The sequence below is a fragment of the Cajanus cajan genome, chromosome 10, assembly GCF_000230855.2.
Source record: "Cajanus cajan strain Asha chromosome 10, NIPB_CcT2T_4, whole genome shotgun sequence".
In the NCBI taxonomy this organism is placed as follows: domain Eukaryota; kingdom Viridiplantae; phylum Streptophyta; class Magnoliopsida; order Fabales; family Fabaceae; genus Cajanus; species Cajanus cajan.
The window spans coordinates 49,763,601-49,833,307 of NC_138526.1; the positions used below are offsets into that span (position 1 = coordinate 49,763,601).

The window sequence follows — 69,707 nt, forward strand, 5'->3', positions numbered from 1 at the left end:
AAGTCATATTCTTTTCTCTCTCTCTCTCATTCACTCATATAAATATGTATATATTCTAATAACAGACTTATTCTATATGTTATTCCCGACTCATTCTATTGGGATTATATTTTGCATTAATTTAATCTTAGCGCGTTATGATAATAAAGAACAAATAGGGTTTAACTAGAGAATTTTGTGGGGATGCCACTACAATAAATATTTAATTGAGTAAGTTAAAGTTAAAATTAAAATAAACAACCGGCAGAAGTTGTATTTTAAAAATCAAAGTCTCTTCAATGATTGTATCCTATCTTTGTTGATGCATTCATTATTCACTTCTAGTCCCGCTAATCAGTCTAAGCCAATGCTTTGTGAATATTAATTACAACACTTAAAAACATAAAATAAAAAAAACAATAGTGTTTGTTAGAATATTTAGTAGACATAAATTAATAATCTTGGATGTTACCCTTACAAAATATTTAAATTTAAAACATGCCTTTTATGTTTGATTAAAAGATATGACATTTGTTGCTCACAAAATCACTACCCATCTTTATATGTTTAAATATAATATATTTTTATTAAAAATAGCTTAAGTAATTGAATATATATTTCTTATATATTGGTATATCGTGTCTTAAAATTCAAGTAACATATTTTAATAATATTTTATTTCTCAATGACATCACTTTTTTTAATTAATTAAGCAAAAGCTATGAGAGGTGCGAGTATTGTAAAACACCAAGATTGGACCAAAATGGTAGGGAATATTGAACCAAGTTGAGGTCTATAAAATGGAAAAATATGTGATGAGGAGCAAAACATTTTGAGGAGAGAAAAAAGAAAGAAAAGGATCAGCGATGGGGAGGAAATCAGTTGTTGGGTTATGTTTGTTGATTCTTCTCATAGCTTCTGGTACGTCAATATATATTTAATGTGAGGAAGAAAATGTTATAGTTGATTAATTTGATTTTGATGAAATAAAATAGTTGTGTTTGGAAATTGTAGAAGAAATGGTGGTGGTGGAGGGTGAAAAATGTGAGAGAGCAAGTGTTTTGTTCCCAGAAGGATGCATTGAGCCAATTGGGAGCCAACAGTGTGACTATCTATGCAAGATAGGAGAAGGTTTGCTTGGTGGCACCTGCAATCAAGATCAGATTTGCTATTGTGCCTGTTGAACCATTGCTCAATTCTATTTTTGCTTTATTAATTCTTAATTTGTAATTTTGGACCTATATATATATATTTTTAATCACGTAATTTGGTTTCTCAATTTCCAAAAAAAAATTGTAATTTTGGTTTAATTGTCAAATTAAATCTGCATACATTGATTATTTAAATTAAAAAAAATTGTTAAAGTGAGAACTGGTATTTCATGTTATTGCATTGTGATATAATATTTAACAGCTATATCATCTAAAAGTTCTGTATTATTATTTGAGTTAATCATATTTTTTTATATCGGCAACTAAATTAAAAGATATAATTGGTTGTCAGTGTAAAAAAACTTTACACTGACAGTGTATAAGTAATTAACTCTTATTATAATTATAAGTGTGTACAGAGATGATAATTAGAGCGCACAAAATAGCCTATTCACTTGTTATTACTTTTTTTTTTGTCAAACGCTTTTTTTTTTAAATTTAATTTAATTTTATTATTATTCGTGAGGTTATGAGGAACGAATTCCTGTTTAAAAATAGTAAAATAAAATAAAATAAAAATGATAACATATAAATCAAGTAATAAAATGTATAATTAAAAAAAGTAAAATAAATTTAAATAAAAATGGTTACAAAATAAAATCATAATTATTATTGATAAAATGAACTATAATCAATTTTTTTTATACATTTTTTTATTTTATATTTAAAAGATATGGTGGTGGAAAAAATTAATATATAATAAAAATATATATAAATGTCTGAAAAAAAATATAAAAACTAAAAAGAGGTAGATTTATTGACTTATATGCTTATATGCTCTGATTTAAAGTATTTATTGACTTATATGCTCTGACTTAAAAAAAAATTATTTTTTCAATCATATTTTAAAAAATATATTCAAATTTAAAACTTTACTTAAAAAGAAGTTTTTCTTTCGGGCACGGACACTTTATTATCCATTTTAGCGTAAACCTTGGGTGAAATTGGGCTAAGATATTGAAACTTATCACTGGGCTAATTTACAAGAAATGGGTTGAAACTTTAAATATGAGTTTCTTTCTGAACTTTTAATATGAGTTTCTTTCTGAACTTTTATTTTCTTCCATCTACACCACCCTTCATTTTTTTTGTCAATTTTTTATTTTCCAAAAAATTCTTGTAATTTTTTGTTCAATAGTAACTTTTTTCTCTCTCTCGTAAATATAATAATTTATAATTTTTTTATATGATTTTTATAAATTTATATTTTTGAAAATGGTTATTATATCCATGTGTATTTTTCTTCCCACATAATGGATTTAATATCTAAAGTCGGGATTTATTTTAAATAATTTAATTAAAAAATATAAGTTATTATCACTTATGTTAATTAATATTATTAATATTGATAATAAAGATGTATTATAAATGTACTCATATTATATTAGTCTTCATTTTTTTTATTTGAAGAGAGTATTCTACATGAGTTAAAAGCTATTTTTTTTAGAGATTTAAATGATAATATCTCTTTTAATAAATTTATGTATTTTTTCTAATAAATGTTTGTATAGATATTTATTTAAAAATTAAATCTCTTATGTATATTTAATTAAAAAATTATTTATCAATTTCACATTATTTTAACCATTAAAATTACTTTGACATAATGCTTGTTTTTTTTTTAGTTTAATATCGAGAGAGTTACATCACTCGAATCTATTTCAAATAATTGAATTATATTGCTGTAAAAAAAACTGAGTTAAATTTTATTAAAAAAATTTAATTTAGTATTTTATTATTAAAAAATTGTCACTTAATTTTTAAAATAATATCTAATATTGTCTTTTCATGTATACAAAGAATCAATGAACTTAGTTTAATTTAGACAGAAAAATAATATTACATCATTTTAAAAATTAAGATATTAAATTAGATTATTTAATAATAAACGATAAGAAAAAGAAGAAGAAGAGTAATTTACCTTAATTAATTGATTAATTAACAATACCACTTTCCAATTTCTTTTCCCCTGCATTAGAATGAGTGAATCAGCATGAAGCAAACCCTAAGTTCCTTCCCTTGGGGTAACATTAATCGCTCAGGATAAAGAGAAGAGTTTGAAGCTCAGTTTGCAGCCATACCCGAATTAGGGTAGCACAATTTCAATTTGAAGAGTATATATTTTTCCAAAGAGCTTGCTCAACTCAAATACCTTCCCTTTTGGCTAAGTGGTTCCACACTTGAGTGAAGGAAGAAAGGTTCTACCAGTAATGAAGTTTTTGCTTTACCTGATTCGCCCCCTTATTCCACGAATTTGGGTTTTCGTTACACTTTCAAAGTTCTTACTTTTCCTATTGTCTGAGTGAAAATGTTCACCTGGGGTGTTGTGGTTGCTACATGTGTCAGTTAATCTAGTTCTCTTTCTGGGCTTTGCTGGCTCTTGTCATGGACCACCACAAAGAGAGAATAAAGAGTGGGTGCCAGAAGATTTTGGAAGGAATAAATTCAATGTCCTTGGTAAATTTAGATGACCAACAAGTGCATTCCTTAGTGATGATGAGAGAAATAGCACGTGGGGTTGTTGATGATCGAGATAGAATGGTACTACCAAGAGAGATAAGCAGCTGCTGATATAATTTATTTATTTTTACACAATTTTCTTTTTTCCTGCTGAGCATTACCCTCGTAAACTGTGTTCTATTTGCAGGTGACTAAGAGTGATGTTATCACTGCCTTGCGCTACAGCATTGAGAAAATGGTTCACACTGATTCCTTTGAGTAATGTTGATAATTTATCTCTCTCTTTACTGACATAATGCAGTTTGCACTTACAGGTTTGTGCATCCAGAGATATCATTCAAATATTAAGTAGGATTTCCTTTGAAGGCTTGGATGACCAGAGGATGCATTTAGTCACGAGGATGAAAGATATTGCACATGGGATTATTGATAAACAACCTAGAGTTGCAATAGCTAGGCCTGATTTACTTGCAGAACAAGTAAGGGGTTAATTCTTCTTGCTGTCTAATTATGTTTTAATTTGTTTCATTTTGTCTATATTTAAGATTTCTCTTTAAGGTACATTGATCAGTTTTACAGGTTGGCTTTGTGGATGAAGGGATGAGAGATAGTCCCTTGGTTGAGTCAACAAAGATCAGCAATGGGGACGCCCTGATTGATGGGGCACAAAGCATGACTAATGAGGACGAGATGTTGGATGTCGATCATGTATTAAGGTTTGAAAATGGGATAGATGAAGTGCAGGAGTCTTTGTTACCTTGCTTTCAGCAATTTGTTATGTGGCCCCCAGATGATTGCATCACCTTAGAGTGGGTTCAGGACATGATGATCATCCTTGAGCAGGCTTCACAGAAGATGTTGTCATCTGAATTCTGTCATGTTGTGCCTACCATGTTGGTGGAAAAATTGGTGGATGGTGTTTGTAGTATTTTATGTAAAGAACCAAACTGTGTGGATATTAATTGTCAAGGAGAAGATTCAAGAGTCATTGTAGTAGGTGATATACACGGGCAGTTTCATGACTTAATGTTGCTTTTGAAGCATGCAGGTGTGCCCTCTGAGAACCAGATTTATGTTTTCAATGGAAATTATGTAGATAAAGGAGCTTGGGGAGTTGAAGTGCTTTTGGTCTTGTTGGCTTGGAAGGTAAGGTGGTTGTTGCAAAATTTAACAAATGTTGAGATCCTTCATGATTTTGTTGGTTGTTGTAGAAATAAGATCACAGAAGACTACTGTTTAGAAATATTTGTATGACTTAATAAGTAATAACTGTTATGGTGGCCAAATAGAATACTTACACATATTACACACTCAATATTTATTGGTATGCAATAAAGTCTGTCATTGCATATTCAGGTCTTGATGCCTCACAGAGTATATCTACTTCGTGGAAATCATGAATCAAGATATTGCACTACAAGATATGGTTTTAAGGAGGAGGTGTGGTCCAAATATGGTGATCAAGGTGAAGATGTCTACAGTAAATTCTTAGAGTGTTTCAAGGAGCTTCCATTAGCATCAGTTATTGCCAACTGTGCTTATACTACTCATGGAGGACTTTTCCGTAGTATAGATGCAGCATCTTCACAGAAACCAAAACGGAATAAAACACACAGGGTGGATCTTGGTTCTTTAGCTGAGTTATCTGAAGTTAAAAGATCTTGTGTAGATTGCCCTTATGAAGGTCCTAACATATTATTGAGTGATGTTCTCTGGTCAAAACCATCTAACAAGGATGGTCTGAGGGATAATACAGGTCAAAAGTTAGGTTTATGGTGGGGTCCTGATTGCACCGAGGCATTCTTAAAGCAGAACAACTTAAAGGTAATAACATTCAAAAGTATAATTTGATTATAGTACTGAATGAGCGCTTAGTGACTTTATTGTATTATGTAATACTAATTAGTAAATACTTATTTATTTTACTGAATGAAGTAATTTGATTAAGATTTCCCAATCTTCTAATTATTATAGTTATATTTGATGTCACACACCAAATTGGTACTTTTTGTTAGTATACTATTGCCATGATATTTTAACTTTTCATCATCCTCTAGTCAAAGAAATTAATAGGCTGTGTTCTTATTGTTTTGGAAAACGAATCCGGTTTATTCCAGTGTTTATCTTATAGTCAGTGTTAGTCAGGAGGTTGAGAGGAAAGGATAGCCAAGAAACATCCATAGTGTGTTTTTATCAGGAAGAGATTAAGTCATACGAAATTATGAATTGGTCTTGTAAATAAAGATTGCAATTTGTCATTCCTATTATTTATATAGGCTTCCAATCTCCTCAGAAGTCTGCTGTTCTATCTTGACAAAATTCACTTGCACTCTTGCTCATCTTCGTGTCTAGGACATGATGTTAGATACTTCTGTTGCTGTCCCACTAGAACTTCTTTCATTTTCACTGGTGGGTTATCGCACTGGTTGCCTTTACGACACTTGACCTGACTTTTTAGAGGAGGAACTAAAGCTTTTGCTGACCTAAAACCCTTGACCTTGATTGACCTCACTCAACATGAAAAGCTTCAAACCTGGACTTATCTCTGTCTGTTACCCTTTTTTACTTACTTTTTTTAAGCATAGTCTGCCTTATTTTCTTATTTCATTTTACATTCTCAAGATCAGGAAGTTTAATGTTAACTGAAAATATAAACATTATAATCATTCTTTCCAGCAAGAAAATTGAATTATTCACATTTTTGAGTTTGGACTTGGTGTTCTAGTTCCCCTTCTTTTTCTTCATGAATTACCCCTTTTTAGAGTAATGTTTTTGTTTATATTCTTCATTTGTTTCATACTAATTATAAAGAACACAACCACTTAAGTCCCATGCTTGAGCTTATTATCAGATGTTTAGAGCTAATATCACAAATTGTCATCAATAATGCCTGTCATTGTACATGATGGGTTGCATGTTTAGATGTGTATTAAAGAACCAGCGTTATTTAATAAATATTATTTGTTTAATTACTAAATAATATTCTTACTGTTAGTAAATATTATTCTTGCTGCATAGCTGATTATCAGATCACATGAAGGACCTGATGCAAGGGCTGGAAGAGATGATGATTTTGGGGATATGTTTAGTGGATACAGCATAGATCATGATGGAGAATCGGGAAAACTATATACACTTTTTAGTGCTCCACACTATCCACAGGTTCTAATTTGCATATGCAAGTAACATTTTTTATTTCTTTATTAATATTATTCATTTATTCAAAACTTTTGCATTTATTGCACCTGTAGCATTTTCCCTTGAATGATTTTTTGAAGTATGAAATACATAAGCTTAGTCCTAGCCTCATATGCTTGCATATAATATTTAATATTGGTAGGAAAGATAATTGGATTTGGAACCAATTGGTACTTACAAAAAATACCAATGAACCGGGTGGGTGTTTTGGGGGGGGGGGGGGGGGTTGTTAAATGAGTTTGATCCTGCCACCATCTGGTTAAACAGCTGCTAGCAGTGCTATAGCGCTATTGGGATGCTTATTTACAAATAACATAATCTTGAAGTGATGAAAAATTCGTGCATAGTCAACATGTGGTATACATTTTTTATTTCACTAGTAACTGCACAAACGGGTATTGTTACATAGACAGTGATTTATTATCATTCAAAGAAAACAGTTTTAACACACTATGTTTGAGTAATGAAATGTAGTTGTTACAAAGAAGTGTGACTTTGAGATCTGCAGCATCTGAGATATTATATCTTCTTAAAGGTCTTTTATGTTGCAGTTTGGTAAAACGATATATAACAATAAGTGGGCATATGCAGTATTGAAGTCCCCTGACTTTGGAAGTCCTTCCTTTCACTCATTCAAAGCAGCAGAAAGACCAATGGTAATGTTTTCTTATCAAGTTGACATACAAATTCTAAATGGCTTGTATTCTTTTCTACTGTAGGGAATCAAATGCAAGCTGGTAGTAACTTCCGGTGGGAAGAAAACAAGATTTATATTGAAGTTGTAGAAGATTTGAAAAATAAAATCAAGTAATCAATTTGGAAAATTGTGGGTATAAAGAGAATTTTTATAGTAAAATATTTTAATGCGTGAGAATGGTACCTTGAAAACTTTCTTTGCTTAGAAGATATACATTTAAATCATTGAAGTGATATTTATTGTCTTTTATTAATTGTGTCTGACTTGTATTGTTTGTTTTCCAGGTGGATCCTTATGTTGGTTTTGATGCTAATAACATGGACTCGAGTAGACTAGACTCTTCTCAAAGTGTATGTTAACAAATAGCTTTTCCAATAAGTGCTCCTTAGCTTTCCTTTTCATGTGATAACTATAGGATGAACGAGTATAATTGCATGAAAGAGCAATAGAAATTCTAATAAAAGTATACAGTGTTGTGCTGCATATATTTCACATCATATGACTTGAAATGCCTAGAACTTTTTTCTCATCATCATGTTGTATTGCTTGCTAAAGATGGAAACACTGAATCAGCTTACTTCTGTTGATATACATGCACAGGCCTCCACCTCTGCCGTATCTGTTCCTCAAAGAATTTATCCGGATGGGATGAGACCTGAGTTTGACTTTGGGGCATTAGGCATATACAATGCCCCATGTTGGAGTGTTGAGCTTCCTGACGGTTCTGGTGGTACTCAAGTTTTGCCGGTTCCAAGGGCACCATTGGTGGAAGGATTGCCTCTGCCTCCCAACATACAGGTAGTGTCATTATTTATGATTTACAACATATTTGTTAATATGGTTAGTCGAAACTGAAGGGTTCTTTTTGCAGGAGCCACACAAGGCTGCTTATGAGTATTTGTTTGAGCTAGTTGGTGCCCTGAAACATATGATGGTAACAAGGGTGAGTTATGACTCGTATCATTGTTTTTTCTGATTTCTCTTTTGGAAAACTTAACGTGTCTTTTCAATTCAGGAGACTGAGAACATGGCCCTTGTGTCTGCTTTGCGAAGTAGAGCTAGGAAACGAAAGGGTAAGGGGTAACTCTACATGGGGCACTGCAGACAACACCATGTGACAATAATTAAATTACCTCCATAACATGTCGTACTTTATGTAAGTATTATTTAACAAAGTAATTCATGCTTCAATGTAAGATTTTTTAGCTTTGCCTCCAATAGCACGAGCTTAATTTTGTGTCACTAAGCTTTTGCGTTAATATTGGGACTTTGATTATCGGCGCAAATAATTGTAAGAGGCCAATTGCTTAGCATTTTCTGTTAACTTCAGCATTTTGGTATATTCCCCATTTGAACTACTACGTCTACGTGACACAGGTCTTACCAACTCATATCACGTATTTCAAAATAATATCTAATAAGTTGAAGATAGGTACTGAGATACCTGATTTCGCTAACTGTTCTCAGAGAAAAAAGTCATTTAAACATCATAAAGTTCACAAGAAATTTTCTGATGACCATTATAAAAGTAGTCGTACTATTTTGTTATCTTTTACACCTAGAGATCTTTATGATAATGTGATGATTTGGTATAGCAAGCATAAGTAGAGTGATGCAATTATAAATGGGGATTTGTTATCAATGTATTTTCTTAAGATTTTTAATCGTATTTCTTATTGTCTGGCCATGTCTAATACTTCTTTTAAAAGTCATTTTTTGTTATTGTTAAGTGTGAACTGAAGTGTGATTTGGTAATAAAAGAATGCATTAAAATTAATGTTGGAAAATATCTAAGGATAAATCATGCGTTAAAATATTTAAAGTAGTGTTGGAAAAGTATTTTCATACAAAATTGAACGATGCCCATGACGGCTTGTCTCCATAATTTATACAGGTTTTTTTTTATATTCTTTTTCATTTTATAACTTTCTACAATTAGGAGAAAAAGAGAGAAAATTGTATAGTAAAATGAGTGTTGTGATATAACGGAGAGAAAAAAAAAAGAGAATTATATCAAAGTATTATAAAAAAAAACAAGAATTCATTTACATATAATCCAAACCTGCTTGACATGATCTACACGTCGAAACTAGCAGGCAAACCCAAACCATTCCATGAAGAATATTTATTATTCTCTGAGCACTTGCATCTAATCATGTTCATACTTTTTATGCCATAAATTGGTAAACAAAATTTTAAAACCCTCCAAAAAAGGCTACCAGATTCAGATTGGATAAGCACTATTAAAATTTTTGGTTGCATCTTCCTATCATTATGCTCATCGTTGGCTACACGACATGAATCTCTCTTGAAATGCCTTACACCCTATTCACTTGTTCTTTCATGACGCTATCGTCTGCCACCTTTCATCCTTTTTATAACAATTATAATCTCATTTTCAAGGATAAGACGCTAAATTCTGATTATTTTTTAAGTATTTAAATCAAATTTGATCAGGAATGGTTCTAAATAAGAAATTTTTTTCTTTAAAGCTTGCGTAAATTTAACTATATAAAAAAATAAATAAATGAAACAGATATAAAATTTACATAGAAAAGTGTTTTTTATTTTATATTTTTTTTATGTAGAATTCAAATGTATCATTTTATGGCTGATTTACCCATCGTTCAGAACTTTAAAGTGGCATTAAAGTTAACTTGAAAGAAAAAAGTGTAATGCATTGAAAGGTTGTTTGTTACCTCGGTTATGATCTTTATGGTTGTAGACTTTGTCAAATTAATTTGATTAGTCCAATCTAGATTGAGACTCTTTCAAAACAAAGCTTCTTTTAAAATGAAAAGGCAAGCTTTTTTGTTTATTTAAAATCTACAGGAATTCATTAAAAATTAAACGGAAAAGAAGAGAAAATTTCATTATTAATTTTCATCCTTACAGAAGCATAAAAAAAAAATAAAAAATAGTTAGATGTTCACTTGACATGACATATATAATATAATTGAAATTGAAATGTTATAGACTAAAGATTTCATTAGTGATCGACGTAAGCGGCGTTAGAAGCGGTCTAACTCTCTCTCATCTATCCAAATTTTTCTTCATTTTCTTTTTTCAGCGCTTTATTGTCCCCTCCTTTCTTCTTCTTCTTCATCTTCTTCTTCTTACGACGTCGTTGCAAGATGATGATGCCACCGGGACTCGTTTCCAATCTCCAAGAAGCGCTCCTCAGCAGAAAATCGGAATCGAATTCCGAGGCGGAGCAAGCCAGCGAGGAGCCTCTGGAACCTGAATTCGACGAGTCGAAGCCAATTGTGTTGGTCACGAACACCGACGGCGTCGATTCCCCCGGCCTCACGCACCTCGTCGAAGCTCTCGTTAATCAAGCCCTCTACAATGTCCACGTCATCGTTCCGCAATCGTCAGTTTTCCCTTTCTCTCTACTCCTTTTTCACAATGCGCTCCTTTTCTCCTTCCGCTTTCCTGATTTCTTGCTTCGTCTTAGGGACAAATCCGCTTCCGCGCACTCCGTTACCCTCCGCGAAACCGTAGAAGCCGCTTCCGCCAAATTGAGCGGCGCCACCGCCTTCGAGATTTCAGGTTTCGGCTTTTCTAATAATATTAATGGATGCGGTTACCTGAATTAAATTTTTTAACTGCTAATTATTGTTGATAATTCAGGGACTACTGTGGACTGTGTTTCGCTGGCGTTATCTGGAGCGTTGTTTTCGTGGTCAAAGCCTATGCTGGTTAGTCTTTACATCGTGCCACTTGAAATTATGTGTTTCATTGATTGTTCTGAAAACCAAGGAATGAAGATTTGTGGATGATAACTTGGTTTGAATTTCAGGTTATTAGCGGGATTAACCGGGGATCGAACTGTGGTCATAACATGTATGTTTTATAGATCTAATTTATTGCATGATCTAGGAACTTGCAGTCTTGTGTTATTCAGAATTTGCAGTCTTATGTATAGTGTAGTACCGTGTTTATCTTGTGCTTTGTAAGTTCACAGATTCTACTCGGGGGTTGTTGCCGGAGCTAGGGAGGCGTTGTTATGGGGTGTGCCGGCATTATCAATATCATTGAATTGGTAAATGGATGATTTTGTATATTTGGTTTTAACTGTGCTTTCGTGCTGGCATTATGAGTTGACATCGTGTTCTGTTGTAGGAAGAAGGATGAGAGTAAAGAAGATGATTTCAAGGATGCAGCATCAATCTGTTTACCGTTAATAAATGCAGCTATTAGGGATGTTGAAAAGGGAACTTTTCCCAAAAGCTGCTTTCTAGATATTGAAATTCCCACGTCTCCTTTGAGTAACAAGGTGTGCAAATTTTATTATATATTGGATCATGTTTTCAATTTTACCAAGCAAATGCTCTAGGTCTTGGCCATGTATTTTACAAAAACTAGTGTGCACATTAATATTCTTGGTCGATTAGATTCTAATGATTCAAAATATTTCATGGTGATATCTTACTTTTTGGTTCTGTTGTTTACACGGATGCAATGTAATCATTTTTTTGATAGGGCTTCAAATTGACCAAGCAAAGTATGAAGAGATCCACTCTAAACTGGCTGGCTGTTTCGTCCAGCCGCTATCCAACTGGTCATTTCTTGGCCAATCAACAAGGTGGCCTTGGTCTTCAGTTTGCGCAGCTTGGCCGAGATGCTTCTGCAGCTGTAGGTGTCCTACATACTTGCATTTCATGTCTTTATGTTCTCTGTAATCTGAAGGGATTTTAATGCTTCTAATCTAATCATGATGGCACTCAAATCTTGCTCATATTTATTTATCAACTTCAGGGTGCAGCTCGTCGATTGGCTACACAGAAAAAGAATTTGGAGATTATTGAATCAACTGGAGCTGCAGGAAAATCTGATCCTAACAGGGTGAAGAAGTATTTCAGGCTAGAGGTAAATAGGAGGGGAAAAACAAAACCTTAATTAGATTTTGCTATCACCATGGACGAATCATGTTAATATTTTAGTTATTCCGTTTCTCTGTGATGATTATGATTATGAAGAGTACTATGTGCAGGAGATTATCATAAAAATGTTTTCAAATGTTTACTGCAACCTTAATAGGTTTTTTTTTTTTTAACCATTGGTTCATCTACTGTTCTACATATATATTACTTGTGACACCTCTGTGCAGTCTGTTGATATGATTCGGGTTGCTAATTTCCATTCTTGCATTTGTTTATATTTATGTTGTATTTGTATACCTATTAAATATTTTTGAATTGTTTGTAGAAGTGAACTTAGCTATACTCTACTTGTATCTTCAGTTTTTGGACAAACAGCAGGAAGAGGAAGAAATAGACGAAGATCTGGATTACAGAGCACTTGAAAGTGGATATGTAAGTTGGACCAATATTTATTGCCTTTTGAATTAACATTTGTTTTTTTTAATTAGTTTTTTTTTTATTTTCCTAATTGGTGCATGCTACTATGCTGGTGTCTTCGGGGGTTACCAATTTCCCCTTGTTCTGACTGATTCTTGCGTGTGATCTGGGGGAACAGGTTGCAGTGACTCCGCTGTCTCTTTCTCCTCATATTGAAACTGATATTCAAACGGCAGCTTCTGATTGGATTTCTGATGTGCTTCCTAGTGGACAATAAATTGAAAGTTTAGTATGATTGTGTACATTTGAGATTTATGATGATTCTTTCCTCTATTTTTTTTCTTCCTTAAAGCAAAGATGGAGCAGAAGCGGTAGTCACACCAATTCAATAGTGGATTTCCACTTGTACTATTTTTTTTTTAATTTTTTTTTTTACATTTTTTTTTTGTTTCCTTCTTCATTGTTTCATTTCCTATGGTCACTTAGTTATTTCTGATTTGAAGCAAATGCTTCTTGTAATTTTCTTGGGCATATTTTAGAAAAATGCCATTTCGTCTGTTTGTAATATCTATCTATTACTAGTAAAAACATTGGAGCAGCTGTATTTTCCCGCTTATTTTTTTGTTGGAAAATAGTTAAACTTTTGATTGACGATTTCTTATAATGTCCTCTGATGAAAATACATTGGTTACAGGTTAGTTGCGCACCATTGCGTTTGGGTGTTATTGTGAAGAATTTAAGGTTGAAATGAAGAATGGACGTTGGAAGAATTAGTTTTAAAATTGAGTTTTGTAGGGATATTTAGAAGAGTTAATCATGTATATATTGTCGGTGTAAAGTTTTTTATACTGTCAATCAATTATATCTTTTAAATTATTTTATTTTATTTTTATTTGATTAAATAAGTAAATGACATGACATTATTAAAAGATATGATTGATTGTCAGTGTAAAATTTTTTTACATTATCAGTATATAGGTGATTAATTCTATTTAGAAAATATGATTACTTTTTATTTTTTCTCATTCAAAGAAGGGCCTATGGCCCAAAAGATAATCACGTTTAAACTATATTTGTGATGGTATTTGAAAAATAAAAAAGAATATAGCTTCATTTGACATAGGCAAGTTTTATTTATGATGGTAAATTTGGGAATGTTCATGGTTAATAAAATGATTATAGGTAGATAGTAATAACTGAAACGTGCAGGGTACAGTCACGTTTGGTGCCAGACTGGGTTCCCTTACCCTTAGGCTTGCACAGAAGTGCAGCACCGACATAGGCGTGATGGAAAGTAATGTCGGTAGAGTGCATGGAATGATTGAAGGTTCTTACTTTTACGTACCTCTCTATTTTTGGGTTTTTATATGTACACCCAAACCATCCTACTCCACTTACCCTAATCTTACCTTACCAGTTCGTAATTTCTTACCCTCCCACACCTTTACCATGCCTATTTTTATGGTACAGCTTTGACAAGAGAATTTGAACTTATGATTGGATCCGAGATAAAATATTTAAATCACCAACCACCACTCAATCATTACAATAGTTAATAAATTATTTCTACCCTAATTTAATCATTTTATATATTATTAGATTAGATTAAATAGAATGTTTTATTTTATTAAGATTAGAACAATTTTGGGCCGACCTGAGGCATAGAGTAGTAGTTTGATAAGCTAGGCTTTTGGACCTACTCCATGCCCAAGGATAGTCTTTGATTTTGTTGCCAAACCAAACCCAATTGGCGTCCGTGCAAGTTGCGAAGACTAAGAGCTTATTCCCCCACAAAGGGACATACATGGATGTTTCGCTCTTTGTATCTCATATCTCGTCTTTATTTATTATAAGAAAATTTGAATCCAAAATTTTGTGGAGAGTGCATCTCTTGATTGACAAGGCACAGATGAATTGTTGTAATGGGACACAAATGTTGTTTACACTTTACGTGCATCAGGAACAGAACTAGAGCTGTCAAAGTGGGCCGGGACCCGTGGGCCAACCCGGCCCACCTTGAAAACGGGCCGGGCCGGGCCAAAAAAATTGAAGTTTTATAGTAGGTGGGTATATTTCAACCCGGCCCACTTTGACCCGGCCCACCCGGGCTAAACCCGTGGTGGGCCGGGTGGCCCACCAACCCACCATTTTTTTTTCAATAAAAATTTGAATATGATTTGTAGTTTATTTTGTATGATGATATATTGAAAATTTTTATTTTAAACTTTTATCATGATTTGTATTTAATTTTGTATGATGAATTATGACTTATAACTATTAATGATGTTAATTTTATGACTATTATGTTAATTTATAATTAATTTAAAATTTTGAATTTTGTTAATAATTTTTTTTTAATTTTTGGTGGGCTGGTGGGTTGGCCCGTATAACCCACCAACCCGTGGTGGGCCGGGCCGGGCCAAATTTTTTTTGAAAAAATTACAAGTGGGCCGGGTTGGGTTGGCTCGTTTTTAAAGTGGGTCAAGGTGGGCCGGCCCACATGGGCCGGGTTGGCCCGTTTTGACAGCTCTAAACAGAACTATACATAAATTTCTTTCCCGTGAGCAGAAAGGCAACCATGAACAGCCAAGTGTCTGTCAAGGTTTCAATCCTACTTTTCTCGCCTGTTGCTCTTCTAAGAGCATCTTTAATAGCATAGTTTAAAAAATCGGACCGATCATCGACCCGATTATAAGGTACTAGGTCAGTAGGTCAAAGATTGAACTGGTGAGTCATTAGTTAAACCGCATGACTTAATTTTTATTTATTTTTATTAAAAAATATTCATATTAAATATATTTTATACTTATAAATTTTAATAAATTCATATCTTATTTAAAATTTTAATTTTTCTATCTTATTTAAAATTATTTTTATTTTTATTTTGTAAAAAAATACATAAAAAATTACATGTTAAACTGTATATTAATACAAATTAAAAATATAAATAATATGTACATATATAATATGCTTGCAATTGATATCACAAAATAATATATGTAATATCTACGTAGATATTATATTATTAAATATATAATTTAAAATTAATAATATACTATAAAAGTTATTTAAGTTGTATATATTACAAACAAATACATTAGAACAAGTAGTCATTGTTATATTTAACAAGACTCTTTGCTCTTCCATTAAGAGATTCAATTTTCATTATTATTTTTGTGGTTTATGGTTCCTTAAGTTTTTTTTTTTAAAAAATAAGAAAAAAAAAGTGGTTGAACCGGTTTGACCCACCGGTTTACCGGTTGAATCGAAAAATTGATCGGTTCAATCCAGTTTAAAACGGGTCAACTACATAACCGATCCAACTTAAGATCTAGACCGGCTGGACCACCGGTTCCTGATCCGACCGATCCGACTGGCCGGTTCGATCCGGATTTTAAATCACTGTTTAATAGTATCATAGTTCTTTTGTTTTTTAAATCATACTTGTATCTTTTATTTTACCACCATTTTTTTTTCAATCCATAATACTCCAATTGAGGCCTTACTTAAAAGCATATGAATCTAGTTTTACATAAGCCAATGACTTACTAATCCAATGTTGTAGTTATTTAACTATATTATTTATGACTTTTTTATACAAACTTAATTATGGCTTAACTTTTTAAATGTAATTGCTACCAATAGGACTTGCAGGTTATTTATTTGCATATTATTGACACTTTAGTTGGTTATTAAAAGTGAACTCTTAAATAAATCATTGAAAGTTTTATCTGTCTATATCTGTAAACTACTTATATTCATTTTAGTTTTTAAAGCAACTTAAGATGCTCTAACTACTGTCGATGGTACCATTGGTTAATAGTAAAAGCAACTTAAGATGCTCTAACTATTGTCGATGATTCTTTATATTTTTTCATTGTTAATCGGCATTCTTGTAGGTTATAAACAAAATAATTGAATTCAAGTACACTAGGCTCTTGTTAATGAATCGTCCATTCCAAGTGCGATATATGAATTGGCATACGTTATAGGTTTAAGAAAAAGTGATTAGTTTTATGGAGCGACCTTTGATTCCTTTAACTGTCTTGTCACCGAGGCCTCTGCTCTGGAAAGGGTGGAAATGAAACATAATAACACAAACAAATCAGATAAAGGGTCAGGGTATCAACAAAGATTGACGCGGCAAAAGAGGTTAGAGTGAAAACATTTTTTATTTATTTTCTCACCTTACTTTCTTGCTCAATTCCCTGCGAAGAAAAGCCTCTGAGATTAATAAAATGAAATGATTCTGAAGAGGGTTGGCCCATAAGAAAGAACACTTTCTAAGATTCTGAGCCATGAATAAGGCCCACCCTTGTGTCAAAATAGGGCAAAGAGTCCACTTCCAGGGTTAATGGGCCCTTTAAATTATTGAAGTAACGCGGTGGCCATGTTCTTTTTTATTTCAATTTGCAAATGAAGGATAGACACTAATTCACACTGATGAGATGAATATGATCCAAAGATAATTATGAAGCCAGGGAAGAAGAAAAAGGTAAACGGGTAGGTATGCTACAATCATTCCATGATTAATTCAAAGTGGCTATGTCCCCCTAACTTAGATTCTTTCAGAAGATTCCATATGTTACCACAATCATAGTTTAATTTCGCTACCACTGTCAAAATAATTATGTAATTGGTTTCACGTTATTCATTCTCTTTTAGTCATTTTCTGCTTTATGATATTATTGACAGCAATTGCATAAATTTTTTAAATCAGAATCTCCCCTTTTAACAATAATACTTCGCTACTATTATTAACAAAATATTTGTTTAAGTGGTACTAGATTTATCTCTTTAAGCAATGTTTTGAGTTTCAAGTTTATGTATGAAAAAAATATAATTATAAGAAAAATCTCATTAAAGGTCATCTAGTCAGATTTTTTAACATAGGTTAGTCATCAATAAAACAGGTGATTATTTCGTATTAATAACATGGTTATCCAAAAAATTAATACTTCATTACTTCTTTGTACAATAAGTATTAAATACGTTTTTGTAACGTGCTAGTCTCCCATTGATTGAGTGAGTCCAAGCACATAGACTCTTCACACTTACATACTTGAGCCTAAAAAATTGTGTATCGTATCTATCTCTCAACAACCAAGTAACCTAATCACTTAGACTTTTTACGTCTTTAGTACTCGAAGTTGAAGAGTTGTGTACCATATCGATTTCTGGCAACCAAGTCAATTGAGCATACCCTCTAATTGATGGTTGATCGATTTGTCAAATATACCTCACAATAAGATTCAATTAATTTTCGAACCATCTTTGCAAATAGTTGGGACAAAGCGCCATGAATTATAGAATAGGCACAATAACTATCATATAAATGCTAAGGTTTATTGGTCTATTAATGACAATAATCATACAACATGATTTGCGGGATCATGGAAAGAAATAAGATATTTATATCCATAATATCATCCAAGTTTATATAAAGGAACTTTTAGATCTAAAAAAATATCAGTTTTAAATCCATTAAATACTTTGGATTGAGACAACTGCTAAGTCTTCCAAGAGGAAGTTTCATACCAAAACATTTTAACACCTATTATGGGACTTGGTAAAACTTTTACCTACTTGCATAAATTAAGAACCCTCATTTTCTTCGAGCTATATGAAAAAATTTCTATTTAGATCTCTCTTTTCGTTCAAAACATTCTTATGCTCCTAAGTATTTTTCAACAAGGTTCTATCATTTTTATTTTTATTATTATATTCATCTTTGACTCACTATATTTTGACAAATTGTGAATTTCACATGTTATTAAATTATTTTTTTCAACTCAACTACATATTTGTCATAAAAACTTTTTTTTTTTTACCAAAATAATATTTTTTATTCTACTAAATTACATCATTATTGTTTTTCTTTTAAATTTATTGTATTCGTTGATGTTAACTCAAAGATAATTATGTAAAACAAATGTTTAAAGCACCAATGATATTTTTTATTCGAAAGGGAATTCATTTCTAGATGCTAAATCTTGCTCATTTGTTATGGCATGCAATTATCTTTTATTTGTGCCTACACCTTTTAGTATTGTCCCCTGTTAATAGCTGCCAAGCATTACGATCAAGGTTGCTCAAATCATTTAGTTTTACAATAGCTAGTAAATATTGGATAAGTTTTACGTAAATGTCATTGATTTATTTTTATATGATATTATTACATTTAATTATTCAATTATTATCACAATCATTATGATAAAGGATCGTAATTTTGTATCGTATATTTAATTTCTATAATTAATTACATATTATAAAATTTATGAAGCCGTGTATATGATTATTGTACGAATTTATTCATTTATTTTTGATAACTAAAGTAGAAATAGATATGTGAAAATTATTTTGCCACATTATGTCAATATATGAAATTGATTTGCTAATTTTATAGCTGAAATATCATTATATAAAAATGATAACATACTATAATTTAATTTGATTACGTTTCTAAAAAATATGACCGAGTCTTTCAAAGGTTGAATTATTGGAAATAGCTTGGTGAACTTATTATCATCTCCTTATTACTATATTTTCTTTTAAGCTCACTTGTTTGTTTATTATTATTATTATTATTATATATATATATATATATATATATATATATATATAATGTATGTATTCTTTCTTATTATTTATTTATTTTGTTTATTATAATATTTACTATTACAAGCTAGGTTACCATTTTATAGCACCTTTTTTATAGTTATTCCTTTTAGAAGTTAATATATTGTTTGTAATGAATAATAAATGTGTAATGATTGTTACCAATTTTATATTAGAAAAAAAAATTTAAGGAGAATGACATAATATTTTGTGTATATATCTCCTTGAAAAAAAGTTATTAAAAATTAACTACTTGAAAATTTATTAAAAATATCTACATGAGAATTTATTCCATAATATCTACTCGAAAATATTTACTAAAATTTTTTTTAGTGTAAAGAACATCTTAAGGTTGACGATAAGAAGAAAATAATTGGCATGAAGAACGTCTTAAGATTGGTGATAGGAGGCTTTGACATGAAAAGTGTCTTAAAGTTGACGACAAGAAAAAAAATTCTTAAAGTGAATAACGTTTTAAGTTCGATGAAAAATCCTTAGCGTGAAAAATGTTTTAAAGTTAACGACACGTGAAACCCTTAGCGTGAAGAGGGTCTTAAGGTTTGTAGCAAAACGAAAAATCCTTAGCGTGAAAAACATCTTAGCTTAAGGCTGACGATAAGAAAAAAATCCTTAATGTGAATAATGTTTTAAAGTCAATGAGAAGAAGAAAAATATTTGGCATGAAAAACGTCTTAAGGTTGGCAACAAAAAGAAATTTTTTTGATGTAAAGAGTGTTTTAAGGTTGGTGGCAAGAAGACAAATTTTTGACGTGAAGAACACCTTAAGATTGGCGACAAGAAGATAAATTTTTGGTGTAAAGAACGTCTTAATGTTGGTGACAAGAAGAAAAACCTTGACAAGAAGAAATTTTTTTTAATATGAAAAACGTTTTAAGGTTGATGAGAAGAAGAAAAATGCTTGCCATGAACAACATCTTGAGGCCGACGATAAAAATAAAAATATTTAATGTGAAGAGCATTTTAAGGTCGACAACAAGAAATAAAATCCTTGGCATGAAGAGTGTCTTATGGTCAATGGCTAGAAGAAAAATCTTTAGCATGAAGAGTGTCTTAAGGTAGACAACCAGAAGAAAAATCCTTGATGTGAAGAGCATTTTAAGGATGATGACAACGAGAGAAAATCCTTCACGTGAAAATTTCTTTAAGGTTGATGAATGAGTGATACCTTGGCATAAAAGCACTTTATGGTCCACACTAAATAAAATGCCACAAACAAAACAAAGTTGAAACCAATTACAATAAGAAACTAACATACTATTTTGAGAATACAATTGAGCAACTATCAAAGACAATTTGAAATACAAGATGGCTAAAAAATAAATAACAAACTCAACAGATGATCTATCAATTATAAACTATTTGATAAAAAACAAATACTTATAAAACACAATCTTGACAAGTTACTGATAAACTATTTAGGCATTTGATAAACACATTCAACAAACTATGTATCGATTATTTGAAAACTCGAAAGAAAATCAAGCATTTATAAACTAATCGTTGAAATACAAAGCGACTCATATGCTTGCCAATCATCGGTGATTTACTAAACCATATATGAAGTACAAAATGGCCAAATCACACAATTCTCATCTATTAAGTGATACCAATTAAAAAAGATACTACACTAATCTAAAACTCAATTCAAGCACAAATGAAACACTCAATCAAATACCAACTCTTAGTGAAAGACATTTTTGAAACATGTTACGACTATCATCAAATAAAAATACTAGGAGAAATCTTGACTCTCAGGATAATTGATCAAATCCTATCTTAGGCACAAATGCAATAACTCAGTTGAATACCAAGATTAAGTGAAAACATCTTGCATCCTAGCAACCAAAAACACTTCAATCAAACAAAATGCTCAAGTAATAAAATACAAAGCCAAACAATAAGTTGAAACTATTAAAAGCCAAAAGACAATTAACATGACATCAATCCACTGACCATTAAGACTCTTCGTAACCATGACACTTGACCTTAGAGGGTTGCACACTTACCAGTCTCCCAACAACGAAGTAGCCTAATCACTTAAACTCTTCGTGCCTTTGGCACTCGAGCCTAAAAGACTATGTACTATACTAGTCTCCCGTCGATCGAGTGAGTATAAGCATATAGGCTCTTCACACATGCACACTTAAGCCTAAAGGATATGTACAATCAGTCTCTCAACGACCAAGTAACTTGGTTACTTAAACTCATTGCACCTTTAACACTCAAGCTTGGAAGGTTGTATCGTATTGATCTCCTATCGATTGAGTGAACCTAACAAGTTCTGTGACAGTCAACTGATATGCCAAATACGTCTCATAACAAGACTTAATCTATTTTCGAACCATCTCCCAACGAATAGTTGGAACAAGGCACCATGAATTACAGAATAAACACGATAACAATTATAAATGCTAAGATTTATTGACTTATTAATAAAAATATTTATATAACACAATTTGTAGGATCATAGGAAGAAATAAATGATTTATGTCTATATTGTCATTCAAGTTTATATTTTAGAGACTCCTGAGTCCTAGAAAAGATCAAGTTTTACATTCACTAAATGCTCTGAACTAAAACAACCTAGCTAAGTCTTTCTAAAAAAAAGCTTCATATAAAAACAACTTTATATTTTTAGTACAAGGTTGTCTAATTGACTCCAATTAAAAATGGAGTTAAACAACTTTGACTAATAAAATTTATACCAATCATTGAATACATAATTAGTTGCACCAATTCTTTTTTAATGCTATTGTTTAACTCTATATTTTTTCTGGACAAATTTAGACAACTTTTTTCAAGATATTAAATTAAATTCATTTTTTTTTATAAAATAGAATGAATATTTGCAAGACAACATAACAATCCTATTTTGAATAATAGGTAACGGCAAAGACAAGGAAAACCAAACTGTGTTAGGTTATTGGCTTATTGGAGTGGTCACAGTAAAATCGTGTTACTATGTTCACTGTACTTAGGTGACGGCAAACATAAGGAAAGGAAAAACATGGCAAATGGGTAAACCCACATTAAAGACGACCACTCGAATCTTTACAACTATGATCAGTTTGCAACTTTTAACATTTCTCTCTCCAACTGTTTTATAATGTATGTTGAGAATGAGAACCCAAATTTTCTCTCCATAAATTTGTTTTTGCATTATCTTTTTGTCATTGCTTCAACATTTACAATTATGGGTGAATACTGTGTTGTTGATTGTTTGAGTTGAACTCCAAAGTCCAAACTGAAAAATCACAGAAATTAGGTGACTCAAACCATAGATATTCTGTTTCGTTTCATTACTCACATTTTTTTAGAGTATGATGTAATATAATTGTCATGTTTTTATGTTAGACGACTTAAACACATCCAAGTCAATTATATATACAAACAAAAATGATTTTAAGTCAAAAGTTTCTATCTGTCTACAGTGCCTCTTATACTTTAAGCTGTCAAATATGATTGGCTGAATATTATTTAAAGTGAAAGAAAGCGAATGCTAAGCAACGTGACAAAAAAAATTGACGATTAGTTCCATACTCTAAGAGAGAACAAATATTACTATTATCGGGCAAGATATACATGTAATTGGTGTTTGGGTGCAAGTAATAGTAGCAGTTAACATTTACACTGGGGTTACTCAATGTCTATATTTTTAGAATAAAAATGCTAACAACTCTTTCTTGTTAATATTATTTTATTATTGATTAAAAATTACAAATTTTGATGAATCTTATTATTAAATAAGGAGAGAATATCATTAAATATTATAAAAAAAATTATAAAAAATGTGATTTTCAATAAATTTTAGTCTATAATAAAGAGATTTTTCCCTATTTATGTTATAAGCTCTTCAGCTTATTGTAAACTTTTGCACTTTTTTTTACTTGTTTTCTTTCTGATTTTTATAAATCTTCTTTGTTTTAAAAAAAATTGTCAAAAAGAGTATAACATGATTCATTTTTACAAACTCAAAATAGATTTTTGGTTTCTATATAATATGAGCTAACCCAATTCAAATAAGATTAATTGAAAATTGATTATGCATAGAGTGAACTTTTCTTAGTTTGTTTCTCAAAAAGTACGATAATATATATATATATATATATATATATATATATATATATATATATATATATATATATATATATATAATTCGAAATAAAAGAATACTCCTCCTTTTTAATTACCAATAACTTCTCTCTTATTAGATGTCAAATATTTTAATAAGAATTCTTAACATTCAACTGGGGACCCCAAGGGATTAAAGAGATAGAAAAATAGGATAAAGAAACTTGTATCACACACAAATCTGTCCTAAAGATGGAGAGGGAGGGGGTGTAAAAATACACTACAAAGAAATTGAAATATAGTGATATACATTTTATAATGACACAATATATGTCACTAAAATTAAACTACTTTACCTATATAATAAATATAATATATGTTGGTATATTGTTAAAAAATGTGAGTATAAGTTATAGTAACACACAAAATATATTGTTAAATTTCATTCAAAATTAATACTAAAATTGTGTATAACTATATGTCAAATAGATATATACCTACATATATTATACATATAGTAACACTTTTTATATGTCTATATATAACATTTCTTATAGTGATAGAACAAATTGAGCAAGAAAAAGTTGGTTTACCTATAGGGTAAAGGAGAGACTGTAGTCCTAAACCAAGCATACAATATCTTATTAATTCATATACAATTCACAAATATAATAATTTGTAGGTTTACACTTTACATTTTATTGTTGTCATTGTAAGTTTTACTATTAAAAAAAACAACAATTTGTATTCAATGCAGCTTTGCTTTGATATGAGCTGCAATATTTTTCATTAAAAAAAATGAGCTGCAATTTGTAAATCATTTCCTAAAAATAACCGTTTAGGCTTCAGTCCTTTACTTTGTATTGCAAGCTAAATTTAGCAAAATGATTTCTGTTTATTTAAGAGCATCGTGTAACTAATTCAATTCATGTTCAACACTAATAGCACAAAATATCACTTCTCCATTCCAGGATTTGGAATGTGTATGAACATCCGTTTACATTTTGCAATGATGCAAATAGGTTCCTAATTAAGTACGTGCTGCTTTAATAATTCTAGAATTTTATAGATTTTACCACTTAATAAACAGGACTGAAAGAGGAAAACACGTTTTTTTCTCTTCTTCATAATATTTTATAAGACGAGGATAAAAAAAGACAAAAATGAAAGTGTAATGGACTTTAAGATCTTAATTATATAATGCGCTGTATATGATAAAGGTAAAACATAAAATCGTGCAATTCTCTAAAGTGATTATGTAATCTTCATATAATTTTGATTTTTCATTATTAAATAAAATAAAATAGGCTGTATTAACTTTTCCGAATATTATAGTAAAATATATTATCTCTATATATTGGTTTCCACTAAAACGTTCAATTAATCAATCTTCTATTTTTCTTGTCGCTCTTTTCTTTCGTTTTCCTATCAAAAGACCAGAAGTGACGTTTTGTTCTTTGTTCTTTTTCTAAAACTTTAACCAAATTATAAGCAAGATCATATCAAATTTTCTCTGGGCAATGCAAATGTCAAGACTCGAGATAAGATGGACCCTTACAAAGTATATACGTTACGATATGCAAAAGTAAACGGACTTTGTTTCTAAAAGTAAAAAAAGATTATTGGAAAATGCCAAAGAAGTATATGCAAATATGATATAATTAAGTTTACAAAATTGTTCTCTTTATCACAGGTCTTATTGGTTTTTCACTCACAATAACAACAATAAAACTTAAATCTACATCTAAGATTTTATGCATATTATACTTTGATTTCGTCATACCCTAATAATTTATTTTGTATTATTAAAACATGGAATTCATATTGGTTGGTGGTTCTTTAATCGATCACATCATAACATGGTATGTCATATAACAGCCAGATCACCCTAGCCTATAACTAGGTCACATTTAAGGGCACTTTGGCCTCCAGTGCCAACCAGTTGACTATGGTTTGTGTACGGATTTTGTCTTTGTTCGACGTTGTCATCCATGAATGTCAGAGAGAGAGAGAGAGAGAGAGGGGAAATTAAAGCATATAAGAACAATGAGTCAACTTAAAGTGCAAAACTATGCATATGATTGTTATACAACATACACAGCACTTCTCAAGAGAAATAATCATACATACACGGATACGTACTTTTAGTTGACAACAAACATGTGAAAGAAATAAGAACCTAGACATATTTATGTAACTTGAACAAACATGGTTTAATGGAAGAGCCATAACTAGCAAGGCTCAGGTTTGCCGATATGAGATTGATCTACTCATCACCCTCTTTATTTGAAAAATCCAGAGAAAATTAAATGCATGTTTTAAAATGCATGAAATATTAATTGAGCTCATCACAACCTACTCAATTATATATACATAAAATTAACCTATTATATGATAGTAACCAATGCTCATCTTGACAGCAAACTTGAAGGAATATTGATAGGTTTTGTGACTATTTGTCTGCTTGGTAGAATGATACTGATGAAGATGATGTTGTTGAGGATGGCAACGATGACATGATGATGGCATCAATGTACTCCACTTGATTTGGTGCCACGGTTTGATCTTGTGGACAAATACTAGGTGTGTAACACGCAACAGCTTCCGGATCATGTTCTTGTGAATTATTATCAGAAGAAGAAAATGGGATGCTACAGACATAATCCTCAATGCTCTCACAAACTTTTGGCACAATGGGGGGTTCCAAAGAGTGCTGCCATGTACTTGGATTGATGAATTTCTCAACAATCAAGTGTGGGGTGGTGTCACTTTTTGTGATCATTATTTGATTTTCTTGATTTGGATTAAGGTGAATTGGTACACAGCCCAAGGACCATGTATCTTCAAACAAAGATGGGATATTATTAGATGGCGGCACTGTTTCTGGCATTGGATTCTGAAAATGTAGGAAATTGGCATTAGTATTGTAATTGTTTATGTCAATCTTGATATCATTGTCATGATCAAAGCCTTGCAAGATTGGGGGAGGGATGATGGGAAGGTATAGTTGGTCTAAGTGATGATGGGAGTTTAGGATAGGGTTGGTGTCAGTTAAAGGGAAGAAACTTTCCATGGAACCATTGGGAGGACCGTGAATATCAGAAAATGTGGCTAAAGAAGGAACAACATCATGAGAAAGCAGCTTCTTCTTTATGCTTGAATTCCAAAAGTTCTTCACCTCATTATCTGTTCTTCCAGGTAGGTGCTTCGCTATCTGAGCCCACCTGTGTCCAAAACAACACCCTCTCGTTAAGAAAAGTTAACAAACCAACCTTTTCATAATAATGTTGACTTTGATCATCATCATCATAAAAAGAGCAATTTACGGGGAAATAAGAAAAAGAAAGAAATAAAAAGGAAATTTATTATCAATTTATCAATAAATAAATAAATAAAAACCTGTTGCCTAGAATACTATGAAGCTCTATAATGAGTGCTGCTTCTTGAGGAGAGAAGCTTCCTCGTTTCAAATCAGGTCTTAGATAATTTATCCATCTTAATCTGCAACTCTTTCCACACCTCTGCAAGCCTGCCCTCCATGAAATAGTTAACCATGTAATTAGCAAGTTCATAAGTCTCTTTGAGTACTAATAAAAGAATAAAATGGTATGCAGTTTATACTTAAAGAGTCTATTTAAATAGAAGTTAGAAGAACTTCTCTATCAGAAAATTAATTTTGACAGAGAAACTCTCTCTTCTAAACTTGGAACTAAACAATTTTAAAATAGGAGAAGTGATATATATATAATTACCCGCAAGTTTTGGAACTGAGCTCCAGCAACCATGTCCATAAGTTGTGATGTAGTTGATGAGTTTTTCATCTTCTTCAGGTGACCAAAGCCCTCTTTTGACCTTCTGCTTGTTGCAGCAAGAATGATGCCCCATATCTCCAATTTTATTTTATTTTTCTCTCTCTCAAATATTTCAAACCAATGGTACATACAGAGGCAATGGCCAAACAAGGATCAGTTTTGGTGTTTTATTTGAATTTGAGGATAAAATATAAAACATATATATAAGGGAAGCACAAAAGAAGGGAAACTCTAGGGTGTAGCTTTAGCCCTAGTTTGCAAGTGGTTATATGAAAATGTGGTGAGAGAGGGAAGAAGAGAAAAATGGATGATATGCGAAGAAGTGAGGTGGTGAATTTAATGTGGGGAGTGGCCCAGTTAGGGTTTGTAGCAAAGGGCTAAAATGTGCAGTGTGAGACTGCAACAATTGTAGGCCTTATAATGGATCCTTCTTAGCTCACTCTGGGATGGGCTGGCTTGTACACGTGTCACACATGCAGGGTGGTGGGTCCCTCCTCAACGCAGATGAAGAAAGTTTTTCAACGGGGTTGGTGAAGCAATGCTTATATATTCTTGCTTTATGGATCTATGCCTCAGCCTCTCCAATTTAATTACCTCAACTTTTGACCCTTTCAGACCAGTAACTAGGGTGAATATTGTCAATCACTTTTTCAATCATTGGAATTCATTAACAAAAATATCTTTCACGCTCATTCAGATCAGATAATTAATTAATATATACACCTAAGGCAACCCAGACAGGTAGAAAATATTAAAAAAAATATATGAATATTAGTTTATGGGTGGAAGAAAATCAAATACTAATTTATTAAAGGTCTTTCAGCTTCAATGTAAAAAACTCTTGAGTTGTGTATGAAAATACTAACAACCGTTTGAAAGATGTGATTAAAGGTAACTTGTTCCTTTTTTTAAGTGAATATTAGTTTTTGATGAGCTCGAACTACTAAAAAATGCATAGAGTTCTAAAAGATTTTGAATGAAAAGCATCCAAATTAAAGGTAGATTTAAGGGCCGGGAAGACAAAGGTGGCCAGGGCCATCTATCATAAATATATGATCAAATAATTAATATTTTAATCTCATGCAAAAGCTTGTGTAGATCTTCCAGCAACTTGGCCCAGCCTCCACAACACATTTGCAAATTATATATTCCATAAACTATGCATAATTAATTCACTCTTATTCATAAAACTCTTATTTCCAGCACCATGTATTTTGAGTCTTTCCTTATCATCAACGAACTGGCCAATTAGCAATGGAGACGATTAAGCTCGACAATTAATATGATGAAAAGAAATTTACGATTGAATCTCATTATGGCGGCGGTTGTAATCTTTACTACTCATCATAAAAAAATGCTCTTATTGTTGTGTAATTGTGAATTAAGAGTCTCATATTAAATAAAGTTAATAAATCTATGAAGTAACATATAAATGCTTAACATTTGTGTTCACATCCTTATTAGTTTATGTAAAATCTAGTACTAGTTTTAAATTTATTTTAAAGAAAATGTTTGGGGATCTGAATAAAAGGAGTGGTACGTATGAACTTTGGAAAATTGCCACCAAACGCGGTCAAAGGTAGTGATTATTTGCTGAATTACTTAATTATCACGTGTTCCTTTTTAGTGAAATATGAGCTTCCATAGCATATCCCTAAATCTTATAAAATAGAGTAGTTTTTTTTTTCTTTTGGAGCAGTAGAAATTAAAGAAAGAAAAAATATAATAAAGTAATTAAGCTATTTTTTTTTTTGCTAAAATATATAATAAATTGGTCCTATTGATGAACCCATCAGCACTAAAAATCTAAAGAACTAAAAAATAAAATAAAAAGGAGATCGAAGATAACCAATAATGATTATCAACTTACGTTAGAGTATATTATTTGAGAATCTTGAAAGCGTCTAAATAATTTCATCAACTATATATTACCGAAAAAATGTCCAATCTCAACAGACAAAAAAGTAGTAGTTATTAGACATGTGTTTTTGATAGTGTAATTTTAACTGATGAAAATGACGACTAATTAATACGTTTCCCCATTAAAATATGACATTTTTCTATTTGTGTATTTAAGACATTTGAAGAGAAAGAGCTTTTATTTTTTGGATATACTTCAAATCGTGCTTTCTTAACTGATGGCTCGTGTACGCATTAATTCAAACCCATATAAGACATGCTTGACTACTTAGATGAATAAATGCTTAAGAAATGATTATTAATCATTCTTATTCTTATTGAGACTAACCAAGTTTAATTGACAAGTGACATGATAATGTACTATCGTTCCAAATTTGTGATAAAACTTCAAGGGTCATATCTTTAAGAAGAAGAAACATTGAAGTGTATAGAGTTACTCAACTTTGAAAGTTATATAAATCTAGATACTACCGTGGGGAAGAACAATGAGGTGGTTTTAATTAAGAGAACTCATCACAAATATGCAATTATAGTAAGCAAAGCATAATCAATAACTTTATGGTTTTTTTTAATTAATTATATAATTGGTGCATGGGCATAGCTATAATTAATTAGTTTGTCCAAACAATAACTTTTGCTAATCCATGACGCAACTCTTTTGCTTGTTGACCACAACCATAATTTGCATGGCATTATTTGTCCTTAAAGAGTTAGATTCCTTCGTAATGAGCATTGTATTTCTAGAACTTCAAAATTTATAAAATTCTAAAATTGAAAAAGAAATTTGTGATGATTTTTTTTTTTAAGATTTTATTTATTTTAATGAGATATTCTAAAGAGCCCAACCTATTTATTGAAAACCTTTTAGTTGAATCTTTTTCACATTCACGCAAGAATTTTTTTTTTTAGGAAGTGATATATGATGATCTTATTTTCATAGCAGGAATATTATTTTCTCCCTTTCCTTTCTTTCTCTCACTTAATTTTACAACTTATTATATAATTTTTTATTTAAGTACCAATTTTTTCTTCTTCTAAAGTTTAATTCTATTATTGAGCTAACTCTAATTTCCTTGACTTTTCAATTATTAACTTGTGTGTGTTTTAATTCTCCACTGGTCAACATTTAATAAAGAGGTACGGTTTTTATCCTCTTATTAAATTCTTACTAATTAAGACTGATTCTCACTAAAATAATGATAATAAAATAAATGAATTTAATTATTATATATTAATTTTTTTACATTGTTAATTAGTTATAAATCACGTTATGTATGACTTTTAAGATAATTGTTGAAATAGCTAACAAATTCTTTATATCAAAGCTTGTAATTGAATGAGAATTTAGAATCTTTTAATATATTTTTTTAGTGTGTCCAAAAGATATCATTTAACTAATTACTAGTGGGAGATTGATTACATATTTTAGAGATGTGAAATTAAATTACGAAAAAAAAAGTTTTACCTTTCATTATAAAGTCTTCTTCATATGCACAGTTAAAAAATTAATTATACAATTGTCAATGACTCAATATAATCAAATAATTCAACTATGTATCAAATGTTGTAAACTTTGTTGGGCGTTTACACCGTTAGTGCTTAGATTATTTTCATTTAAAATCACATTAACAATATGTTGAACATCATAGTAGAACGTGTTATGATATTCTCCTTTTCATTTCTTAATTAATTAAAGCTCTTAAGATGCTGGTAGAATGTTTTAATGATTTATAAAAACTCTTCCCATTAATGTCTTAATTAATGCTCTTATAACACTTATTACTGTCAACTTCAACAAAATTAAACAAATGATGTATATTCTTTCGTTCATGGTTATAAAGTAAAGGAGAATATCAACACATGTTGTAAGTGTGAAAAAAAAAAAAAACCACATGTTGTCTCTACCTAAATTAAGACAACTTTTTTGGAAAAGGTTGTTTTTCACAAGTAATATAACGTGTACACTGTTGAAAAATAGAGAATTAAAAAATATAAAAAATACAATAAAAAAGGAGAAAATATGACTATAAATAAATGTAAAAGGTAAACAAGAATATTCATTAAATTTTAAAGATAATAATTAAAATATTAAAGGAAAAGTATTTATTTATGTGGTTATTAATTAATGAACATACATATTCTTTAATAAAAAAATTAATATACACTCATTTTTTTCTTACATCTCATTTTTATTTTGAGAAATTTTATTTGTACAACAATTTTAGAGTAGTTTTTGTACGGTTAAGAAAGGAAAAAATATAATAAATGAAGTGATTAAAAAATAATATATCAATAGTACTGTATAATATAAATTGTTTAATAAGTTGTTATGTGAATAATATATTTTTTAATTATTCTCTTTGTTTTTCTCACGTCATTTATCATATGAGTTTAATTCTTATATATAGTTAATGTAATAAAAAAAATTACACTTTCATTTAATCATAATTTACGATTTATATGAATTTTTAAGTTAGTTATTATAAAAAATTAATAAAACTGTTTTATTATGTCAATATATCTCTATTAAACTCTTATTATATTTGTCATTTTTTTTCTCCTATCTTTTTCTTTCTCTATATAACATTGACATAAAAAAAAATTGTAGCGTTATTATTGCTCTTTTTCTTTTAACAATATTCTTAAAGAAAATGTTAATATTTAAAGTGATTTTAGAAAGAAAAAAAGGTAAATAATAAAATTCTTATATCTACACCCTATATTACTACACGTCTACACTTCCCTAAACCTAATTATTAGAGCTATGGAGATCAATGATTAGCTGCAATTCGTTGAACTTGCAGCATTATGCAAAATTAACAACCCACAATAAAAGAAAAAAAAAGTTAAAAGTAACTTTTTAAAATAAAATAAAATAAAAAAACAGAACCATAAAACTTATTTAAACCCTCCAATAAAAAAAAAGGAAAGAAAAATATAAATGATAGGACAGATGATGAAGAATTCACCGGCAGTATTTTTCCTTTTTTTGACATCAAGGATCCGCCGGTCCGGTTATATTCCTCTCCTTTTGCTTATCGGGATTTGGTCCTTTCATAAACTAGTATATTAAAACCATCTAATATTTTGATTTATGTTAATAACACAATTTTTCACCACATATTTAAATAATGACACGTGGATTATTTTGTGGAAATCATATAAATTTTATTTTAAAAAATAAAATATTATTTTACTAGCACTTTTCTTTTTTACAAGATGAGAACTTAAAATGTCTTGTTTTATTTAATATTTTTCATTTTAAAATTATTTATAAATATTTAAAATGCTCTCAATATGCTTATTAATGTAACATAAGGATAACAAAATAAACGAACTTCTATTATAAGAAAATATTAACGAATGAATTTATAATATTAGTTGTCTATGTTGAAATCTTAGTATTGAGAATGAATTTAAAATACTATTTTATATGTTTTTATGATTTTTTTTATAGAGATCAGTCATTAATTTTTTATATATTAAATGTTATAAAATTCATGATGATTACCTAAAAAGAAAAAATAAAAAAAAGTGTAATTTATATACATGTGTCTGTATTATGCTATTCTTTTTTTATTATGTTACAATATACTACTCAATTCATTTAATTTAATACAATTAAAATAAATCATTCTTTCCTCTCTAAGAAACTCATATTTTCCTTCCATTCTTATGTTTTGTATATAAAATAAACTACACATTTATATCTGAGATACAAGTACTGAAAAAATATATAATTTAAATTTATTAATAATTAATTTTTATTTAATAATGAATTATTAATATACAGGTTCAATATACAGATGTTGTCTTTAAGTTATTAAATTCAATAATTATAAAAATAATATTTGATATCTTTATATATTATCTTTAATTTATAAAGTATTTTCATATTTGTTTAAGTCTACTTATGTGACAGCGAATATGTACCCAATTTCCAATATTAGGTGGATGTCAGCGGCTCACCGTGGATTGGAACCTGCAAATTACATTGTGATGGTGTTGTAGGGGAGGAGACTATGGTATCCTGTGGTGGGATACTAAGAAATCATCTTGGTAGGTTTATGTGTGCCTTTTCTATTAATTTGGGAAAATCCATTGTCATTCAAACAAAACTTTGGGCCCTCTATTATGGACTTAAACTGATATGTGATATAAGCTTTAGTGAGAAGATATTAGTAAAGTATAATCTTACTTTGACTATTAAATTCTTAAACAAGGGATTTTTTTTAAATTTTTTTTTATTTTACATAAACCATGCTATTTTTTGGTTAACATTGTACCCATATTATTAGAGAAGCAAATCAAGTCATTGGTACGTTTGTTAAGGGTGAAAGTTTTATGATGGAAGGAATGTATATTTTCTCAAGTCCTCTTCCTTGGATTCAAATTCCTTTATTTGGATCTTTTCTTTATGATTTAATTATTTATTATTCTTGTTATTTTTATATAACTAATATACTAGATAGGTTTTGATTTAGATGAAAGTGAAGTTTAGGTTATGGAAAATGTGTTAAAAGGTTAATGAAGAAGTTTTCTAATATGTATGGTCATGCTATGTTTTGCTATTTCATGGGGAAGAAAAACAATTAACTGCCTATGAGGTTAAATAATGTGTTAACTAATAATAAAAAAGTGTGTTAGAGAGATTGTGTGGTATCATATCAATAAATAAACAAAGAATGGTAAAAAAAATTGTGAAAGAAGATGTTTGTGTGATTGGTATCGGGAAAATGGTAGCACTGGAAAGAAGGCAATGGGGACAACGTGAAGAATATAGTTGCCGGCCACTTTGTGTACGCATTTCATATCGATCGATGGACCAAAAGCAGCTGAGCAAAAGTATGCTTTTACATCCTGTTTCTGGATTCCATGCAAAGTACTATCATAAATAATTGCCTCATGTTCATCTAATCTTTTCTCCATGCATAGGATCACCCAGATTATTAATTTTACGCCTCCCATTTTTCTTTCTTCCTTTCATTTTTAATCAAGCTTTGTTTATTTTCTAGTATATGAAAATTGGGTCTTACTTGTTACATACATACTTGGTTTTTAAGTCCTCTGCTAAAGCAAGAGTGTTTTACAATTGGAATGTGAAGCGTAAAGGCAACCTTATTTTCATGTCGTTGTTTGGCTATTATTGTTGCATACTCATGCCGTTTGACCATTCCATGTCCTTCCCTTGTTTTATTATAGGACAAAACTTAGATGGTGTTGTTGTTTTATTATTATGTTTATTACTGAAGTGAATCTCTAATTCTGATGAGAGAACAACACTTATGATGATCTTTATTATTTGCATCTGCATATAAACTTCAAAAATATAATTCTTCAGCAATTTCTGATCTAGTTTTTTTGTTAAATATTCATTTATTGTTGATGTGCATAAGTATGCTAGAGAAACTAGTCTTTTTGAACCTTCAACAGCAAATGCAATCAATTTGGCTTTAGGGTCATCTTTAATTACAGTTGGCATGTAGCCCCTTGAAGAATGCCATATATAGTAAAATAAAAAGCTAAGAACAAATTTCTTTCTTGCTGTGAAAGAGGCTGCAAAGCAGCATGGAGTTCCCACAATTTGTTGCTTCTGAGAGAAAAAGTAGGAGCATGCCAAGCTTATGATGGAAGAAAGAGCTAGTTAAAACAAGATTCCTAATTAATTGCTGCACATGCATCATTTAATACTACTGGCCTCCTTTGCTTTATTTGTTGAGCCATCAAAGGACTTTGTTGTCAGAGTCTTTTGTTTTTTTTCCTCACTTACAGAGATATCAAAGCAAGTACATGAAAGAATGCCATGTAATTCTTTGTCCTCTACTGATTTCAGATTGGTTTTGGTATGGGTCATTTTCAGTCAAATGCTAGTTTCTTTCTTTTTCCACTCTCGAGAGGATGGGGATTTTTCGAGATACAAGGAAAGAAATCAAGATGCATGTCCCTTCAGATACAACGAGAATCTAAATAAAGAAAAGTAGCATATGGCTCACCTAAAGTTATCTTTAAATCTCGTTTGCTACCATATGGTAAAAATAACCACAATATTATAATCCATACAGCAACCTACAATTATTGTAAACTTAAGTGTACTTCTATTAATGATTTAAAGCTAAATCGATATTAAATTAATTCAATTGATCATGCAGATGAACTCTTATATGCTTGAAGGAAGCCTAGAGGGGAAATATTGCAATGCTTCACCAAGGGAAATTCTATCAACATTCCAGTAGCTGTTAGATTTGAATAAGTGTGTTTGAAACCAAATAAAAAAACGTGGATTAACACACTCTCTATTTAATAGAAGCAACAAATAGTAGTTTTTCAATCAATTGATGTGATTCTGACTTGGAAGTGGATCTTGGATGCACATCTAAACATGCCCTGAATAGGCCTAAGAGAAGATAAAGGGTAGATTCAAAATGCTGAAGGAACCAAAAGTTTGTTCATAAGATAGGTTCACAGGAGAAATAAATACTTGCTTTGTTTACACACATGCAGACGTACACAAAACAAACTTTGCACACTTGTTCATGATCAAAATAAAGAAAAATATAAACAACTTTAACTCAAGGACAAGAATTGCTAAAAACATTTTACCATGGCTATATTAAACATAAACGGAGAAAATGAAGAAACTTAAATCTGAATTTTCATGAGTCAATCAATAATTGGCACTGATGCATACAGGTAAAGGGCCACATTAGTATTTATCAGTATGGCCAGTGCAAATAGTGGGAAAAATAAAAGAAAAAGAGAAGAGATGTTATATTCTTTATAAAGCAAGGAAACAAGACTAGAAATGCCCTACAGAAAAAGGGATATCCAAGAAAATAGGCCTCCTATAAGGCCCCACTTCGTCTTCCTTCTATTCATGGCAATCCCCCATGAAAGGAAGTTTGCACACTTACTCCAAATTGAAGAAAGCATCCCTCGCTTTTTCTTTCCCCTCACTTGGGAATCCCATCAAATGACATTCAAAAAATTTTGCAACTTTTGGTGGCATCCTGATTTCTTGCCTTTGTTAGCGCATATTCTCACGTGGAAAGCCTATAGCACCCTCGTCTTGTGCACGTAGGCCATGCAGTATAGACAAGTCAAACTAATGGTTTGGAGATACCCTCTAAACTAAAGCCCTTTCAGTATACGTCCATGCTTCTGAAATTGACCTTTGAACCATTTCATTGTTTGGTCTATTTGGAACTCAAAATGTTTCATTAGTATTTTTTGTGTCTATATAATATATCAATCTTTTTTGCTTGATGTTTACCGGTTAAATGATGCACTAATACTTCAAAGGTGACGGTGATAACTGTGGTCCTTTACGCAAAAGCATGATTGACTGGAGCTGGACCATACTACACGTTGCATCATTGCATATTATTTATTGTACATAGGACCACGTGACTTTAACTGTTAAACTTAAATTATTCTTGTTGCTTAAGTGGAGATAAGCATTGTCAATTAAAGCTTACACATCTATAATCTTGAATTGATGTTTTTTGCCCGTCGTATTGATGGTTACCGCTCTGCAGTTTTGGGTTCAACTTGCATAATGGACAATAAAAGTTGGGTGCACGGGTTTAGGGATGTAGCCAGAAAAAACAAACATGATTTTTTTCTGGTCCACAACTAATAAAAGAACTATTTGTGATAGGTTGACACTGTTAATGTGTAGTAATGGAGGTCAATGAATGGACACCGACTCAAGATGATAAATGCGTGTTTAAATTATCTTATTTTGAAAAAAAAAAACTATAAAAAGGATTACCAATTGAAGCCCAGCAACTAAAAGCATGCGGTAGTAGTATGTTATGATGTACATTGATTTCTGGCTGATATCATTTTTAAAATCAACAGAAGGAACTGACAATGTTGCAGGTTGCAACATATAGCCCTTATTATTTTGGACAAAAGCAGTCAAAATTATTAAGAGGATCAGAATGGTAGAATTTTATTTTATTTTCTGCTACTGAACAGTACCATAAATTATTAAGTGAACAGAGGCTTCTAGGTTAATGTTTAACACTAGTAATAAAAACCAGAGTCAAACTTACAAGGCGTGTTAGCAGCTTCTCTAATTGAATTACTAGAAATTGAAAAAAGAAAAAATTATTGGCCAGCTTTTCTAATTGAATTACTAGATAATGCAAACACGGAGGAGGGTACCATGTGTCCATGCCTGCATGCACAAGTGCACAAGTTCAATGGATTTTTCATGGGCTGCGTATAGATCACACAACAGTTATGACTAAAAAGCCCATAACAAGTGTTTAATCCCCCATACTAGCTTAGTAGCTTATTGAGTGGAAAGAGCAACATACTTCACTAAAATGTAGGAAACAAAAACAATGCATCGATAGCTTCCAAAAATGGTGAAGAACATTGTCTCATCTGAAGCTCGATTTCTACTTGAGTTAAATAATTCATACACAAAGCTATTATGCATATATTAGTGTACAAAACACCACACATATTACAGTAGTGTACTAGTTTGCTATTTCATTCTTCACACAAAACCACCTATCTACACTGCCAATTAGCCCATAATCCTAACATCCCATACGTGCTCATCTAACTATGTCAAACGGACAACAAGCTGTTGAACTCATTGAAAGTAGACCACAATACTCTCTGCCAATGTTACAGAAGCTCATATCCTAATTTCTCGTTTTTGATAACTGGCCCTTAAAGGTGTTGCACAAGAATCCTTCCATAAGTTAACTGAAGGATCAGAATTAGAACTACTTCTAGAATCTCCATTCAAAAAGCCTGTTGTTGAACTGTGAGATGGACACTCCTCCATAACAAGTTTCTTTGAATTCAGTGAAGAACTCCTGCAAGCTTTCAGTTTAGCCTTGGTTGTCTCTGTCAAATTCATGTAGCTTGGTTGATGAACATCTCTTTCCTCCGTTGCTTCCACCAAAACAGTACTTGTGGATGGCAAAGATGGAGATCTAGATGTACAAGATGTTGACACAGGGCTATCATCACACATGTATTCAGAGCTTATAGCTGAAGATGATGGCGTTGATATAGTTGCAAGAGATTTAAGCGAAATCCTAGTTGTCACACCATTCCTTCTTGATTGAAAAGCAGGAACAAGGTCTTCACTCTTCCTGGAAATAGGACTCTCCCAAGGCTTGGTCTCCATCCACCGTTCTAACAAGCTACATCCTAAGCTCTTATTGCTTAGGTTGTGATGCTTGAGAGGAGTCAATGCCTTGGTGCCTTTTGTGTTTGGACTAGCACATAATCTTGACTGCTATAACCAAACAAAGATATTTGAACCACATGAATTTGTTAACAATTTTAACTCCTAAATCTTATCAAAGGAAAAAACGTATACCAGAAAACATCTTCTCAGCTTCATTACCTGTGTGGACAGAGAGTATGCCATTGCTCTATCCCTCTTGATGGCTCCTTCTTGTCTCATTCGTAGCTTTGCTTTAACTTCATCCACTGTTCCAGGAATGTCACACCACCTTTGCTGATAATAATAACATGACAAAATATGCTACATGTTAGCATCTCCTAATATGTTACCTCAATCATCAATGTTACATTATCTTAAAGAAATTCATGATACCTCAATCTGCTTGAAAGGATCAGGTTGGTTGCGATGATCATCTAATAATTTCTGCACTGCTTTTCCTTCAGGGGAATTCCTCACATTCCTTGCCCTCACACGTGCCTGAACACGAACAAGAGCCTGCATGCACCTTAGAGTAACTGCTGCTTGCTTTCTTACTAGCCGGCCCCGAAAAATAGCTTGTAGCCTTACCACTGCCCTCAAGGCCCTCAAAGCTCGCCTAGCCTGCAAATTGTGTATCAATAAGGTCAATATGAAAAAGAGAAAATCATCACAATATAAAGATGCAAGCACAAGATACACACGCCTAATATACTAATCACAAGAGACACAGCCTGTGGTAAAGCCTAAAGGGGCCTAGGAATATCAAAATTCAATTTCACTTGGGTTGATGAGAGCTCTGAGCTAATTTGAAAGCACAGATTTTTAAATTTGGATCTATTAGTGGAACTTGAACAAAATCAAGTTTCATAGGTGATGGGGTCATGCCAAGATCAGGAGATCCTAAATCTTGATTCCTAAAAATTGGACTCGGAAATTGGAATTTCAAAGTCACATCACATCTAACCATAGGCCAAATTTAAGATCTAAATAAACAAACCAAGATATTAGAAAGCACAAACAAACTCATAGCATAACTAACAAGCCTAAATTAAAGGTTAATGCATGCATGAACATGAGAATTACCAAGAAGGCTCGAAATACTGCCTGAATGCGAATGGCAGCCCATTCCTGCTTGATGATCTTGAAATCTTTGGGAACCATCACAGCCACTGCATAAGTAAGGGAAGAATCAGGTACAGCAGCAGCACCAACTTTCTTCATGGACCCTTCTGAAGAAGCCCTCCATAGCTTCCACTTCTTCTTACTCTTGTTCTCACCACCCTTCTCCTGGTTACACATTTGTAAACAGTGAATAACAGCAAAGAACCAAAACGAAACAGATTAAATAATTAAAAAAAAAAAAAAAGTTACTTCACTAACTTGATCAGTTGAGTTCTTTCGAAAATGAAGAAGCGACTTAAACCACTTTCCCGAAGCACCCATTGGAGAAAAGAAACTGTTTGTGCTGTGAAGCAGTGCGGAAGAGAGAGAATTTAGGCTTTTTTGTGTTTGTGTATTATGGAGCGTGGTTTGTGTTCTTGTGTTGGGGTTAATTAAGGAAAGGAATAAGGTTGAGAGAGAAACAAGTTTTGAAATTTGAATTTCTGTGTTGGGTGAACAAAAAGTCAACCTAACGGTAACCAGATACTCAAAATCAAAACTCAATCTTTTTTCTTTTTTATTTCCGACGCTCCGATTTGACCCTTTCAGTAGCTATCATCAGCGGATCCTCTTCATACCCTCATTTCTGTAAAGCCCAATAACATAAAGCCCAAAGCCTCACATGCAGATATCTCCCAAGAATCTATACACCCTATCTGAGGTTATTTAATGAACCCACATACACATAATTTATTTTTATTATTTTTTATTTCATAATTTAGAGTATTCTATTTTTTCAACCCCGCATTTCTAAAAGATTTATTAAATGACTCTCATCAACAATTTCACATTCTTACATTTCATCAATATTTGATTAATTAAGTTTTTTTTTGAGGGGAGATTAATTAAGTTATAAAATAACTAAATTATAAAAAATAAAAAAAAAATGTACTATATATTATTTGGTTTGAATCCATCGGATGAAAATAAATAAAAGAAAAGTTTGAAAAATGTGAGTAAAAAAAATATGAGATAAAACTTCAAAAGAATGTGTAAGAAGGATAAAGAAAACTAACAGAGAACAAATAAGAGAAATTTAAAAAGGTTGATTGTGAAAAAAAAAAATTCTCAATCATACATCTCAAAGTGGTAAATATTTAACGTGTTAAATTTTTTATTTTCAATTGAATGCCAACAACTATAATTTACGAAGTATACCTTTTGATTCTTGGCTCTCTGATTTATTTCTTTTAGAGTTAACTTCTATTTATTTTAATTATATAAGTAAAATAAAGGGTCTATTTTGCACATTAAGTATCAATTTGTATAAGTAATTGGTCTAAATAAGAACCTCACTCCAACAGTTAGAACATGACAAACATTGATGTTCACACGATAAATTTTTCTTTAACACTCTTTGTGAATGTTTTTAGAAATGTTTAAATTAGTTTGAAAAAAAATAATTATATTGACTCCTAAAATCAGCTTTAATGACTCCAAATAAGTCATTAAAATTAGTTATGTGGAAAAGAAGGGAAATTTTTTTAAATATAAAAGTACCATTACACTTGCATGATAAATACAAGTATAAAAGGTTTAATTTTATCACAAGAGTTATTTGACAAATGATTTATGAATGTAGTATCATTCTTTAGTTTCATTAGTGATGATGAATTTTGTTTTCTTAATCTTGGAAATAGAGGAAAAGTAACGAGCAAAAACCTAAATAAATCTCACATCACTTGACCATTGCATAGAAAAAAATTTCCACTCTTAAATGTTGATGATAATGTGATCAACTTAATGTTGGGATACAAAACAAATAACATAAATATCAATATCATAACATAACCTTAACAATGATATTAGAATTGTTAGTTGTATTCGATGACAACCAAAAATCCATAATTCATAACATGCAAATAATAATAGAAATGCAATATAAAACTACATTTAATTGAATGAGAAATTGTCATTTGTTTGAAAGAAAGATTGTTGCGATACAAAATAAAGTCTCACGTCTTTAAAACAAGAGGAGAAATAAAAATTTATAAAATACATACATATTTCATTAGTTGAGACTTTTTGAATGATAATAAAATATAAAATCGTTAGAGAATAAACTCAAATTAAACAATATCTAACAAATTAATAACAAAGATATAATTATTCCCTTGATAAAAATATATCTTCGTCAAACAAACCAATAAAATAATTCTAACAATTTTCTGATAAAAATATATCATCATAAAAAAAATGGACAAAATAACCTTAACATTTATGTCCCTAGTACAAATAATGCCGAGCTTTTTATTTTATTTGGCAACATAAACAAAATCTCCACTTAAAAAAGAAAGCTTTATCGAATTTATTGCATGCGTACACCATGATACCGATGAAGACATTCCAATTTGCACATCACAGGTTAGTATCTAACTTTATAGACAAAGAGCACGACTTGCTTTCAATACGTCCATCTCATCTCAAATGGAGTAGAGGTTAAAAAATAATAACTGTACTTTCAAATGTCATATGACTTATACAAAAATGGATGATCAAACCGACCTCTTAACACTATTGGATAAGCAACTAAGCGTTTAAGGGGAGGGGAAAATAATCAATTCAACAGAAACTATCTGACCCAAAAAATTGGCCAATAAAAACCCAAATGAAAAAAACAAATTTTTGGTTAGCTCCTTTGTGGCCTTTATCATCTTGTATTATGTACCAACTGTCCAAATTTAAATGCTAAAACGAAAAAGCAGTGCCCATGAACTTGAATGTCCATAAACCCTAAAGAGGGCATTGGGCTAGGAAGTCCCATGTTGACAAGCCTAGGTGACAAATGTTTTGTGCTAGGCCTTGGAGAGGGAATGGGTGCTTTGCCTGCAAATGTCGCATTGTTGACTCTTGGTGAAAGATTGAGTTGTTCAAGTGCTTGAACTTGGAATTTGTCTGCATACTCTCTCACACAAGCAATCCTAGGACCAAATCCAGTTGCCCATTTGTTTGACATTGGCTTGTTTTCTTCAACTGAACCTTCCACATTGGTACCAATGTCACCCAAATTTTCTCTACCATGATTATTGGCAGTGGTAGAGGCATTGGAACCCACATTACCTTCTATGTACCCAAATGGCAGCTCTTCATTTAGAGGTTTAGAAGGAGGGACATCATCATCAATTGGATCCTTCTGCATCAGACAAACATGAAATTACTGAAGTTCAATAAATGTTAAGCAAATTGATGCTTGGTGATTTTAAATTGAAGGCCAATTTGGAAAAATCTTTTTAAAAGTATATATTCTTTTAAAGTGATTCACCTTTACATTTGTCATATCCACTTTGTGTTCCTCCAAGAAGCAAATGAATTCCATAAAATTCTTCTCTGTTGGACGGTAGTGGCCACTATAGGGCCATATAGCCTGAATAGTATGTAAATGAAGATCAATTCAATTATAAAAGAAATGAAATGTCAACTAAGAGCTCTTGATCAATGTAAGAAAATAAAGACTATTAAATCATAGTTGAATTGTCAATGTTAAAAGATACATGCACTGATGCACACAACTTTTTCAAGTCTAACTAACTTTTAATTTAAATCATATATGTATAGCTATAAGACCCATATTCATAGCTCTCATATTGTTAAAATAAGAAATATTCTCATTAGATATATGTTTTTCAATTTCTTTCTTTTGATTCTTGCATTTTGTGACAGAATAACAAAATTATAACATAAATTATCAATGGTGATAAAACATTTGGCATACGTGAAGAACTCCATTTTGGGCAACCAATCTTCCAGATGCAATGGTAGCACCACCAGCTAGAAAACTAGAGTGTTGAAATTGGCCTTTATTCTTTTGTCCAACGTACAAAATTCTAGATGAGCTAAGGACAAAAATCCACTTAGATTCTTCAGTAGTGTGTACAAGTTTCTGGCTCTGTTTATAAACAAGCCTGCCTCCCTCCACAATCACTTCATATGCTTCCCTCTCTTTCTGCAAATTTGAAGCAAACTTTGAAACTTTTAATATAAAGCATAAAATAAAGTCATTATAAAATAAAGCCTTCAATGCACTAGTATCAATGTCACATAAGACATGTCATTGATGCAAACCTTGTACTACATAATTAGTACAAGTATTATCATACGTGAAATTGTTAATGCTTATGTGGTTAAACAACTTACGGGTCCAAGGTACTTTATGCATTGCATCTGCAATTGGCTTCTAGGACATGTTTTAAGATTTACTTTTTTGCCATCTCCAACATCCAACCTTCATGTCACCAAGATACAAATTAAGAAATTAGAAAATGGGGATCAAAATTTCTCTCAGCATCTATAGCAATCCCTAGTTAACAATTTATACCAGTAGAAAAAAGGTTGGTAACTCAAGCTATGAAACCAGACTTCATAGTAGAAATGAAGATTGTGCCCATAACGATGACGGGGATCAATCTGCAAAATATATGGATTCTAAGACCACATACGACCAAACAAAAGAAAAATGAAATTATAACTCATAAGTCAAGATGTGACGTTTGAGCTTACAGCTTCTAGCCAGTGCCTTAGTGCTAATTTCTGTGCCTTATCATCTTTGGACAAACCTTTTCCCACCTAACAATAGGGAAAGAAAAAAAAAATACAGTGGTTAGCATTCAAAAAGAAATTTTATTAGCAAAGAGATTGTAAACTTTGAATACGTCTATGTGGTCCTAGTCAATTTATGTTAAGTACATTATCTTTCCAACAATGAAAATGGTTCAAAGAAGACTAATATGGACCCAAATATTGAAGCAAAGTACATAAAAATATATTCCTCAGTCAAAGTGGATTAAATTTTATGGCTTCTAATATTCAAGTATACCTTAGCAGCCATCATCCTAGCCTTTGCCCATATATCAGAAATAGCTGTTTCTGATTTATCGTCACAATGGGATATGAAGCACCTGTTAGCAGTAATCACTGAATCCTTCCACCTGGACCAGAGAAAAAAACTTGAGAAACTAGTTATTGAAAGTGCACTGAGCACTATCATTGAATTCTCATTGCTTATAAACTTTTCATAGCCATAAAAAAATGCTTAAATATATCCATTTGTTTTGATAATTATACATTTTCTAAACAATTGTTTTTTCTGTTAATTTCTATAGTTAACAAAAAGGTGTGCTTCTAATATTTTATAAGGACTAAAGTTACATGATTTTTATAATTTTTAAGAACCAAAAATAAATGAATTTTATGAAGCTCAAAAAAGTAGTATTTTTAAGTAGCAAATGCATATTTAAGCTCAAAAGAGAAAAGAAAAGGACAACTATAGACTTTTGAGCAAACCATAGCTCCTCGCAAACAACTGCACAATCAGCCAGATTTCTTCTAATCCTGTAACTCTTGTAAACTTTCTGAAGCTTTATTGTTGCTAAATCAAGCTGGGCAGAGGAAGTTGGAGAAAACATTAGTTCTGGTTTTTGTAACATAACTTTGGGGTTTTGTTTGTTGAACAAATCCTCATCTTCCTCCTTTGAACCACAATTCTTTGAAACCATATATTTGAATGAGAATGTGGTTTGGAGCTTCAGATTTCCCACCTTCCTTCTCTTCCAGCTAGTCGATTCTTCGGTAGCAGCAACAACTAACTTATCAGGCTTATAGAAATCATTCAAATTTATGTCGTTCTTGAAGCTCACTGTGACCTCTCCTTCCTTGCTTCTTGCAGATATTCCCATTCCTAAGCAAAAAATCAGGAACAATGAGCTTTACATTTTCCAGTATTCTCATAACTTATTACTAGCAATGACACTCTTAATGTACATATACGTCAAATGATGAGCATACAATTCTAAAAAGAAAAGACATATATCTTGTCTTGCTTTACTTCAATCTATGTAATAGTGAATATCAAAGACTAAATCAGTCACCAATAAAGCATTAATGGCATTCAACTAATTCGAGCATAATTGTCTCGGGTGGAAAATATTTGTGTTTTATATTTAAAAAAAGAAGAATCATATTAAGCATTTGAAAACTGAAAATTGAGAATGCTTGAGATAGTTTATAGTTATAAACATCCATGACCAAAACATATGCATAAACAAAAAGAAAAGTTTAATTAGAAGGGCGAGTCACCTGGTAGTAGTAAAATGTCAGGTTCTTTATAGTTTCATGTATGCAGCAGAGTTTAGCATTTGAAATGGCACTTCCCAACCTCTTTTATACTGTACAAGTTTGGAAGAGGCATTAGGCAGCTGCAAATACGCAAAAGACATGTGTTATAGAAAAATGTGGACCTTTGGAATTTGGTTGCCAATAAATTGGTTCGGTTTGAATTGAAAATTAATCAATAGAAAAAGTGTTGTGACTTTCTAGTTCCATAAAATTAAATTCAGTTATTTTTATTAGTAAAAAAAAAATTAAAAACGACGCCGCGACTTGCAGAACCCACGAGGGGTTTGAATGGGTTCAAATATTCACACGTATGTTTTATTAAGTACCTTATATGTGTATATACCAAACACATGGTTTTGTAACAATTTTGGAAGCAGAAAGTGTGACTATGATGTGAAATAATGAATCAGTCCAAAGCTACAACCATATTTCAAACAAAAGAACGGGTCGTCATAAGAAATTAAGTTGTTGTATTATGATAAATGTGTGCATGTTTGTTGAAAAAATCAAAGAAATGTCCAAGGGAATAGAGGGAGAGGGACCAAGATGACTTTTTAAGTTCATTAAGCGTTACGGAGTAGTTAGTATGATACTAACATTTGCTCCCTAAAATTTAGAAAGTTTTTTTCCCTTCTTTACACACGATTGTTTTCGTACCAAATACAAAACACTGTTAAAAATGATTTTGTTATGCATAGTAAATAATAATCAAATAATTAATAAATAGATTTTTTTTTATTCAAGACTACAATAAGATATATTGAAAATATTAAATATTATACCTTTATGTAAAAGTGTTTCATTCTAATCTTTTAAGGGCAGTATTAATAAAACTATTTATACCTAGAATTTAAATTCTCTAAAGTGGAAAATACACTTTTAAGGATAAATAACTTACTTATATTTACCCAAAAAAGAAGTATTTATAGTTATTAATGAAAAAATAATAGTTTAATAATTTCACAATTTAACACACACTAGTTAAGGAATAATGATAACTATTTTTTATTAAAATTAAAAATCAAGATAAAATGCTTTAATAATATTTTTACTTTTAATTACCTAATCAATATCCTTAAAATATTAATTAAAGTCTACCGGATTATATTAAATAACATATGACTTAAATATGTTTTTGTTTATAAACAAAGTTTCACATTGATAAAAAATATATATATATATATATATATATATAAAATACATACATATTCTAATAATTAAAAAATATTTTGAGAAATAATAAAAAATAAAATCATAAAGACTTAGGTGCAAAACAAACAATATCTAACTATTGTTTGTGTGTGAAATTACTAAATTTATTTTTTTCTTTCAAATTTAAAATTATTATTGTTAATCTTTGTAATTTTTAAAAAATTTATTTTAATTTTTTAGGTCACCAATCTTATTTTAGATTTTATACAACAATATTTCAAAAGAAAAATTCTAAAAAAATTAAAATATAAAGACTAAAATAAAATTAAAAACTAAAAAATAATTTTAAACTTAAAAAATTAAAATAACTTAACCGACTAAAAACATTTAATTCATAACATATTTAATCCTTTGAAATATACTAATAAAAATATTCCAAAACATAATTAGTATATTAGTCCACGTTTCCATATCATTTTTGGGCTCCTCAAATGTTGAGAAGGCGCAGGAAGGCCCCTATTATAACTTTTCAGGCCTTGTACTAAATCCATTAACTAGTCTATTTGAAATTTCTTAAAATTATAATTGTTTTCTTGATATTTTTAAAATGATTTAAATATATTTTTAGTCCCTCAATTTTAAGGTAAATTTGTTTTTGATCCCTCAAATTTAAAATTATTGTTTTTAGCCCGTATAATTTTAAAAAATCTTATTTTAGTCCTTATATTCAAATTTTGTTAAAAAATTTATAAAATATTATTGTATAAAATCTACCTATCGGTGTCCCTATTATTGAAAATATTACATTAAATTCAGTTGATATTGTATAATTGTTTTAATTAGTCACTTTCAAATATGTTATTGGTGATCTAAGGGATTAAAATAAAATTTTTAAAAATTCCAAGGACTAAAAATAACAATTTTAAATTTGAGGAATTAAAAATAAATTTGTTTTAAATTTGAGGGACTAAAAATATATTTAAGCCAAAATTGATCCACGCCATGAAAGTAAATTTAAGTAAAAATGACTGAGAGATAAATTTGGCTATAACAAAATTTATTATGAAATTTGACCCAATTATCTTTTTCGAAAGATTCTTATAATTTTTCTTGAAAATTAGAGGACAACTTATGTGTTTTTTTAAAAGAAAAAAGGTAACTATTTAATAAAAAAATGCCTCTAATTATTTAAGATAATTAGACATTTTTTATAGATGAATTTGAACAGACAAAAAAAAAGTAGTTTTATTACCTTCCTATATAATCAAAGACAAAAGTGAGAGTTTAGATTTACCTTTATAGTCCTCGAGCGTGAAGAGACAGAGGAAAAAACTTGAGATGGTGAAATCAAGACTTCCAACGAATGTAGCTGGGCAAAGAGAAGATTGAGGCCGAAAGTGAAGGAATCTGGAAGTCATGAATGACATGTGAAATAATAACAACACATCAAAAATGTTTTGTCATTTTAATTTTGATTATTACTCTGTTCACTTGAATGTTGATTCTTTAGTTTTCTTTTAATTCTTGAAAAAAATGTACAATACTTTAGTAAAAGTAGAACTTGCTCTGATGTGTTGTGTTTATAGTGAGAAGTAGTATGACAGCACAGAGGATACACTGGTGGTTCTATGAATGTCACCAAATGAAGCACTCTGGCCGTGGCTGAGAGTCGTCTCAGGTTGTTACATTTATAGAGGTCCACAATAAGCAGGTCTCATTGGTTCTGAGTTTTAATTCCAAGGTTATTTAATTGTTCCATCTTTTTCATTTATATTATTGAATTTTTTTATATTTTTTTTATCTAAATTAGGTAAAATTATAATCAATGATAAAAAATTTTTTGTTTAAATTGATAGAACTATTATCCTGTTTAAGTATTAAACACATAATTGTATATCTAAAATTCCAATGCAAAAAACTAAAACATCTTGCACCAATTGATTCATGGTTTGTTTTAAGCAGCAAATTGACCTAAATGCCTCTTGCATTTTACAACTGGTTATCATAGTGACGCATGCATGCTAGATGGAATATTAACTTGTGATTGTAACAAAGATGAACCTAAAATATGGCTCTTAGTAAACAAAAGTGGTCAGAGGTAACATCAATGAGTGACCCCTGCGTGTAATTACATTACACGCAATGCACAAATGATAGGTCTGTGGCAATTGATGTCACAAGTTAAGAAATAGCAGCCAAGACTAACCTGTGCTGCCTTCAGCTTTGCCATAAAATGGGGTAAAGTTTATAATAAAAAAACTCCTAAAAGGTGATAATTTGTATTTGTAACATACATTTTTATAATAAACAGAAGAAAAAAAGAGAGAATAAACATGGACATGAAATGATGATGGTTGGATAGAGACTTGGAGAGGATTAAAAAATTGTGTTGTAAAAAATATTATAAAACTAAAACATTCTTGCTTTACCAAGTGGATAACAGTGATTTGCGTGTATTTTTATTACATCAATATAATGGATGAATATATAAAAGAGTTTATGACTTATTTTATTATAAAATTGTGTTGTAAAAAATATTATAATGAATATATAGATTAGATTTTAATTAGAGTTTATGACTTATTTTATTTAATAAAAATTAAGTTTAAGATTTTTTTAGAAATATTTATTTATTTAAAAAAGCTAAATTTATATTTATAAAAATGTTTATTAGACATGATAAGTCATCATATTTATGTGTATGATATTATAAAAGATAATATACATATAATATTATTAATAATATAATTAAATAAAAAAATTTATAATATAAAAAAATTAAATTATTAATATTTTTGATATTTTTATTATATTTAAATATTTTACATTCCTTTTTAAAACAAAATCAAAAAAAAAACTCTAGTAGCATTTTTGTCTGTTTTCTTCTTTTATATTCATGGTTGATTATTTAAAATACTTCAAATGAAATATAAATAAAAATTTTAATTTTTTTTAATAAAACCATCTTCTTTTATTACAACTTGTGTGAGAGTGTACATTAATGTACATGAACATACATTAATTGTCTCTCTTAAAGTTAATATTTTATTTTTATTTTAAATTTTAATAATAATAAAAAATTATTTTTTATCATATAAATTAAAAAAGGATTCATACATGTATTTAAAAATGTAATTATTAATTTATTTAAAATTAAATGTATTGATTTATTTAATATTATTAATAAAAAATTAATTTTTAAATAAATTAATAAATTAAATTTATTGATTTATTTAATATTATTAACATAAAATAAATTTTTAAATAAATTAATGTATCAAATTTATAATAAATAATAAATTAAATTTATACTTTAATTTTATAAAACATGTTGGACCTGTATATATATCCTAACCTATTCTAATGTATAATCACAAAAAAACAAAATCAATTATAAGTTAAGCAAGGTACCCTGATATATTTAGTTATTGTAGAAAAATGTGAATGTTTCTAATGATTTTTGTGAGTATTTTAAAAGTAACTTATTATTTGTGTTGGTGTCTAAAATCTGTGGGAGTTGATTGTAGTCTGTCAGAAGAGCCACGTTAGACTTGAGAATGAATATTTTCATTGCCAAGGAAGAGGGAACAATTTGTTTATTTTTGTTTTTATTTTTATTTTTAGTTGTAGTTTTAATTACAAATTTTTTAATTTTTTTTAATTTTTTTTCACTTTTAAATACTTGTATAAGAAATTGTGATTTTATTTTATTTTGTAAAAAAAACTTTGACAATTTTTTTGTAAAAATCTTAAAAATAAATTATAAATAATATGACAATTTTGTAAATAAAAAAATTAAAAAGTAAACAAATTTTCATGAAAGATCACATATTATATCTTTGAATGCTTAGTGTATGTTTAGATTGTAGATTTTACATTGAGAAACATTAAGAATTGAACATAAATCTTTGTAGATCTACCTCAATTCATGTATGTCTTTTTGAACATGTTTTTAAGTTTTAAGTTATGAGTTGAGTATAAGTAAAGAAAAAAAAAAACTTTGTTATAAAATGGTTAGATGTTTAAATTTTAATTCTTGTATATAGAGAAAATTTAGCAAAAAGATATGATCAATCTCTAAATATTTTCAATTTTTTTTTAAAATATATTAGTCTCAATAAATAATTAAAAAACATTTCTTAGAATCATACAAGTATATATATATATATATATATATATATATATATATATATAATTTACAACTTTTTAATAATCATATTATTAATTTGAAGTTTTCATTAACTTTATTAATTAGCTTTTCTTCTAAAAATCTGATCAAACAATTTTTATGAGATTTATTTTTTCAATCACATTTTTTAAATATAAAATTTTTGTTAAAAGAGATGGAGTCTAATTCTCCAGGACCCCATTAGTTTGGATCAAATACAAATCTACGAAATTAACCAGACAAAATATAAAATTAGTCTTAAGTTAAATAAAATCGAGTTCTCCCAGCCTCAAAAACACTTTATGACTTAGAGCATAGTAAATGCCGGAGTAATTAGAATGCAGCGAAGGATGTACAAATTTAATGACATATAAAGGAATGGTCCAGATTTTGAATATTGATGGAGAGATTTGTCTGTTACCCAATAACTAACTCGAAGAAAGTTGACCCTACCACATTAATTAATTAATACATCAATTTATCTAACTCCATAAATATAATATTTTAATTGGTGCACAGTGCAGACTTTTTTTTTTTTTTTTTTTTTTCTCTTCCCGCACGCTGTCATTGATTTCTTTCTTCCGTATATGGCAATGAAATTATAGCATCACTAAAAGACAAGAGCTCTGCAGTCTAGGTTTCATATTCATTATTTTAATCTGAAATGTCAGAAAAGTTACGAGGCTCATGCAGATGTTTCAGACCCAAAATGGGTGCTGTTATTCTGCACTTGTGGATCACCGTATATATTGCGTTACTTTTAGATTGATTTGATTTAGAGATTTGAGAGAGATGAGAAAAAAGAAAAGATATAAAACTTTGGCTAGCTTGTATTGAAAGGTAAGCAATCCAAAGTTAGAGGCTGAAAGAGAGTGCAAACATAGACTAGTCTCTTAGGAGTTGTGTTCCTACTTTCTGGAGCGAAGCAAAATCACTTGCTAGCTTCTCAAGCAAAATCACTTAGATCTTATTCTCCCCTTCTTTTTGGGAATTGCAAGCTCTTTAATTTTCTACCCTTTCTCCCCCTTCTTATATTCCATAATTCAGCAATCATCATGTCATGCCTCTTGTTGTGAAGGGAGAAAGAAAGAACATTCACATTCATCATTTGCTATATTTTGAAAAAAGAAAAAAAAAATGAAAGCGAGATTCTTTTGTTTTCTGCTAGCTCTACCAATAGTGAGTTGGGTGTGTGTATTGGCAAAGAGGCCCTTTCCTCCAATTGATGTCATGACAATGTCTCATCCAGGTTAGTTATAATTACGTGTTCATCATATTCATATGACTTTTGCTTCAACTTTTATGCCAATTAAATATATATTTTTCAAACGCATACATCATTGTTCTTTGGCATTAATTAACCATTTTATTAATTGGGTCCCATGTTGTCTATGTTCCATCAGGCCTCAAAGAGGCACCAGGATCAGTGTCTTCACCACCTTATAATACTGAAGAGTCGGAAAAGGTGTGTGTCTTCCTTCTCCAATTATACAAATGTTTAGCTATGCTAACCAAGTGAAGTGTTTGTTTTTTCTTTTGTAAAGGGTTTGGTTATGACAGATGTACTTATGGAAGAAGGCGCATATAGAGGAGTGAGCAAGATAGGGTCAAGTCCACCAAGTTGTGAGCACAAGTGCTATGGTTGCACTCCATGTGAAGCTATTCAAGTGCCCAGCACCAGCAGAAGACGCACTCATTTGAGAGTTCAATATGCAAATTACGAGCCCGAGAGTTGGAAATGCAAGTGTGGTCCTTCTCTTTACAGTCCCTGAATGTCATATATCTTGTTCATTAGTTCATACCCATTCAACATACTTCATGTATAATCATTGATCAATCATCTTCTATCATCTCTGTCTCTCACCTTCATATTTATTGTAACCTCCTACATTATTCATTATTCAAAGGGTTTTAGTATTTAGTTATAGTTGTGACTACAATGCAAATTGCTACTAAATAGCACAACCTTAATTATCTTCCAACATCATGCATTAACTCTCATGGAACCGCTGCAATTTTGACAGGCATTTACTGCATGAATTTATCTCTTCTTGAATTTTGACTATTAGTGATTTTTGTTAAAACAAAATTATTTCTGTCTACATGCTTAATCCCTTATCCAACTGGACAAAATGGAAAAAATAGAAAATACTATGTGCAACGGTGTGGAGTAGCATATATATTAATTATCAGCAAGCAGGTCGCAAAAATCGAAGTATCATATGTATTTAAAATTTAGTTTACATAAAAAATAATAATAATAACAATTAAAGATAGGTCATGATTAGAAATCATGTAATAAAATAATCTCTTCCACAGCACCCACCAATGATTTACTGCGTTTTAATAGCTAGTTTATCTCAATCTTCATACTACAATACTACATACAGCGGGTCAACTTTGCAAGCTCAAAAATATTATATACTTAATAACATTACTATTATTTTTTTAAGTTTATCTAAATTGATTTTGATATAATAATTTTAATTATCTTTTTTACAAAATAAAATAAATGTTGTGTGATGTTCTAACTTTTAAGAGTTCTTACTCTTAATATTATTCTATTGGGCCTAATCTCCCTTGGCCATTTCTTTTACCAAAACAAAACTGAGGTTGATGATATATACACCTCCATTTTTTATACATACACCCTTTTTTTAAAAAAAATATTAAAATTTTAAATTATCCTTAATATTATTTGGAATAAAAAAAATTTATTCTGGAAAGTATTTTTCAAAGGTTGATGATATATATACCTCTTTTTTCCTATAAGTACACCTCCTTTTCAAAAAACAAATAATAAAAATTTTAAAATATTTTTAATTTTTTGCTTTTTTTTTTTTTTTTTTAAATTTTACATTCACAACATTTAATTTAGTACTTTTTTTTTACAGATCTTTCTTCTTCTTTTTTTCCATTTTTTCTTTTTTCAATTTTTACATGCACCCCGTTATCTTTCTTTCACCCCACCTATTTTGGTAGCATGTAAAAATTGAAAGAAAAAAAAAGTTGTGAAAAAAAAGAAAAAAGTAGAAAATTGAAAGTTAAAGGTATAAAATTAAAATATATATATATATATATATATAATATTTTATAATTTTTAAGAAAAAATAAAGGTGTACTTATAAAAAAAAGGAGGTATATATATCATGAGCCTTCCGAAAAGAACTTTCCGTCAGAATAATTACGGAAAGTACTTTCCAGAATACTAAAATTACTATTCCAGAAATAACTTTCCGTCAAAATAATTATGGAAAATACTTTCCATAACACTAGAATTACTATTGCGAAAAATTCTTTCCGGAATATTAACAGTGTGTGTATTTTTTACCATAATTCCGGAAAGAACTTTCTGCAATAGTAATTTTAGTGTTACAGAAAGTACTTTCTAGAATTATTCCGACGGAAAGTTATTTCCGGAATAGTAATTTTAGTATTCCGGAAAAAAACTTTCCATAATTATATACAAATACACCTCTAAAAAAAAATTTCAGGATAATTTTTTTTTTTATTTCAAATAATATTAAGGATAATTTAAGAATTTAATATATTTTTTTAAAAAAGGGAATGTATGTATAAAAAAAATGGAGGTGTATATATCATCAGCCCAAAACTGAACCCATTATGAATTAGTTTGTCTGAGAACAAACTGGGCCAACTGGGTTAGGCCGGTCAATAGACACCCCTCCAACCACAAGATAATTACTCTATGCTATGGATGCGATATTAAACTTTAGCTACACAATACAATTCAAGTAGTCATGACTCATTGGTGCCAAAAGATTTTGTTTGCGAGACAACTGCTCTATTTGAACAATTTTTTTTCTAAAAATATCTATAATAAAGAAAACAAAAAAAAATTGAAATAAGTTTTTTCATTAAAAAAAACTAGTAAAATTCTTTTCATATTAATTTTTCAAACTTTTATGTAAATAAATTTAACTTGCGAAAAAAATTATTTAATTTTTTCTTTTTATAATTTTTCTACTAAACAAAGGGGAGGGAAGTAGAATTTCAAGTTATATGTAAATGTAAGTAAGAAAATTTGATCAATTTAATTGTTTTAAAAAGAAAAACATTTTGACTTGAAGTTTTCAGCGTTGGTTTAGATGGTTTGAACACACTTTGAGGTGAAAAGTAGACTATTATGCTATTAAACTCTCACCCAAATAAAATAAAAAATCTCAATCATATTGCTATAAATATTAACACACACAGTCCCGCACTCTAACTAATTCTGTTTCTCCGAAATGGCGTCCTATGTAAGTCTCTCTCTCTCTCTCTCTGCATTCATCTTCCGACAATTTTCTTGCCATATTTCTCATTCTGCTCTTCACTGCACACAAATCACAATCAAAATGCAATACCTGAAAATTATTGATGCATCTGCTTCTTAATAGTTTCAACTCTTTCACGTTATTTATTCTCATTGATCCGTGAATCAATATGCATTATATCTTCTCTCATTTTTTTTTTCTTCGTCGGTAGTTATATGGATCGATTTGGAATTTGAACAATGATATATCTGCAAATCCGATATTTTATTATGCTTATTTCCGTTTCAGATCCGTTCATGACATTCTATTCACAGTATTTGCTCTTTAACTTTACCAACATCAATTGATAATTCTATATATGTGTTTGTGGAAATAGCACTGAGAGAATTGATCACAAACGGAAGAGATTCATTTTTCTCTTGTTTAGTCACAATTGAATACCGCAACTCTTAATTTGATTCTCCTGGTTTAAGAGTGCTTTGTGTATACATTATGATTCCTTGCATTCGACGTGTTTTTTATGGTTTTTGCAACGTCTGATGCCATAACCACGCGGTTATCGCAACTTGTTGAGAAATAGTATCAGATAATAGTGGTTAGTGTATTATAAAATTTATTATCCGAATGAGAACGATAATCAAACTGAAGAAAATGTGCTGCATTCCTTAATGAATAGAATGACATGGTAAAATAACAGAATCTAAATTATATTAAGATTGACAGTATATATTGTACACATGATGATATTTGTGTACAGTACAGGCTGCATGTATCATATGGTAGTGGTACTTCTTTCATGACTTGCTGGTACATTTCTTATGTAGAGCTCATGTCCGTCGATAAAGAATATTCTTCTTTTAGACTCCGATGGAAAGCGTGTGGCAGTCAAGTATTTTTCAGATGACTGGCCAACCAACAGTTCAAAGGTAGCCTTTGAGAAGTTTGTGTTCAGTAAGACTGTTAAGACAAATGCTCGAACAGAAGGTAAGCATCATAGCTTGACAGGCACTCACCACAATAGCAAGTCTGAATTTTATTTAGGGTGCTACCATACAAGTATTTCCTAGCGTTGGCTATGCCTGTCTGACATGATTCTTGATGAATGGATAGGTAAATTTTTTGTAGGTTTTAATGTTATGCAATATAAGTCTTTAAAGTCTGTTCTTGCTTGTATACTACTACTATAATATATTAAGCATATATACTCGATAAGTCCTTTTTAGTTTCAGTTTCAAAAGTGATTTCTTATGCTTGGTGAGGCTATAAGTAATCTTGGAGCTCGCCATAATCAACTAGAGCTTTTTGGCTTCTTTTTTATATAGTGGACAAAATTGAAATGTTTCTTACCTGGAACCCACAATAAAGAAATAATGAATAAAAAATATATAGAGCATCAAATCAGTTGAAGCCTTTCGTCAATATAGGAAATTCTTATGAAACATTTTAAAACGGCAGCAAGGCTTACTTCGTGCTTAAGTTCTTAATCCGATCTGATGATGCCTGACATTTCAGTTTCAAGTAATCATTATTTAGTTACCCTTTGTGTTTGAATGTTTTTTCATGAAGCACAACAATTCTATCAAATATGTAGTGGTTGGTCCCTTTGGTATATATTACATTACTTAATTAACAATTAGGTTGAGAGGTTGATTAGACTCACAGAAGGTACCGTTAGTCCGCAATTTAGTTCCAACATGTGATGGTAACATTTCTAATGACATGATTTTTCCTCTTTTTCCTTTTTGGTCAATCAACACGCATCCAACATCAGTATTTTCTTTTTGTCAAATGTACTGGTATTTATTGTTATCAATGAATTAAATAAATGCTTGTCAAAATTGTAGGACTGATCAATTTGTCAGAGTGAAATTTGAGATATATATAATATTGGTTTTTCTTCCCAATGTGTCTTTAAAAGGTTTATCCCAAACTCTTCAGTTGGAGAATTTTATTGGCATTTACTAAGTGGAAGTTTTGGTCAATATCATATATATAGGCATGTTTATCCTGTTTCTTTCGTAACTAGTATATTGTTTCGCATTATCTACAGCTGAGATCACATTACTCGAGAACAATATCATTATTTACAAATTTGTACAAGATCTGCATTTCTTTGTAACTGGCGGCGATGATGAAAATGAGATCGTTTTAGCTTCAGTTCTTCAGGGTTTCTTTGATGCAGTCACGCTTCTCTTGAGGTATATATTTTAGGTCGTATATTGCTTATAGATTTTAAATCTAGATGCACTTTTACTCATCATGCTTCTGTCTTGTATATTATATTTTGTGCCATTTACAGGAACAATGTTGACAAAAGAGAGGCCCTTGAAAACTTGGATCTCATTCTTTTATGCCTCGATGAGATTGTTGATGGAGGGTATGCATTTGTTACTGGTCACAGTTTGTTATTAGCATTGCATAAAATTTGATTTATTTTCTGAATATTTCCTCCCTTGAAGGATGATACTTGAAACAAATGGACCACTTATTGCTGAAAAAGTGACTTCCCATAGCATGGATGCTGACTCCCCCCTGTCTGAGCAGGTAATGCAACACTCTAATTATATTGTTTCTTTCATTAATGCATGCTTACTGTTTGATCTTACATTACAGAGACACATTTTATAATGTTATACTTATTATTTAACACTTCTTTCTTAAGGTTAATTTTGTTGTGAAAACTGAAATACTCAATTCTGATGTTTGATGAACAAATTTTTGGATAAGATCAGCATATTGCTTTGGTGGTCTTCAATCTGATTATAAATTTCTGATATTTCAGACTCTAACTCAAGCCTGGGCTACAGCTAGAGAACATTTGACAAGAACACTTCTAAAATAGGAGTTTCGTTATGTGCTAGAGATTTTTTTTATGATCTAGACACCGTTTTTTCTTTCCATTTGTTGTGAGCTACTACGATATGAATTTCACATCATACTGAACGCTGATTTTTTTATTCTTTATTTCTTTTATTATTTTTCAATACTGAAAAGTATTTGTTTATCCTAAATAACCGTTTAACCCCCAAAAACATGGGATTTTCTAATATCACTCCTGTAATTGTCTAATTTTATTTCTTTGCAGTTAACTTCATTCACAATTTTCTTATCTTCCCCTCATTGTAACAAATTTTAAATTTTAAGTGCCTTAAGTTGAAAAGATCAAATGAAAGAGTTACACAATCTAACTCGGAGAGAGGTGATACACGACGTTGAGCTCTAACTACACAGTTTTCATGTTTCTAACATTTATTTTTGACAACTCAACGGAAACGCATTTTTACTACAAATGAGGAAAATTAAATAGCGGCTTAATTATATTTGTAGTCGTACTATCAAGATTGACCTATGACTTTGGTTCTCCAACAATTTTTTTATTTAAATTTAAAGTTTAATTATAATATATTAATACTATAAAGATTTTTAATCACTGATTGTCTCTTACATAGGAAGATTTGTAATAATTGATTTAAAAGTTATTTAGAGTAATTTTTATTTTTAATTAGTTGTTGTAAAAATATTTACATTTTTTTATATATAGACCACAAGTATTAGGAACACACTTGTACCAGTTAATTTGTATTCTGTAGTATACAAATATTTACATTGACCATACAAAAGTATTAAAATTTAAATTTAAAATACAATTTCTTCCGCATACAATCTCTAAACATGTTTTTACACAAATAATTGAGAATTTAGGGTAAATTTGGTACATGAAATTATTTGAAAAGTTTAAAAGTTAGAAATTTGATGAAATCTAAATAATTTTGTACGACGTAAAAGTTTAGGGAGCAATTAAAAAATTGGGATTATCCAATTGTAGATGACATATTATATTTTAATTTGTTAGTTTTGAGTGGAATAGTGTTTTTTTTTGTTACATGGGTGAAATGGTGTTTAAAATAGTTTAATTGGTTTAGTTCATATTTTAAGAAAAATAAAATAAAATTTAGGGAGTTTTAATTAAAGAAAAATCGGCATAAGTATTTGACTGTAAAACGTTGAAAAAATATAGAGGATTAAATTAAAAAAAATATTAAAAACAAAAGACCAACAGATTAAAAGTTGGCTAACACATAGTTTTTTATATGTTGCCATAAACAAGAGCGAAAAGGTTTAAAAGAAAACATACAGAAAGCTATACTAATACATAGTGCCTAAAAACATTGGTAAGCAGAGTTGGCGGGAGATCTGAAGAAGGGTCTTAAAACAAAGTGCGTAAAGCATTTGTTAGTAGAGCTTGGATGAGGTTTGAAGAAGGGTCTCCACTCTCTAAAATCTCAATGCATTGCATTGCCCATTGACACCGTTTTGGCCAAGTCTGCAAAATGATTGGTATGTCGAAAAACATGAAACACTTGAAAATTATCCCCTTCCCCAAGAAAACAAGTGAAATCGAGCAACAATTGAAAATTGCTTCTTGCACTCGCTATATATATTTCAAAATAACAATAATAGATGCAGCCGGTGTAGACAGCAATTGCCTTCTCAATTCTATCAGTTGAGAGGATAGTGCCTCTTCAACCAACGTGCATTGGAATTAAAACACCTGTAACTCAATTTGTGAATCTAAACAAATAATAGTTAATATATTAATTAGCATTTTGATTGTGGCGTCAATAAATCGTGTCAGAATGAGAGAAGGGGGGTGAAAACTACACAAGCACGTTTGCTAATATCTAAACAAATATAGTTAAAAGATAAGTAAAGATCAGGTCCTAGATATAAACATATGCAAATATTTCAACAAGAATATTAAAAACACAATTCAAAGGTATTTCAATATATACAAAAATATAAGTTTACTCCTAAATTATGTCATATCGAACAAATTCGCTTAAAACCTAGATAAACCAATGTTCACCTCGTCTTGGCTCTAGTATGTATACCATGTCCCTCGAGAGGGTTTTGAATATAAACCTGACATTTAACATAGTTGCAGCGAGAAATTTATGTGTATGTGTGATTTTGGACTTTGGTAACTAAATTACCAGCGTCTATCTCTCATTATATGACGCTTCCAGAAATCCGCCATGTACTTATCAAAGAAATTCAAGTTTTGCAAAATCCATCAGATACAACTTATATACTTTTTGTTTTCCAAATTGCGATCTGAATGAATGATATCTGGAGCAAACCTGAGGGGTGGTACTGCTGCTGCAGCCATACCATTAGGCATTGCACGGTCTGCTGACTTTGTATAGCAAATCACTTCCAGTAAGGATGGTACCTTCCAGAAGTAGGACCATCATCCTTCTCAGCCACTTTGCCACTGTCATAGCCACCAGTGCGATTGAAATTACCAGTTCTTCCATATGCATTACCATCTCCATAGGAAGCAATGCCACCATAACCCATAGGATTACCATATGAATTGACTCCATAACCGCCAAAGCAATACATTGGCCCACCATATCCAAATCCATAACCATATCCACAATAGCCACCATAAACAGTGGCAGCATTTCCATTAAAGCTCCCCTCAAAATGGTTATATGCTCCGTTCATTCCAGAATCTGAATACTGTCCACCTCTTTTTCCATGATTGCGATTTCTAGAACTATTCCCGCCATATCCATCCATTCCATTGCCAAAACCACCATATGATTTTCGTGAGGTGTTGCTGCTGTTATCAACTGCAGATCTTTTGGGCTCAGCTCTCTTAATCTCAACCTATAGTTATTGTCAGACAAGGGTATCCAAAAGAATAAACAAAAAAATAACATCAGCTTCTGAGGCAGTGAAATAAGAATATTTTATTTTAATTTCAACAGATTCACTGACCTGCTTGCCTCCAATTTCATGTATTTTCCCCACTGAAAAAACCTTATCAACTGAATCTTCATTGTCAAAAGTGACAAATCCAAAGCCTCTAGATCGCCCACTATTGTGATCTAGCATGATTTGGCAGTCAATAACATCTCCATAAGGTGAAAAGTATTCCTTCAAATCATCTACAATGTACACAATCCATGATAGTCAGAAGACAGAATACACAAATTCCAATATAACCTTAAAAAGTAAGGGTGGTGCATTCACTATACCATCAGCGAAAAACTGGGGTATTCCCCCAACAAATATCTTCTTTGTTTTTAATACTCCAATAACTTCCATGTCCTCCCTAGGGACTGTCCTCTTCACTTCAACCTAATACAAAAAAATTGAATTTGTCATCAGGGGCAAGAATATGTGCTCCAATGTTTGCACCTACATGTTTGAAACAAGAACTTACCACTCTGCCATCAATGGTATGTTCTTGTGCCAAAACTTCATCTGCAACAGCTGAATCGGCAAATGTTACAAAGCCAAACCCACGTGGCCTTCCAGAAAGTTTATTCGTCATTATCACTGAATCTGTTACTTCTCCATATTTGCTGAAGTAATTAAAAAATGACTCTGACAAAAAAAATGAGGAAATTACATGCATAAAGCAACATAAGATTTGTCTTCTACTTTCTTTGAATTGTATCTTTTCACTTTGGTAAAGAGATTTTAAAAAAAAAAAGTAAACAACAAAAAATGAATGAATAAACATAATGACAAATGGTATTCTGTATCAAAGAAACAGTCCTTGATTTGCATATATGGCATAAGCCAACCATGAAGAAAAAAATACTACACAAACACTGAGTCTGATACACATTTCAACCTTATCCTTAATAGTATTGTGCACCAGATAACAAACTAATATATATATACTCCTTTTGGTTTCAAATATAAGCAAAAAAAAAACTAAATTCACACTAACTAAGAAAGGTGGTTAACATCATTTAATTTCACTAAACCCCTTTTAAAAATAACTTATTTTCCTAGACTACCCTACCTTGAAACTTGATATTAAGAGTAAAAATAATTATTGAAAATACAATCTCAATCAAATGGAGGAATATTTTGGAGATGATAGCATTTAAATAGAGTGAAATTAATTGAAATTTACTTATATTTGAGACCAAAAAATACAAGTTTTTTTCCTTCTTATATTCGAAACCAGAGAGTATCAACAACCAACATAAAAAAGAAACCAGGACCATATTCAGCTTCAAGTAAGTACTCTTAACTGGTATTTCAAATACTCATTAAAGTAGTAGAAATATTCACCATAAAATAATCGGGAACAGAAACTAATTTTCATGAACAAATAAGACAGGCTCAAAATCACAACAGGCTATAATACAATAGTAATGGACTAATGGCTTCAAATCACTGGATTGGTATCAAGCATAGAAGATATTGCATTGACACTTAAGCAAAGTAAAATATTATTGTACACTAAATCAATAGTGCTCTGTAGCCCCAGTGTTGCGGCATAGTGCTGTGGAATGGCCTTAGGCTGCGCTACATGACTTGCAAAGCAGTGCATTTTTATAGCATCCATGCTGCAATTGTGGCGAAAACAGTGGCCAATTGCAGCACAGTAACAGCATAACAGTAAGTCATGTCAAAAAATCATATTTGCCCTCAAAACTGCGCTATTCTCGGGGATGGGGGAGTTGACATTTCACTCATGAATCATAATTTGCCCTCAAAACTGCGCTATTCTCGGGGATGGGGGAGTTGACATTTCACTCATGAATCATAATTTGTATTGAAATGTAAGATTCATGAACAATGAATAAAACTACAAATATATCATATAAATGATATATACTATAGTGTTCAATGTAATAATTATAAGCTAAGAAAATAGATAAAAACAACTTAATCATAAGTCTCATGTGACAATTATTTTATTAGTTATATCTGATTTTGCAAAGCCTCTGTTTTGGAAGAATGGAAACAAAGCAATGTAATAGCCATATAAAGAGCGTGCATTGAATGATGAGTGACAAATAATCAAATAGAACAAGTTCAAAAATAGTCCTCCAATTCCTTTTCATTTAACACTTTGCTTGTATGACTTCTCAATCTTTTTCATGATAATTAGTGAAAGGAAAGCAATATATATATAGAGAGAGAGAATAGTTGAATCGCATGCTTCGTATGGATGATACAAAATTACACCAATTCATTCATGTGTCATAAGATTCAATATTATAAGATTCATCATATGATATGAAAAGCTCACCAAATCACATCAAATCGTCTGATTCTAACAACTATGGTAGGTCACTGTCCAAAATTAATAACTATGCATTAAATATTTCATTAGATTCGCACCTAGTTAAGATCTTAAGCGAGCATGGAATAGAAAATTGTGAGTAATTGAAGAACAAGCATACAGTGGAAAAAAAACATGCACCAGAACAAACTCTCGAGTCCATGAAGAAAAGACTAAATTCATGAGAGAAGAGAGAATACCTTGAGAAGTCTCCCAAGAAATGCCTCCAACGAAGAGTTTTCTGAAAAAAGAAATAAGGAATTGAGAATTAATAGATAAAAATAGTGTAATTGGACGCAGAAAGAGTGGTAGAAGAGGAAGTAACCCTGAAGAGGAATCGCGACGATTGAAAGAAGGCTTAGCGTGATCGCCATTGACATCAGCATTGTAGGCGTCAGTCTCAGATTCGAATTGGGAGTGTTGAGAAAGGTAATAATTATCCATTGTCAAACCCAAACCCTACACACACAACAGCGCGAGTTCCAATGGAGAAAGATTGTGCATGGACACGCAGAGGCTAGAAGACTGGAAAACCCTAAAAGTGGAAGTAGAAGTAGAAGCACAAGCACACGCAGAAGCACAACTCGAACGGTTATGAAACTATACCTCACTTTATTCACTTCCCCGCTACCGCTAACTTCATCAACGGAAATTTTTTAACCCTACCATTGAATCATATCATATTTCATATATCATATATCATATATTATCTGTAATTTATAATCTATTAATACACATAATATATATATATATATATATATATATATATATATAAAATATTAATAGAATTAAAATATTTTGTGTTTCTATATTTTTTTAATAAAAATATTTAAAAATTATTAACATTTATTAAATCAATATAATTAACTTTTAATATTATTTTTTATTATTTAAATATTTAAATATAAAATCTTTTAAAAGATATACATACTAAATCATGTTATTATCTTTATAAATGTTATAAATTATAGATTATAAATAAATATCATCTCATTTTGTAACTATTTTTATTTAAGATTATTTTTTAAAAAATTTAAATTATCTCATTTGATTTATATGTTTAATTTTTATTTTATATTGTTTTTAAACAAAATACATAGGTGTATAAAATGTCTTGATTCATTAATATTGAATAAAATATCAAATAAATTAATAAAACAAAATACAAGAAGCCTTAACAGCATATTTTGTCACTTTAACAATTTTACAAAATTTGACATCTAACAATTAAACAATAATAATTTAGAAAAATTAACATATTATTTCTTCTAATTTTTTGTTTTTATTTTATTTTTTAAATTGAATTTTTAATGTTTTTAAAGTAGTTAAACAATAGCTAAAACAATTGGATGATAATAGAAAATAATATTTTAATATGTGTAATGCACAAGTTAAGTATTTATTATATATAATTAAAATTTAAAATGAATTATGTATACAAATAAATATTATATTTAAAAATATAATTTATAATTTATATTATAGTATAAAATTATCTTTATTTATTGATAATTTATTTAAAATATTAAAATTAAATTAATAAATAATTATGATAAATAAAAATCGGATTAGACATGTAGTTAAAAAATTCTTAAAAACTTATATTTCATATATAAGGGTTGGTTATTTATCATTAATATAAATATAGTTTTAATTAAAAAAATATTTATTTAAATATAAATTTTAATTATGACATAATTTATGTTTTCAAAATTTTATATTTAATATAAATTTTAATCATATAAAATAAATAATATTATGTGCATTACATATTAACATATATTAAAATATTAGGTTCATACATTAATTTTACATATTAAATATTTAATTTTAATATTTAAATTTTTATTATAAATTTAGCTTGATTAAAAAATTGTTCTTAAAAAATTATTTATCAATCATATAAAATCATTATATTTTTTTCTTTATCTATATATTGAATTATTTTATTCATTTATGTATTTTCATCTTTATGTATAAATTGAATTCGAATAAATTTATAATTAATTTTTTTTAATATTGCAATAGGAATTATTTATCATAAATAAAAATAAAATTTACGTCTTTAAATAATTATTTATTATAAATTTAATTAAAATATAATTAAATATTTATAAATATTTATTATATATTTTTATTATATAAAATAAATATTTATCATTTACATTACACATACTAAAATACCAAATTTACATTACACGTACTAAAATACCAATTTTATATAAGTTATAACCCATTTTTTATGTTTCATTACATAAATTAGACCAAAGAAAATATTTTGCCTTTTGAATTTTATTTTTTAGTATAATTTTGTTGTATTCTCAATATGGTTTGGACATTCAGAGTTTACATACAAACATATCTCTATAACGGTACAATATTGTTCCCTTTAAACTTAAATCATCATGATTTTACTTTTAGTCATCTTCTAAAATACCTCATATCATTGAAGATTGTATATGTTTTATAAACTTTTATTTTTCCTCATGGTTGAATGATATGACACTTTGTTTATATCCAACAAACCTCCCTTGACCATGATTTAACCTCTCATTCAAGCGATTTTTTTTTTTTTCATCTACAAGCATTTAGTGGTGGCTCTTAGAGCTTTAACTACACTTACCAACTCTAGATTCTTGCATTATTGTTAACTAACATTGATGTGACACGTCGCTTGACATTAACTTACCTTCTTTCAAACAAATGACCGTGGTTTAACTTTTCCTTTAGTGAAAATTATTTTTTTATTTACAAATATTCAATGGTGACCCTTAAAGCTTTAACGACACCTGTCAACTCTAGATACTTGCACCGTTGTTAGGTCACATTAATAAGACACGTTGCTTGACTTTTACACTTCCAATAAGACTTTTAACACAAGGAATCTCACACTTTGATCCTTTGGATCATCTCACAAAAGACCTCATAACAATGAAGATTATGAGTGCCTCATAAACCTTTATTTCTCCTCGTGGTTGAATAATGTGAGACTTTGTTTATATCCTAACAAACATCTCCTCAAATAAAGGATTAGGGTTTAACCTCCTCTTTAGCGAAAATCTTTTTTACATTTACGAGTGTTCAATTGTAGCCCTTAGAACTTTAGACACACCTAATAATTCTAGATACATCATTGTTAGCTCACATCAATGAAACATGTCACATAACCTCACATTGCTAGGAAGATTTTTGACATAAAGGATTCAAACTTGAATCTATCATTTCCTATTATCAAATACTTGTCCAAGATTCTGAGTCGGTCACTTAGATTGAAACCAAACTTTAATAGGAATGTTCAAAATTGAACCAACCTAAACGAAAATCGCAAACTAAGAGTCTAACATCATCAATAAATACTAAGCATTAAAGAGTAAGATTTTTATATCCACATAAATTTGATTAAACTAATTTATTGTTCACAAAATTTGATAAAAAGTCAAATTCATGAGCATTGTAACAAGTAAGGGAAATTCAATATCAATAAGCTTAGGATCTAAATCTATCCAACTTCACTCATTTGTAACCTTAATGATCATACATATGAATATTATTTTTTCAACAATATGATCTAGGAATATATTTGAATACAAACTTAAAAAGACTTTTAAAAACTTTTCTACTAAAAATATTATTTAGTTTTATCAAAGAAGTTCTCAAAAGTCTTTTTAGATTATATTTAATCAGACTTTAAAGACTAATTTTATTCTATATTAATTCCTTAATAAAGAGAATTTAAGTTTTTTTCTCTCCTAAATATCACTCCATTGCTTAATTAACAAAAAAAACTTCCATCAAGCATATCAAATGAAACTAATGATTTAAATCTTATTCCTAAAAACTCAAAACATTAGATAATTCATTCTAAATAAAGACTTAAAAGTAAACAACATGGAATAAGCATTAAAAATATAAATAAACTCCTAATGCCAAGAAGAAATCATACCATATATATGAAAATCAAAAGCTATATTAGAGTGTAGTTGATAGGTCTAATCCAAAATAAGTTTAAGACTTAAATTTACTCTCAATCCCTATATTTTCATGAATAAGTAATTTTCATTCCTTAAATTTTTTTATTACAAATATAATCTCTATAAATAAAAGTTAAGTAATGTTAGTTCATTGTTACCATGTTATTTAAAATTAAACAAAAATATAACAAGTGTCCATGAATAATATTACATTTAATTAATTAGTTACATAGAAAAATAGTAATATTAAAAATAAAATCCTTTAAATAAATTATAATTTTTAATTAAAATAAAGAACATAACTTATTTGTAAAAAAAAAATCTTACATAAAAGTCATTATGACTAAATAACTAATAATTATCATACAATGACACTCATATCCGATCAATATGACTAAATAACTAGTAATTATCATATAATGACACTTAGACATCAACATTTTTTGTTTAATTTTAAATGACATTGATGGTGTACTAGCACCTTTTTTAATTTTAGAAACTAGATGACCGGATTTGTAATAAAAACTAGATCAAAATTACACATTTGAAATATTATAGAAATATAAAAATGAATTTAAGCATGCCATGAAAACTAAATCGCAATATTACAATTAACAATAAAGATCGGAGAATTCAAGTGGGAATGCCTTTTTTCCATCCCAAGAATATTGGAATATTCTTCAAGTTCTTCATCAATGGTGTTTTCTTCAGTGGAAGGAGAGAGAGCGCCAAAAATTCAAAGCCTCCCCATACATAATATGATATTCAAAATGGTATTCAAGTAGTTGTATCTTGACCCATACATACCGCTGCAATTTCAATATATTAAATACGATAAAAAAAAAAACCACAAAACCCCCACGAAAGAGTTTCTCTTTACGTGCTTCTATTAGGACCCATATCATCTTTTTCTACTCTTTCAGTATAGTGTTCAGATCTGCACTTTTGGTAGCACATGAAGTGAACTCAGTCACGTTCTTTTTGCTTTTGATACCCCATTCCACTTCTGCTATCAAAATCTCAAGCTTGGCTGAACGCCTACATGCCAAGAACGGCTTGTCAAGGTGCACCTGCACGAATACACTTTTACTGAAGTAAACTCTTTCAGGGCATTTTTGGGGTCATGAATTTGCTCAATTGGATGGTTTCTTGGAGGCTCCAATTGTCCTTCAGGGATGTCTGAGACAGATGGGAAACCTATTTTGGTGGGGATTTGCCCATTGAGACATATAAACACATATAAAAGATAAGAACTCAATCTTAAATAATAGCAAAAATCTTTATGCTAATACTATGATTCGCTAAGATCAAATACAGAAATTGTTTTTTTCTTACCCAGATACCTGTTTAACAAGTTGCAAGTAAACCTGTTTATGTTTTTTGGTAGACCATACATTCGAATTAGAAGGGTGCTTCCATGCACCTTTCGGCAGTAGAAGCATTCTACAAAGATTCTGCCAATAAGTATCTAATCTCAACATATCACATTAAAAATTTAATGCAATATTATAGATTATAGACTTGCATAATACTACACTTGTCATTTAGAACTTTTTAAATAGTGTATGAAAATGGTGGAATTTTTATAAATAAAAGTTTTATAATTAAGCATATAACATCAAAAATAAATTATCACTATAAATAATGTGTGCGAGTTATTTGCAAATTATTGGTGTCATTCCTATAAAGTCAGAGAAACTCATTTGAATAATTAATCCTACCTTCAAGTTTGAACATGTTTATTGATAGGATGACCCTTACAAGGCCCAAAAGAAGAAAATTAAATCAAGTGGGTTAATAAGATGATATTCTAATATATATATAATTTATAATTTTAATTCCCTAAATACTAGACGATATAGTGTTATCCTTGCAGTTATTAGGTTATAAATAATGTATTCTCTTAACTTTGGGGGAGGAATGAAAATATCTAAATTTATCTCTATTTTCTCTATAACTTTTTTTTAGCTCTTTAATGGTAGAAACATAGAAATAGTGATAGAGTAGTATTTTGCTACCTATCAATTGATGTTTTCATTTTCGATCTCTTTTTTGTTGAATCAGGTCAAAAAAATGGAGATTTCACTATTTGATGGAACAAATGATGCTTATTGGTGGGTTTTGTGCACTGAGAAATATTAGAGAGCAAGGTAAACATCAGAGGTGGCAAAGCTATCGAAAGCTGTGACCACATTAACTGGTCAAGCTCTTCAATGGTGGTTATGGTGGTCTCAACATCACCTATGGACAAGCTAGGAACCCTTCACCACTGCATTTCTT

At 30.1% G+C, this 69,707-nt stretch overlaps 9 protein-coding genes and 1 long non-coding RNA gene across 17 annotated transcripts in view; 5 read left to right on the plus strand and 5 right to left on the minus strand.

Moving 5' to 3' along the window:
• Window positions 1–3,152: 3,152 nt before the first annotated feature.
• Window positions 3,153–8,869, plus strand: LOC109805635 (serine/threonine-protein phosphatase 7). Of its 3 annotated transcripts, XM_020367806.3 has the most exons (12): window positions 3,153–3,388; window positions 3,537–3,731; window positions 3,838–3,888; window positions 3,965–4,129; window positions 4,230–4,796; window positions 5,007–5,474; window positions 6,669–6,812; window positions 7,400–7,504; window positions 7,830–7,895; window positions 8,146–8,343; window positions 8,417–8,488; window positions 8,561–8,869. In XM_020367806.3, exons 2-12 carry the CDS (start codon window positions 3,576–3,578, stop codon window positions 8,627–8,629), a joined length of 2,061 nt encoding a protein of 686 aa, XP_020223395.2. In that variant the 5' UTR covers window positions 3,153–3,388; window positions 3,537–3,575; the 3' UTR covers window positions 8,630–8,869. The 3 variants fall into 3 exon arrangements, with proteins under 3 accessions (XP_020223395.2, XP_020223396.2, XP_029128682.2); XM_020367807.3 differs by lacking the exons at window positions 3,153–3,388; window positions 3,537–3,731; window positions 3,838–3,888 and having other exon boundaries at window positions 3,988–4,129; window positions 4,222–4,796; XM_029272849.2 differs by lacking the exons at window positions 3,153–3,388; window positions 3,537–3,731; window positions 3,838–3,888 and having other exon boundaries at window positions 3,999–4,129; window positions 4,209–4,796.
• A 1,654-nt stretch (window positions 8,870–10,523) lies between these two features.
• LOC109805636 (uncharacterized) lies at window positions 10,524–13,464 on the plus strand. Its single transcript, XM_020367808.3, has 10 exons — window positions 10,524–10,918; window positions 11,003–11,097; window positions 11,179–11,246; window positions 11,348–11,391; window positions 11,513–11,590; window positions 11,671–11,824; window positions 12,031–12,183; window positions 12,307–12,417; window positions 12,792–12,863; window positions 13,027–13,464. The coding sequence occupies exons 1-10, from the start codon at window positions 10,680–10,682 to the stop codon at window positions 13,123–13,125; spliced, it is 1,113 nt and encodes a 370-aa protein (XP_020223397.1). The 5' UTR covers window positions 10,524–10,679; the 3' UTR covers window positions 13,126–13,464.
• Window positions 13,465–25,614: 12,150 nt separating this feature from the next.
• On the minus strand, window positions 25,615–27,771 carry LOC109806426 (transcription factor MYB53). The gene is made up of 3 exons (XM_020368821.3): window positions 27,311–27,771; window positions 26,958–27,087; window positions 25,615–26,782 (listed from the first exon to the last, which is right to left on the minus strand). Exons 1-3 carry the CDS (start codon window positions 27,441–27,443, stop codon window positions 26,011–26,013), a joined length of 1,035 nt encoding a protein of 344 aa, XP_020224410.1. The 5' UTR covers window positions 27,444–27,771; the 3' UTR covers window positions 25,615–26,010.
• A 5,420-nt stretch (window positions 27,772–33,191) lies between these two features.
• On the plus strand, window positions 33,192–36,073 carry LOC145952684 (uncharacterized). The gene is made up of 3 exons (XR_014430203.1): window positions 33,192–34,135; window positions 35,124–35,319; window positions 35,440–36,073. It is a non-coding gene; the product is annotated as an uncharacterized LOC145952684 (long non-coding RNA).
• A 1,590-nt stretch (window positions 36,074–37,663) lies between these two features.
• On the minus strand, window positions 37,664–40,106 carry LOC109806458 (protein IQ-DOMAIN 6). 2 transcript variants are annotated; one of them, XM_083065450.1, is made up of 5 exons: window positions 39,867–40,106; window positions 39,570–39,773; window positions 38,880–39,107; window positions 38,667–38,780; window positions 37,664–38,555 (listed from the first exon to the last, which is right to left on the minus strand). In XM_083065450.1, exons 1-5 carry the CDS (start codon window positions 39,927–39,929, stop codon window positions 37,944–37,946), a joined length of 1,221 nt encoding a protein of 406 aa, XP_082921576.1. In that variant the 5' UTR covers window positions 39,930–40,106; the 3' UTR covers window positions 37,664–37,943. The 2 variants fall into 2 exon arrangements, with proteins under 2 accessions (XP_082921576.1, XP_082921577.1); XM_083065451.1 differs by having other exon boundaries at window positions 37,664–38,552; window positions 39,867–40,102.
• Window positions 40,107–42,080: 1,974 nt separating this feature from the next.
• Window positions 42,081–48,635, minus strand: LOC109806756 (IQ domain-containing protein IQM5). Of its 2 annotated transcripts, none has more exons than XM_029272821.2 (10): window positions 48,205–48,635; window positions 45,720–45,838; window positions 44,916–45,321; window positions 44,461–44,572; window positions 44,145–44,210; window positions 43,963–44,051; window positions 43,782–43,869; window positions 43,360–43,590; window positions 42,910–43,011; window positions 42,081–42,780 (listed from the first exon to the last, which is right to left on the minus strand). In XM_029272821.2, exons 3-10 carry the CDS (start codon window positions 45,317–45,319, stop codon window positions 42,298–42,300), a joined length of 1,575 nt encoding a protein of 524 aa, XP_029128654.1. In that variant the 5' UTR covers window positions 45,320–45,321; window positions 45,720–45,838; window positions 48,205–48,635; the 3' UTR covers window positions 42,081–42,297. The 2 variants fall into 2 exon arrangements, with proteins under 2 accessions (XP_029128654.1, XP_029128655.1); XM_029272822.2 differs by having other exon boundaries at window positions 44,928–45,321; window positions 48,205–48,631.
• A 2,577-nt stretch (window positions 48,636–51,212) lies between these two features.
• On the plus strand, window positions 51,213–53,060 carry LOC109805424 (EPIDERMAL PATTERNING FACTOR-like protein 3). The gene is made up of 3 exons (XM_020367486.3): window positions 51,213–52,327; window positions 52,482–52,543; window positions 52,623–53,060. Exons 1-3 carry the CDS (start codon window positions 52,216–52,218, stop codon window positions 52,848–52,850), a joined length of 402 nt encoding a protein of 133 aa, XP_020223075.2. The 5' UTR covers window positions 51,213–52,215; the 3' UTR covers window positions 52,851–53,060.
• Window positions 53,061–55,199: 2,139 nt separating this feature from the next.
• Window positions 55,200–58,312, plus strand: LOC109806428 (coatomer subunit zeta-3). Its single transcript, XM_020368823.3, has 6 exons — window positions 55,200–55,340; window positions 56,180–56,339; window positions 57,406–57,553; window positions 57,655–57,732; window positions 57,815–57,899; window positions 58,138–58,312. Exons 1-6 carry the CDS (start codon window positions 55,329–55,331, stop codon window positions 58,195–58,197), a joined length of 543 nt encoding a protein of 180 aa, XP_020224412.1. The 5' UTR covers window positions 55,200–55,328; the 3' UTR covers window positions 58,198–58,312.
• A 1,765-nt stretch (window positions 58,313–60,077) lies between these two features.
• On the minus strand, window positions 60,078–64,122 carry LOC109806583 (RNA-binding (RRM/RBD/RNP motifs) family protein). Of its 2 annotated transcripts, none has more exons than XM_020369036.3 (6): window positions 63,782–64,122; window positions 63,657–63,697; window positions 61,591–61,712; window positions 61,403–61,505; window positions 61,143–61,312; window positions 60,078–61,031 (listed from the first exon to the last, which is right to left on the minus strand). In XM_020369036.3, the coding sequence occupies exons 1-6, from the start codon at window positions 63,898–63,900 to the stop codon at window positions 60,567–60,569; spliced, it is 1,020 nt and encodes a 339-aa protein (XP_020224625.1). In that variant the 5' UTR covers window positions 63,901–64,122; the 3' UTR covers window positions 60,078–60,566. The 2 variants fall into 2 exon arrangements, with proteins under 2 accessions (XP_020224625.1, XP_020224624.1); XM_020369035.3 differs by having other exon boundaries at window positions 61,591–61,754; window positions 63,782–64,121.
• A 3,855-nt stretch (window positions 64,123–67,977) lies between these two features.
• LOC109805842 (SMAD/FHA domain-containing protein) overlaps window positions 67,978–69,707 on the minus strand; it is a 4,822-nt gene continuing 3,092 nt past the window's right edge. Inside the window, exons 3-4 of one of the 3 annotated variants that reach the window (XR_014430271.1) lie at window positions 68,771–68,881; window positions 67,978–68,624 (exon numbers count right to left, since the gene is read on the minus strand). The gene's annotated coding sequence lies outside the window, so the exon portion shown is untranslated. Of the gene's footprint in view, window positions 68,625–68,762; window positions 68,882–69,707 lie in introns of all 3 variants that reach the window. The other 2 variants (XR_003804805.2, XM_020368082.3) reach the window with 2 other exon arrangements.

What these genes read in the sequence shown, in the direction of transcription:
- LOC109805635 (XM_020367806.3), top strand. Translation starts at nt 3,576, where the DNA reads ATGGACCACCACAAAGAGAGAATAAAGAGTGGGTGCCAGAAGATTTTG. An exon ending in TTGATGATCGAGATAGAATG is followed by an intron (nt 3,732 to 3,837) that starts GTACTACCAAGA and finishes TTCTATTTGCAG; the next exon opens with GTGACTAAGAGTGATGTTAT. An exon ending in TGGTCTTGTTGGCTTGGAAG is followed by an intron (nt 4,797 to 5,006) that starts GTAAGGTGGTTG and finishes TTGCATATTCAG; the next exon opens with GTCTTGATGCCTCACAGAGT.
- LOC109805636 (XM_020367808.3), top strand. Translation starts at nt 10,680, where the DNA reads ATGATGATGCCACCGGGACTCGTTTCCAATCTCCAAGAAGCGCTCCTC. An exon ending in TCGAACTGTGGTCATAACAT is followed by an intron (nt 11,392 to 11,512) that starts GTATGTTTTATA and finishes GTAAGTTCACAG; the next exon opens with ATTCTACTCGGGGGTTGTTG. An exon ending in CGTCTCCTTTGAGTAACAAG is followed by an intron (nt 11,825 to 12,030) that starts GTGTGCAAATTT and finishes TTTTTTTGATAG; the next exon opens with GGCTTCAAATTGACCAAGCA.
- LOC109806426 (XM_020368821.3), bottom strand. Translation starts at nt 27,443, where the DNA reads ATGGGGCATCATTCTTGCTGCAACAAGCAGAAGGTCAAAAGAGGGCTT. An exon ending in CTCAGTTCCAAAACTTGCGG is followed by an intron (nt 27,088 to 27,310) that starts GTAATTATATAT and finishes CATGGAGGGCAG; the next exon opens with GCTTGCAGAGGTGTGGAAAG. An exon ending in CATAGTATTCTAGGCAACAG is followed by an intron (nt 26,783 to 26,957) that starts GTTTTTATTTAT and finishes TTTTGGACACAG; the next exon opens with GTGGGCTCAGATAGCGAAGC.
- LOC109806458 (XM_083065450.1), bottom strand. Translation starts at nt 39,929, where the DNA reads ATGGGTGCTTCGGGAAAGTGGTTTAAGTCGCTTCTTCATTTTCGAAAG. An exon ending in GAAAGAACTCAACTGATCAA is followed by an intron (nt 39,774 to 39,866) that starts GTTAGTGAAGTA and finishes ATGTGTAACCAG; the next exon opens with GAGAAGGGTGGTGAGAACAA. An exon ending in CAGTATTTCGAGCCTTCTTG is followed by an intron (nt 39,108 to 39,569) that starts GTAATTCTCATG and finishes CACAATTTGCAG; the next exon opens with GCTAGGCGAGCTTTGAGGGC.
- LOC109806756 (XM_029272821.2), bottom strand. Translation starts at nt 45,319, where the DNA reads ATGGGAATATCTGCAAGAAGCAAGGAAGGAGAGGTCACAGTGAGCTTC. An exon ending in CCCAAAATGGAGTTCTTCAC is followed by an intron (nt 43,012 to 43,359) that starts GTATGCCAAATG and finishes CATACTATTCAG; the next exon opens with GCTATATGGCCCTATAGTGG. An exon ending in TGGATATGACAAATGTAAAG is followed by an intron (nt 42,781 to 42,909) that starts GTGAATCACTTT and finishes TGTCTGATGCAG; the next exon opens with AAGGATCCAATTGATGATGA.
- LOC109805424 (XM_020367486.3), top strand. Translation starts at nt 52,216, where the DNA reads ATGAAAGCGAGATTCTTTTGTTTTCTGCTAGCTCTACCAATAGTGAGT. An exon ending in CATGACAATGTCTCATCCAG is followed by an intron (nt 52,328 to 52,481) that starts GTTAGTTATAAT and finishes ATGTTCCATCAG; the next exon opens with GCCTCAAAGAGGCACCAGGA. An exon ending in ATACTGAAGAGTCGGAAAAG is followed by an intron (nt 52,544 to 52,622) that starts GTGTGTGTCTTC and finishes TCTTTTGTAAAG; the next exon opens with GGTTTGGTTATGACAGATGT.
- LOC109806428 (XM_020368823.3), top strand. An exon ending in GACAAATGCTCGAACAGAAG is followed by an intron (nt 56,340 to 57,405) that starts GTAAGCATCATA and finishes CATTATCTACAG; the next exon opens with CTGAGATCACATTACTCGAG. An exon ending in GCAGTCACGCTTCTCTTGAG is followed by an intron (nt 57,554 to 57,654) that starts GTATATATTTTA and finishes TGCCATTTACAG; the next exon opens with GAACAATGTTGACAAAAGAG.
- LOC109806583 (XM_020369035.3), bottom strand. Translation starts at nt 63,900, where the DNA reads ATGGATAATTATTACCTTTCTCAACACTCCCAATTCGAATCTGAGACT. An exon ending in TTCTTGGGAGACTTCTCAAG is followed by an intron (nt 61,755 to 63,656) that starts GTATTCTCTCTT and finishes TTTTTTTGTCAG; the next exon opens with AGTCATTTTTTAATTACTTC. An exon ending in ATGAAATTGGAGGCAAGCAG is followed by an intron (nt 61,032 to 61,142) that starts GTCAGTGAATCT and finishes CAATAACTATAG; the next exon opens with GTTGAGATTAAGAGAGCTGA.